This window comes from Notolepis coatsorum, assembly GCF_963971535.1.
Source record: "Notolepis coatsorum genome assembly, chromosome: 6".
Taxonomy (NCBI): Eukaryota; Metazoa; Chordata; class Actinopteri; order Aulopiformes; family Paralepididae; genus Notolepis; species Notolepis coatsorum.
This window is the reverse complement of record NC_140170.1, coordinates 64,955,837-65,021,157: the sequence shown is the minus strand read 5'-3', so window position 1 is coordinate 65,021,157 and position 65,321 is coordinate 64,955,837. Positions and strand designations below refer to the sequence as shown.

Genomic DNA, 65,321 nt, shown 5'->3' with positions numbered 1-65,321 from the left:
CAACTGTGATGCCAATTATCACCAATATACTGTTTCTCACAATAGCATTATTTTGCTACAGTGCCAACTTTTTACTCTCAATTCCTTGTATTTCATAAAATCTTTTGTCTGATTCATCTCCTTCTGTCCGTTATGCTTATGTCTCAGCTGGAGTTGCTTCTCTTCTTGACAGGAAGCGCTGTGGGCCAGCTCACCTTCTTCCCTGTCATCACATCCCATCATCAAAGCGGTCGTTCACCTTATTTGGTTAGTCTTTCGTGGGCCTTTTTCCTACTGTGGCCATTTTACGATGTGATTTTCATCAACCTACTTTGGATTTATTTCTAGATTAGCCTATGTGTTCAAGCAGGGGTATCCAACTGTGCCTGCTGACTTCATAGCATAGACTTACACCCCCCCCCCCCCCCCCCCCCAATCATAAACTGTCTCGGCCAGTCTTTCATGCCAGTAGCCATCAGGTTCCACAACCGTGGACACGGACTGCTGCCAATTGCTGGAGAACTAACGGCTGGTGAACTTGAGAACTGTTAGGACTATCTGACTCTTAATAATAAACACTGTTAGGACTATCTGACTCTTAATAATAAACACTGTTAGGACTATCTGACACTTAACACATTCACTGCCAACGACGAGTATACTCGTTATTGGGCGCCAATCATTGAACGCCAACAACGAGTATACTCGTTATTTGATCGTTATTTCTTTTATTCGATATTTCTATTCATTAGTCACACGGACTCGGGGTTAACATGGGGAATCCTCATGAGAATGTAAAAGTGCAATACCGGCCGCATCAAGCTAGATGGCGGTATCGAGCACCCTTTCTACCCTTTTATCTTTCTCTGTGGGACGGCCCCAGGTCTCCGGTTTCATGTTTCCTTGTCGGGTAAGGGCAGCCGTTCTGCCGGTTCCATTGAAGCGTGTCAAATATCTCCGATCCATATGTTGTGGTAGATTATGCCGTAGACGAAATGGACATTGGATATACCAGATGGCGATCAAACAATTGGAATATTATTTTTGGAATACTCCCGGCCACAGGTAGGGACGATTTGACGTACATTTCAGCTTGATCCTGCAATGCTTTCATACCAATCGGGCTGATAACCGTTTTTAATGTTCAATGCGAATGCCGTTACTGACAATAAAATAATCAGAAACTACCCCCCCCCCCCCCCTTTCATGCATTCATGATGGAACATAATAGCTATGATGTAGATTTGATTTCGGGATAATAGCGTATACAGGCAAGACTTGGCAACGTCTATAGTGGAATCGATGTATATAGGGCTTTAACGTATGGATGGAAAAATATATTCTTTCTCACATATTGAACGATAGATAGGTGATGTAAAATTGGCCATAGTATTGTATCCATAGCTATAATATAGAATATAGTTATAGCTCTACAAACAAGGTGACTCAGTCCTATATTTTAACGGCCCCAGACAACCACCCTAACATGACTACTCAGACTTAGTTTGAGGTGAACTTTGACGTCACAGTAAGTGCAGAAAGGATATGGTTGAAAAGGTATATAACTACCTATCTTACCTGAGCCCCCGCGTGTAGCCTTTTTACAACGCATCCGCGTTTCCGGCGCTCTGATTGGCCAGGTCATGTGACATGTGCACCCAATAGCGTGTTTGCCCATTTCCGCGTCGCACAGCCTGCAAACTACCTGGCGTTCTATCGCCATGCTCTAAGACAAACTCTAACCTTAACCAACTTCGAAGAGTGCCTAAGCTTAACCAGTGTAGAAACTTGCCGTCCCACGATTGGCGCTCATGTCACATGACCTGGCCAATCAGAGCGCAAAACGGGAACCGGCGATGTGTTGTAAAAAGGCTTCAAGCGACCCCCCCCCCCCCCCCCCTTCATGCTGCTATGACACTTGAATTTCCCCAAGGGGATTAATAAAGGAACACTTGATATATTGCGTTACCATTGACTACTATAAAGTGCTCGTTGTCTTGTCAATGAAACACAATATGAAACGGTAGCCGAAGTAACAAAAGAGGTTTAATTATAATTACCATGGTTTTAAAGGTGAAGGGATAACGTCAAAGTAAGAGCAAACAATTGACAGGACTGTACAGACAGGATCAGCCACACACACACAGGGGAGAACAGAACACATTCACAAGGGGATGACGAGAACAAGAAACACCTGGGCTGATTACAACTGGATACACCTGGGAGGGAAACGACAAAGAACTACAAGACCAAGACAGGGGACTACAACCAGACATCACACATCACACATCACTGGGGAACACCTGATCAGGGTACAAACACACCCACACGTAACACTCGACTTGACTTGAAAATTGGGCACGCTGCTTTTTATGGTGTAATGCCACCATGCTGGGAAATAAAAACACTATGTATGTAAAAACCCATGCAGGTCTGCTGTTGGGGTGTTCTGGTTGTAATGTTGAGGTGTTCTGGTTGTAATGTTGAGGTGTTCTGGTTGTAATGTTGAGGTGTTCTGGTTGTAATGTTGAGGTGTTCTGGTTGTAATGTTGTGGTGTTCTGGTTGTAATGTTGTTGGGTGTTCTGGTTGTAATGTTGTGGGGTGTTCTGGTTGTAATGTTGTGGTGTTCTGGTTGTAATGTTGTTGGGTGTTCTGGTTGTAATGTTGTTGGGTGTTCTGGTTGTAATGTTGTGGTGTTCTGGTTGTAATGTTGTTGGGTGTTCTGGTTGTAATGTTGAGGTGTTCTGGTTGTAATGTTGTTGGGTGTTCTGGTTGTAATGTTGTGGTGTTCTGGTTGTAATGTTGAGGTGTTCTGGTTGTAATGTTGTTGGGTGTTCTGGTTGTAATGTTGTTGAGGTGTTCTGGTTGTAATGTTGTGGTGTTCTGGTTGTAATGTTGAGGTGTTCTGGTTGTAATGTTGTTGGGTGTTCTGGTTGTAATGTTGTTGAGGTGTTCTGGTTGTAATGTTGTGGTGTTCTGGTTGTAATGTTGAGGTGTTCTGGTTGTAATGTTGAGGTGTTCTGGTTGTAATGTTGTGGTGTTCTGGTTGTAATGTTGAGGTGTTCTGGGTGTAATGTTGAGGTGTTCTGGTTGTAATGTTGTGTTCTGGTTGTAATGTTGTGTTCTGGTTGTAATGTTGAGGTGTTCTGGTTGTAATGTTGAGGTGTTCTGGTTGTAATGTTGAGGTGTTCTGGTTGTATTGTTGTTGGGTGTTCTGGTTGTAATGTTGTTGGGTGTTCTGGTTGTAATGTTGAGGTGTTCTGGTTGTAATGTTGAGGTGTTCTGGTTGTAATGTTGAGGTGTTCTGATTGTAATGTTGTTGGGTGTTCTGGTTGTAATGTTGGGGTGTTCTGGTTGTAATGTTGATGTGTTCTGGTTGTAATGTTGAGGTGTTCTGGTTGTAATGTTGAGGTGTTCTGGTTGTAATGTTGTTGGGTGTTCTGGTTGTAATGTTGTTGGGTGTTCTGGTTGTAATGTTGAGGTGTTCTGGTTGTAATGTTGAGGTGTTCTGGTTGTAATGTTGAGGTGTTCTGGTTGTAATGTTGTGGTGTTCTGGTTGTAATGTTGAGGTGTTCTGGTTGTAATGTTGAGGTGTTCTGTATTCTATATGAATTGAAAATGGGGGACCCTGATGGAAACAAGACAAACGTCTTTCTCAGGTCTGCATCCCCTTAACAATTGTATGTATTGAGCCGTACTGTATTGTACCCATTCTGCAATCTGTTAAATAAAGTTTTCATTCATTCATTCATTCTGGTTGTAATGTTGAGGTGTTCTGGTTGTAATGTTGTGTTCTGGTTGTAATGTTGTTGGGTGTTCTGGTTGTAATGTTGAGGTGTTCTGGTTGTAATGTTGAGGTGTTCTGGTTGTAATGTTGTGTTCTGGTTGTAATGTTGTTGGGTGTTCTGGTTGTAATGTTGAGGTGTTCTGGTTGTAATGTTGTGTTCTGGTTGTAATGTTGAGGTGTTCTGGTTGTAATGTTGTTGAGGTGTTCTGGTTGTAATGTTGAGGTGTTCTGGTTGTAATGTTGAGGTGTTCTGGTTGTAATGTTGTGTTCTGGTTGTAATGTTGTGTTCTGGTTGTAATGTTGAGGTGTTCTGGTTGTAATGTTGGTGTTCTGGTTGTAATGTTGTGGTGTTCTGGTTGTAATGTTGAGGTGTTCTGGGTGTAATGTTGAGGTGTTCTGGTTGTAATGTTGTGTTCTGGTTGTAATGTTGTGTTCTGGTTGTAATGTTGAGGTGTTCTGGTTGTAATGTTGAGGTGTTCTGGTTGTAATGTTGAGGTGTTCTGGTTGTATTGTTGTTGGGTGTTCTGGTTGTAATGTTGTTGGGTGTTCTGGTTGTAATGTTGAGGTGTTCTGGTTGTAATGTTGAGGTGTTCTGGTTGTAATGTTGAGGTGTTCTGATTGTAATGTTGTTGGGTGTTCTGGTTGTAATGTTGGGGTGTTCTGGTTGTAATGTTGAGGTGTTCTGGTTGTAATGTTGAGGTGTTCTGGTTGTAATGTTGAGGTGTTCTGGTTGTAATGTTGAGGTGTTCTGGTTGTAATGTTGTTGGGTGTTCTGGTTGTAATGTTGAGGTGTTCTGGTTGTAATGTTGAGGTGTTCTGGTTGTAATGTTGAGGTGTTCTGGTTGTAATGTTGTGGTGTTCTGGTTGTAATGTTGAGGTGTTCTGGTTGTAATGTTGAGGTGTTCTGGTTGTAATGTTGTGTTCTGGTTGTAATGTTGTTGGGTGTTCTGGTTGTAATGTTGAGGTGTTCTGGTTGTAATGTTGAGGTGTTCTGGTTGTAATGTTGTGTTCTGGTTGTAATGTTGTTGGGTGTTCTGGTTGTAATGTTGAGGTGTTCTGGTTGTAATGTTGGGGTGTTCTGGTTGTAATGTTGTTGGGTGTTCTGGTTGTAATGTTGAGGTGTTCTGGTTGTAATGTTGGGGTGTTCTGGTTGTAATGTTGAGGTGTTCTGGTTGTAATGTTGGGTATTCTGGTTGTAATGTTGAGGTGTTCTGGTTGTAATGTTGTGGTGTTCTGGTTGTAATGTTGTGTTCTGGTTGTAATGTTGTGTTCTGGTTGTAATGTTGTGGTGTTCTGGTTGTAATGTTGAGGTGTTCTGGTTGTAATGTTGAGGTGTTCTGGTTGTAATGTTGTGTTCTAGTTGTAATGTTGAGGTGTTCTGGTTGTAATGAGGTGTTCTGGTTGTAATGTTGAGGTGTTCTGGTTGTAATGTTGTGTTCTGGTTGTAATGTTGAGGTGTTCTGGTTGTAATGTTGTGTTCTGGTTGTAATGTTGAGGTGTTCTTGTTGTAATGTTGTTGGGTGTTCTGGTTGTAATGTTGAGGTGTTCTGGTTGTAATGTTGAGATGTTCTGGTTGTAATGTTGAGGTGTTCTTGTTGTAATGTTGTTGGGTGTTCTGGTTGTAATGTTGAGGTGTTCTGGTTGTAATGTTGAGATGTTCTGGTTGTAATGTTGTTGGGTGTTCTGGTTGTTGTAACCTCCTTCTAACATGATCTATTCCCCACTCAAATGAAGACCTTTTAAAAATGGTACAGGACATGGCAGCTTTGATGGTAATATGGCCGATACAAGCTGTAACAAACAATATTTAGATAACATGTGTAATGTCTACACTTTGCACTAAAAGATTTACAACATCTGGGATTCTGACACATTGTCTGTGTGTGTGTGTGTGAATGACATAACCTTTTATTTAAAAAACACTTTTTAGAAACATTAAAACTGCTCAGGACACAACTACTCAAGACTTCAGCACACCTGTAGATTGATAAGATATTTTATTCATCCTCAAAGGAAAATATGTTTGTAGCAAAGCAGTTAGTATACATAGTATACATGACGAGACAAATGTCAAAGTTGTCCAATGACCAGACATGCCTACTATAAAAGAGCATCAATCAATCAATTAATCAATCAACCATAATCTTGCGAATCCGAGTATGAACAGTCATCAACATCAGCAGTAGGCCTACCCATAAAAAGGCTTCATGACTAACCATGACCATACAAAACAAACAGTTATTCAATCAATCAATCAACAATAATATGGTGAATGAGAATAAACATCGTCATAGCCATGATCTACAACATCCTTCAATTAATTATCAAAAGAATAGCAGCAGCACTCATTTCCTAGAAGTTCCACGACAACTCTTTAAGATCTGTCCTAGTTCACTAATGAGTCACATCAATTACCAAGCAGAGCCGAAGCGCGGGGCTCAAAAACACGAGAACCCACCATCAAAAGAGGATTAATGTGAAACACTGTGATTTACCTTACCTTGCTACCTCTCTATCTTTTTTATGCTCGCTTGTGCCTGTATTTTTTACTGTTGTGAAGCATTTTGAACTGCAACTTCTGTATGAAAAGTGCTATACAAATAAAGTTATTATTATTATTGAGGTTTTTATTTCTCTTTAGTATCCAAGCTACAGAGTTATTATAGGAAGGGTCCGAGCTGTGTGGCAGAGGCTGCTTTCCTAACCAGCGTGCAACTGTAACTGGGTGAAACATTGCAATTAAACATTTATTTCAGCATTCTTCTTTGGGGCGGGGACAGCAAACAATGTTCCAAATAAATACATTTTTGTCCAAGCAAGTTGACTAAAAAACACATTCCTATTTTGACCAACAGCCTGGACATTCCTATTTTGACTCACCACACGAGAATCGTCCAATTCTTAGTAAATAGAACGCACATTATGTGAGAGGGGAATAAACGCCATTCGTTGCCACTGAAACAAGAGCTTCTGTTTTTTAATTACTTTAGCAAGTTATGACAAATGCTTCCTAATAAGTAGTTGATCGATACATGTTACATCTATGCCCTTTTATGTTACAATAGCAAAAAAATACAATACAATATGTCAATCATAATATTAAGTATATACGGTACAAACAATCTGCTGGCAAATTTCAGATACCAAAGAAACAAGTCCATTTTGCTTTGATGTTTACAAACAGGACAAAATGTAAACAAATCATGTACAGCTTCAGAATACCTCCGAGTCTCCGGTTTAGCCGCCACATGTCAGTAAAGTGTAATGGGGCCACAGTGCCTCTGGGGGGCGCCAAATGTTAATTATGGAATGACCCATTTAATTAAGACTTAGAACTTTCAAGGGATATTGAATAATGTTCAAGAGCTCATTGGTCTGGAAAAATATGGCGATATAACTTTTAAAAAATATTTTTACATGAGCATAATTATTATTATTTTTCTTTTTGTATTCATGTCAGTACCTGTATTCTATACATTTAACTGTAGCGAATTAACTGATTCAGGAGCTGGAGTTCTTTTTCAACTGTATAATTTCATTGTGGTTATGGTCATTTAGAAACATTGTACTTTAAAGCCTTTTTTGTTTATTTGACTATCCGTATCCGAGGGGAGTTTCTGTTCTGACTCACATGGTCATCTGAAAACATATCTGTTTTGGTTTCTAACGTGTGGCCCTTTGGAACCAAAAGACACTTCTACCGGTGAATCACCTACATATTTTCAAAGCCCCAGACAACCACCCTAACGTGACAGTAAGTTACTCAGAATCATAGAATGATGCCTTAGTTTGAGGTGAACCTTTCCATCACAGTAAGTCCAGAAAGGATATGGTTGAAAAGATGATGAAGAGAGGATTGTACATTCTGAAAGTGGTCATCTGAAAGATTGCAAGTTGGCTAAAATTGCAGAGTCGCAGACAGCTTTGCAAGCGATCTCTAGCTTCCTATCTTTGTAATGATACTAATGTGTGTATATTTAATGTTGATATGTCTCAAAATTGTTTAAAGTTAGTAAAAAAAAATAAAAAATCTAATCACAAAAAGGCCACTTTCCTTGAGATGGTAATTTGGCTGATTGGTAACTCGGCACCCAGGGCCGGCCAAAGCTTTTATTGGGCCCTAAGCAGGATTTGATCCCACCGCCTTCAGTGCCACCTTGGGCCATCATATGCAAAGCTAAATTCTCGAGGAGGGGGGGTTGTGGTGCTGTCTGGCACTTTACCTCTTAAACCTGTACATGTTATAAGGACACAGCAGTCCGGCTGTGCTGCAGATTACCCATTGACCCAGGAGTCTTTATTGACTCACAGGGTGTGAACACTTTAGAAGGGGAACCAAAACGCAAGTCAGGAAATTGCATGGCTGAAAATCATTTCTGTGGATTACATAACCCATACAAAAAATATTGCATACTGGAGAAAACGGATTAAATAAAATAATATAGTAGTTTGTTGTAGAAATGAGGAAGCCAACTTGAACTTGAGTTTTGTGTTCTAGGACGAGGCTTGATTATTTAATGAGTATTTGACATGTATCCGTTATGTTGCGTCCAATAAATAATGCAGTGTTGCGGAAATTAATACTCTAAGTCTAATTTGTTAAACAAACTTACTATTTTTCAGTAGAACGAGTGGCAGTGGAAAAAGAGCTCTTCATTCAAAAAAACTTCAGCGACCATTTATGGTCAAATAAATACACATACTGTACATACCTGTGAGTGCGAACCAATCATTCTACCTCTAAAATGAACTTCCAATAGTCTAACCACCAGATGACCTGGTTACATTATGTTTTGGTTTGATAAGGATTAACGGTTCCTTGATAGGGTTGATTAATCTGTCCCTCTTATCTTGTTAGATTCTTTCCAACCTGACAAGCGACATTATTGCATTATGTCCTGCAGCCCAACCTTGGCTGTGTGCAAATAAAGGCTCAATTTCTCAAGTCTCCAGGCGTCAAAATGGCAATGTTGCCTTTACGTGAAAAGGGCTCTTTATTTATCGCCAGGCCACGCCCACTATCTACCACTTTCCCTACGGAGGTCGACTGAGGCACTGAACGTTCCACAAACGGACCGTTCACGGCGTGTGTTAATTAAGACATAAATCCCTCTGAATTCCGGAAAGGGAGCCCGGCGACCACAGAGTCTATTCGTCCTCCTCCTCATCCTCTCTGATCTTCACCTTCACCCTGTGCCAGGCATTACTCAGGACGCCCCTCAGGTTCCAGATGGGCGCCACCGAGTCGGGCTGCATGTTGTAGCTGTTGTCCACCGCCTTGCAGGTGATCTCAAGCTCCCGAGCCTCGGGGGGAAGGGGCGCCGTCAGCTCCCACAGCTTCCAGGCCCACGCTTGGCCCGGCGGGGGCGCGGGCTGCGGCTCCTTCTCCTCCTCGCCGCCCCTCAGCTCAGCCACGTGCCACGTCTTCCCGCCGTCCAGGGACACGTCCACCCGCACCACCTCGCGGCCGCCGCCGCTCCAGGCGTAGCCCTTCACCGTCACCTCCTCCGCGCTGCGGTCCACCACGGCGCCCTCGGCCGGCTGGGTGATGGCCGACTGGACGGGCAGCTCCTGGATGGCGGGGGCCGACTTGAAGTCCACCGTGTCCCAGTCCGTGGTGGGCGAGAAGCCCTTGTAGTCGTTCTGCTGCCAGTGGCTGGAGCTCTCCGCCTCGCTCACGATCACCTTGCCCAGCCACTTCACGTTGCGCGCGCCCACCGTCCCCGGCACCACCGCCCGCACCGGGTAGCCGTGGTCCGCGGGGAGGGGCTCGCCGTTCATCTCGTAGGCCAGCAGCACGTCGCCGTCCTCGCTCACGGCCTTGTTCAGGGGGATGGATGCCCCGTAGGTGGTGCCCGTCACGTCCTTGTCCAGCCCTTCGAACTGCACGTGCCTCGCCTGCCGGGCCACCTCCGGGGCGTAGCCGGCCGCCAGCAGGACGTCGCGCAACCTGGCGCCGCCCCACGTGGCGTTGCTGATGGCCGCGATGCCCCAGTTGAGCCCCTTCACCTGCTTCACCTGGTTCATCTCGGAGCGGCGGTTGCCGGCGCACTGCAGGGTGGCGGTGACGGTGTGCTTGGGGAAGCGCGTCTTCAGCTCGTCCAGAGACAGGGTCAGGACGCCCCCCGGGAGACCCTCCACCTGCAGGCGGTACGCGGCCGGGTCCACCTGCGGCACGGGCAGGTGGTTCCTCTTGAAGAAGAGGGCGGAGGGGGTGATGAAGCTGTCGGAGAGGAGCTGGGGCGGCGGCTCGGCGTTGAAGGGCTTGAGGCTGTTGACGTGCAGCGCCGGGTGGCGCTCGGGGTCGGTGGAGTAGGGGTCGCTGGTCTTCACGCGCAGCTGTTTCTTCTGGTCCTCTTCACTCAGCTCGCCGACCTGGAACAACAACAACATCATCATCCTTACTAGGCTAGAAGGGTTTAACACAAGGCGTGTCCAGAGACGGGGTCGTGGTCAAGACCCACCACATGTACCCCTACTGGCCGAGGGTGGAATCCCACCAGATCATCCCACTTGCCTTTAAAATTATTTTTTAAATAGTTTCAGTTTAAACTTTATTTGAACAGGGGACAGCATACATTAACACATTCGGGGTCATTGGGATTAGACGGGGCCCACTCTAGGAGGCCAGCTTTTCATTACACTTTTACACATTTCACTGTGCGTGAGGTTGTTTGTAGAGCTAAATCAATATTTTATATTATTGCTATGTGTCCATTGTCATTGTCAATAGACAGTATAAACCTTCCCTTCAATATGCCATAAAGAAATAATTTCTCATCAATACGTTCCCGTTTTATAGCGTCGTGAATATGAACGTTATATCGGAATGGTCGGGTAATTCCTGCAAAGCTAGTTATAGGGCGCTAAGCTAATAACGTTAAATCGGGCGTTTCGGCCCTACACAAGCTAGAGTTAAAAATCAAAATGCATATGATCGGTATCATGTTCCACCATGGATGCATGAAAGGGGGAGGGGGGGGGGGGGGGGGAGTCGTTTCTGATTATTGATTACCAATAACGGCATTCTTGCAACAAGATACGCTGACCGGGTGGATGGCTATGAGAACAAGGCCCGATCAGGCTGAAATTGACGTCAAATCGATCTTACCTGTGGCCTGTCATGCATTTTTAACTGACCTATAGACTGATTATTTTCGTCCTCTGCACCTCAACTAGCCTGCAAATACAAATAAAATGGCTCCTAAAACAGCCTACACACCACATGACTTTACAGATGGTATGAGCAGCACGAAGCACAGCTTTTACATTGTGTTTGCAGTCCCTCACTAGTTCAATGTCACAGCAGAATCTCTCGTGTCTCTTGTTGGCTGTACTCCGCTCACTGCTCGTCCCCGTCACGGGCCAGATATTTAACATGCTAGAGATCTGCTGGGCGTCTGCGACACATCAGCGAGTCATTCAGGTCGCGTCTCGGAACAATTTACACGCATAGCGATCGAGCGTTGACGCGCACACGCCGAGCGAACACAGAGTTGCGTCTGATCTGGGGCTCCGTTTGTCAGCAATCTCCAAAAGGCTGTTGGTGGGCAAATCAGGGCTATAATTGTGTAGAGAGGTGGGCGAAACGTATGAAAACAGCTTATAAAATAATTACGTTATCAATATATTCTTAGAACTGGAAGTTCCAGTGTTAAAAAGGACGTATTTGTATGCATTTAACTGCAAATCACCCACCCTCTTGCAAGTTACACACAGCAAGAAACAATCCCCTCTACCACAATTAGAATTTACCCAAATCAGTGTTCAGAATAACAGAACATGAGGTGAGGAGGACCTTTAAGAAAGTGAATATCAGGAAGGCAGCAGGACCGGACGGCATCCCCGGCCGCGTCCTAAAAGTCTGTGCCGACCAACTGGCCCCGGTATTCACTGACATATTTAACCTGTCCTTGGAACAGGCTGTCATCCCCACCTGTCTGAAGAAGTCCACCATCATCCCTGTACCCAAAAGATCTATGCCCGCTTGCCTCAACGACTACCGCCCTGTAGCTCTCACCTCCATAGCCATGAAGTGCTTTGAGAAGCTAGTGAAGGGCTACATCTGCTCCTCCCTCCCCATCAACCTGGTCCCCCTGCAATTTGCATACCGCCCCAACAGGTCCACGGAGGACGCCATAGCCCATGTGCTGCACACAGCAGCATCACACCTGGACAAGAGGCAGAGGAACTATGTGAGAATGCTGTTCATCGACTACAGCTCAGCATTCAATACCATAGTCCCCTCCAAACTCATAGCCAAGCTCAGGGACCTGGGATTGAACTATGACCTCTGCTAGTGGGTCTTGGACTTCCTGACGGGTAGACCCCAGGTGGTAAGAGCAGGCAACTGCACCTCCTCATCCATCACGCTCAACATAGGGGCCCCCCAGGGCTGTGTTCTGAGTCCCCTCCTCTACTCCCTGTACACACATGACTGTGTGGCACAGCGGAACAACAACACAATCATCAAATTTGCTGATGACACAGTAGTGGTGGGCCTGATCTCTGCCAATGACGAGAGGGCCTACCTGGAAGAGGTAGAGAATCTGTCGCAGTGGTGTCAGGAGAACTGCCTCTCCCTGAATGTCAGCAAAACAAAAGAGATGATTGTGGACTTCAGGAGGTCGGGGGTCAGGGACTACAGCCCCCTCAGCATCGACGGGGCACCAGTTGAGAGAGTGAACAGTTTCAAGTACCTAGGAGTCCACATATCCGAGGACTTGACATGGACCACACACATTGACAGTGTTGTGAAGAAGGCACAGCAACGCCTCTACTTCCTCAGGCGCCTAAGGAAGTTCCAAGTAAGTCAGAAGATCCTTAAGAACTTCTACTCATGCACAATAGAGAGCATCCTGACTGGCAATATCACCTCCTGGTTTGGGAATAGCACCGCACAAGACCGCAGCAGACTACAGAGAGTGGCCCGTTCAGCCGAACGCACAATTGGAGGGGGGCTTCCCACTCTCCAGAACATTTACAACAAGCGGTGCATGGGTAAGGCTAAGATAATTATCAAAGACTCCAGCCACCCAAACAACTGCCTCTTTGAACTGCTGCGGTCAGGCAAGCGATACCGGAGTCTCATGGCAAGCACAGAAAGACTCAGAAGAAGCTTCTATCCCCAGGCCATCAGGTTGCTCAACGAACAATAACACTATGCAACAACCATCAAAAGCACTCACAGCACAGACATCCACACGCACACACTCACTTTAAACAAACAACTCACTGCAGCACCCACTCTACACACTTTAGAACACCTAAACACACTTTATATGTATTGGCAAAGAATTTGCACTACAACCCATACCTCAGTACACCTTACTGTAAATTGTACCTAAATTGTACCTCATCCCATTTCTGCTTTGCACTATATAGTATATTGTAATTAGTATATTGTATAGTATATTGTATGGTAACTTAGTTACTTCTACTCTGCATTGAACATTGTACATATGTACATACTGAACACTTGTGTCTACGTACGTGACTTCTATTTTATACTTGCTATACTTATTTTATTTTATACTTATCCTTTTGTCTAGCACAGTCTCTGGAGTGTAACAGAAAGAAGCATTTTGTATAAAAGTATTCTGTACTTCTGTATGACAACTAATAAAGAAACTTGAACTTGAAACTTGAACTTTAAGCAAGTGCCCAGCTTGCAATGTCATCTAGATTTTCCAGTGCAACCACCACAATGGGATTTGTAGGGCTGTCTTAAATACTTCGAAGCTTCGTTCGATGGGCATGGGATTCGAATATGAAAATAAAATTCGATTATTAACACTTTGATTGCCTAAGGTTAAATTCATGATATACCATCCGTTGCCAGCTCTATTTAACATGGAGAAGTTCCCCTTCTTTGCAGGGCTATAACTTTTTAAATTCTATTGCTAGATTGCCATTATTAGGGCCCATTCAAGGTCCTATATGTATTGTTCATGGTGTAGCAACGTTAAACTTTTTCATTCACATATTCATACTAAAATATGGTCTAAAGTATAAGTATGTTTTCATCTCTTTCTGCAGCTTTCTCCAGAACGTGATTTATAGCCCCAAATGCATTATATTGATGATGAAATACAGTTTGGTAGGAATCTGTGCAAGATCAAAAATTTCAATTGGACGTACTTCTAGAATTTACTACACGTCATCTGATGTTGACCGGATGGGCGAGGGGGCGTTTATAATTCCGTGGGCAACGTTATACCATTCATCTAATGTGGGTCATATGTTCATCATAGCAGTTAGTAAAGAACACGTTAGAATTAGGGCTGTCAGTTTATCGCGTTAATTAGATTAATTAATTACACAGCAAATTATCGCGCTATGAAAATTAACTCAAAATTAATTACATTTTTTTTTTTTTTTTTTTTTTTATAATTTTTTTTTTTTTTATCTCATTCATTCCATAAGAACGTAGAATACACATTACAGACTTTTTTTTATATGGTCCATTTGCATGTTCTTGGTATCTGATTCTAGGGACATCTATGGATCTCAGGGAATGTATTCCCAGTGTCAGAAATACTGTGTCTGTTACTAGGCTTGAGTAAATTGTAATGAACCAAATGAGAATATCAATAAAAAAAAATTGTAATCTTTGACTGTGAATAACACTATGCTCAAATTGACCAGACCTGAAAAATCTAAGCAAATTAATAGATGGAAGATGATTAAACAGAAGGTTTTGTAGATACAGTACTGAATTCTGCCATCCGGACACATGCAATTTGAAATATGATTATAGAATATAGAATATCATGCATAAAATGGTTATGCGATTAAAATGCGATTAATTAGATTAATTAATTACAAATCCTGTAATTAATTAGATTAATTTTTTTAATCGCCTGACAGCACTAGTTAGAATATAACGCTAAAACTCACCCCAGTCTCCTCGGGCCGTTGGGCGATCAGCGTGGAGTAGACAGTTTTCAATTATGGGATGTCGAAATACCGGATCTATTTCCAGGTTGTATAATAGTATATACGTCCAAATCATGTTGTTTTTTCTAGTTATTTCCACCGATCGATGTTCACTGTGTCTGAGTCTCTCTAACATTAGCGAGTGCCCGGACCACATATGGAGTGAGTCCTGCCGGGTTAAAGGTTGACATCCGGTTTTTCGATCTGCCGATCGGCCACCAGATGGCGCTCTTGAACCGCTAGAGGATTGAGAGGAGATCAGAACTGTGTGTCAAGGCTGCAGAGGGGAAATATGATTCCGATCACAGATTTTTGAAATATTGATATCAAAGACGAGTTCCGGCGTCCTCGGCAACTTGAGCATGGCGGGGAATGACGAGTTCCGGCGTTTTCGGCAGTTAAAGTGTTAAAAGAAATATATATATATATATATATATGATTTTTTTTAATTTCTTTTTTGCTAAATCAACTCTGCCTCTCTTTGTTAATTACAACAAGCAATGCTGTTTGTTATTTAAGATGAGGTCGGACTCGGCACTGACAGATTTGTGTTCATTGTGCTGCTTTTATAAAGCCTCAAATGACGGCTTACAATATTTCATGAAAGCAAAGTGTTTTGTTTGTCTAAGATTTAAAAAGGTTTAAACTTTACAGCACTGACAAAGTTGAACAAAGTGCTGTACACGTCCCACAACATAATAATCTCGGCCCCGAAGCTTCGAATTCCAAAAAAGAATTCGAAGGTCAGCCCTAGGGATTTGTATGTGAACTTCTTAACCTGATGCAAAACAAACGGTAAAACACAAGGTCAATAGTGCAATATTACAATTGAACTACTACGACAGATAAAACAAAACTTGAACTTGAACGCGAGTACTCCAAACAAACTTGTGGCCAGGGTTCAGTACTCCAGACAAACAACCCTGGCTCGTGGCCAGGGTTCAGTACTCCAGACAAACAACCCTGGCTCGTGCCCAGGGTTCATTTGAGTTGACCATGTCCTGTGTTTCAGTTACTGATTACTAGCTATGGAGAATGCCCTCACCTTGTACTCTGAGAGGATGTCCAGCACGTGGTTCTGGCTGTGGACAGCATACAGCGCCCAGAAGGGCTCCAGGGCACCGCCGGCAGCCAGCAAGATCTTGTCTCCTCCGGGGTGCATAGCCACAAAGTCAGTGATGTCATAGACACCGCCTTTGTAGGTGACCCAGATGCCCGCCTCCATGGTGCGGTGCTTGGTGACCTCATCCTGGCTGTAGATCCGCACAGAGGGCTGCTGGCCTACAGTCTGCACTGTGGCTGCTCGCTCGGCCTGCAAGGGAGAACAGACACAGGGCGTGATTCATCAAAAAGGACAGCTTGAGCTTTGATTTAATCAAATATTTATTATTTAAAAAAAACTAGAGGTGGGCATAGATTAATTCTTTTAATCTAGATTAATCTATCTGCAATCCTGGAGTTAATCTAGATTAAAGGCAGCACTTAATTTGCATTGGCAAGAGTTTCTCATTCTATATCACGGCACGAAAAAGAAATAAAAAAAATTATAAGAGGCCCGTCCTTTATTTGAATACCCTCCACTATTAGAGGATTTACGGTACATCAGCTAATGTAATTGGCTCCCAAACCCAATTTTGAGAATAGATTAACGGCGGTAATTATTTTATCGCCCGATAAGAGTCCGCCGTTAACTTAGCCCGGTAAACGGCCAGGCCTTATAAAAAACGTACATACATTTACATTTTGTCATTTAACTGATGCTTTTTATCCAAAGCAACTTACAGATTGTGAACAACAAGTCAGCAGGAGGAGGGGTACCTCTCTGGCAGCTAAGGGTCAGTGGCGTTGTTCATCAAACAAGTGTTCAAGTGTTGAACTTTAGTGCATATTAGCATGATAGGTAGTAGTATAAGTATAGTAGCATAGTAGTAAAGGTAAATAGTAAAAAGACAGTAAGAAGGTTGGTTATATTTATATATACACACCCTTGTACAATAATTGTATATTATTTTCCATTGAATTTGTCCGATTTGCACCGATTTGAGACGAAGCTAAATACATTTTCGGACTAATGATTCTATCATGAAAATGTGATAGTGAGGTCCAAGAGATTACAGTAAAGATACAGTAATAAAGAGGAATAATCACACAAAGGCTATTTAAAAAACAGGGACATGTAGTTGCATCTTTTGGGATCTGTAAATGTATCAACATGATTCCAACCATCATACTCCAAAACATTTGTTGAACATAATCCAAGATCATAAGGGTCTTATTCGTGAAAATACATTTCAAAACATTTCTAGCTATTTTTGCATCCCTAAATGGGTAGTGATAAAGTAGTAATAAAACAAACTATTAAGAGTACAAATTATTCTGAACATTACATTTACCTAAAAAACATCCATCAGGGAAAAAGCAAGCGGTACATACAGTATATCCAGCCTGATCCATCATGAATGGTAATCTATCTGACAAGACACACTTGTTGGGTTTGATATTATGTCTAAATGTCACTTTGCTTGTACATTTCTCTATTGTATATTGTCAAACAATGATCGTTTCAGGAATCTAATCAAATAATAATATGATTAGCTGCATAATTATGGATCAGACATGAATATTTAACCGTATTTAAAATCAGCAGTATGTTTGTTCTCTGTCTGGCATTTTGCCATCTGCCACATAATAGAAGGTTATCTCTGAGCGCTATGACACAATATGTTTTGTGAAAACAAAGGCTGTGTATATGTACAATCACGGTACAGTGGTTAGGCCTGTGCATGGTAGTGGGCTATGAATGTCATATCTGACTGCAGCCTTATCTACAGCAGGCAGCTTCTCTCACACACAGACACTGGCCTTCTGACCTCTCTCTCCTGGACTACAAGCATAATATCAGGATCTCACCATCTCCTCCCTTGAATAGCATGCTGTATCTGCCTTTAGTCCATTCAATCCCACCACTGTTATTCTCTATCGCTCTCCAGATCCCCTCCAACACTTTCCAGGCGGGCTGGACATGCTTTCAAGCTCCTCCCCAGAGGATGGCACCCCACTGGTGCTAATGGGTGACTTCAAACTACCTGACCCTTCCCAGCCTGCCACAGTGGTCTCTCTCTTACAATCCTTCGACCCCCACTGTCATGCCTCCCACCCACAAAGCCAGCAGCTCCCTGGACCTCATATTCTCCTGTGACTCCAGCATAATCAACACCACAGCAACTCCCCTCCATGTATCAGACAACTTTTATTTTTATCCTTTTCACTAACTCCTATGGTAAACCACAAACCACCCACTCCAACTCCTCGGACAACTGTGATTTTATATGTCTGCACTTTATGTGCTCATTTCATGTTACACTGCACTATTGCACTATTTTACTCTGTTTATTCTATCTATCTATCTCTCTTTCTATTATTGTCTATTTTTAAAACTGAATCAAACCATAAACAAGGTGGCCTGTTGGGATGTTAGATCCTAATGTGAAAAAAAATATATAGTATGTCTGCACTTTATGTGCTCATTTTATGCCTGTCTTTTTTCTGTTGTGAAGCACTTTGAGCTGCAGTTTCTGTATGAAAGGTGCTATACAAATAAAGTTTATTATTATTATTATTATTATTATTATTATTATTATTATTATTATTATTATTATTATTATTATTATTATTATCCTGTGTGCAACCTTTGAGTGAGACTTTCTCTGTTCTCCCCTTAGATACGGCAACCTCCTTCGACCAGCTCTGACTCCTCGCCAGGAAGCCTGCCAGCCGTTCCCCACCCAGACCATGGCTGCCCGGTGCAGTTAGAGAAGAAAGATGGAGCCTAAGAGCTGCAAGTGCAAAAGGACACGCCTCGAGTCGCTGGTGACATCACTACTGATCATGAAAGAATATTTTTATAAAGAATGTTCCATGTTCTGTTCTAATATTATATTCCATTACTTTTCCTGATGTTTTAGGTTTTTGCCGTGGTATCATTTTAGAATCGGTATCGTGATACTTGGGCTGGTATCGGTATCAAAGTCAAAATGTTGGTATTGTGACAACACTAGTATGTTGATGTTCACATACTGTACAGTGTAGTGAAGGCAAACAACCATGCTTGTGGCCAGGGTTCAGTACTCCAGGCGTTGCAGGGCCAAGGCTAAGAGAATAGTCAAAGACTCTAGTCACCCAAACAACTGCCTCTTTGCACTGCTGCGGTCAGGCAAGCGCTACCGGAGTCTCATGGCCAGTACAGACAGACTCAAAAGGAGCTTCTATCCCCAGGCCATCAGGATGCTCAATCTGGACTCTATGCAGCACTAACTCATCTATTCTACATTCACTGCACACAACATCCACATGTACACACTCACTTTAACATTCACTTTAAACACTACACCATATTTCATCTTATTTATTACTAAAGATTTGAACTACCTCCCTACCTAACTTTCCCATTTCGTTTTTTTTGCATTTTGTACAATTTTGTATATTATATATTTTGTATAGTGTCTGGTCTTTATTCTTTTTACTGTATGAAGCACAATTACAGGAGGGTCATACAGAACCAAGCATTTCACTATAGTGTACATGTACCTTATATGTGACAAATAAAACCAAACTTGAGGCATCATGTCTTGCTCTCACCTGGCTGTAGTAGAGGCCATAGGCCAGTACAGCTCCTGTTCCAGCCAGCAGGCCCGCGAGCGCGTGTCTCCATGTGGGATGGTGGAGACCCTGGTGATGGTCCCTGGATCTCTGGTCACTGCTGCTGCTGCCCCAGAGACGCACTGCACAGGTGGACAGAGGAGGGGCCAGCCGTAGATGACTAGGAAAACACAAAGACGACGGGTCACTGAGGTGAGGTGTGATGCAGAGCAAGCCAACGGGTTAATCCTGTGAAGCGGTTGTTCCATCCGAGAATAGCTGGTATACAGACGGTTTCAACATAAAACTTCTAAATGGACAGTGTATAGGGTAACGGTGATGATGATGAAAGGCTCAACAAAGTTATTGCGTATTGGAGCGGTATTAAACTACTTTAATAAATAAAAATAAATAAATTATAATAATTTTCTTCATTGAAAATGTTTGTGGGTAAATGCTAAATACTGTTAATCAGACGAGCATTAAAGGAGGCAGTATGGAGTCCATAAAGATGATGGGTTACCCTCTGTTACCCTGTTACCCTCTGTCCATCAACTCTTGTTTAGTCGCCTCCAGAATTATTGCCCCCCTTAAATCAACACCCTTGAACAAGTAATGAAGTCCTCAAATACCTCTATGTTTGTTGTTTGGCAAACATCACTGTAGATTCAATATAACGGCATGAAATTACAACCCATCTAGATCGTGGCACTCATGGTGGATTCCTTTTGATACACTCGCCAAGCCTTTACTGAAGCCCCCTGGATATGAATTAGGGAACAACTGAACCGGTCGCTCTGCCCACCACGGCTTGAGGCGCGTGCACTTTGCTACTGTAGTGTGTACGTATAGAGTGCTTTTGTTTGTAATAAATCACTTGTGGAGTGTGTATAGAGTGCTTTTGTTTGTAGAACAAATCTAATGGTCCGTTCTCACCTACAGTAGCAGCGCGACTGCATTCAATTAATTTCCGATGTAGAGGAGCGTATGCAGCCACGAGGTACTACATGCGCTGCTAGACTTGGCTGCTTTGGGTGAAAACGGACCATAACCCGCGTAGAGGAAACCAAAGCCTTGAGGTTGTTGTTCATAGCGCACTATATGCAGCCCAATGCAGTTCTCAATGGCTTGTTATTTCTGTGCATAACGTCAATATTTCCTCTCGTCGTCACTTCGGCAACAAGGTAACACCAAATCTTGAGCGGACACGAGGCAGAAATGTCAAAGGATGATCCAACACGCCCACTTCTAAATCTACACAGAGGGATGCACCTCCAGATGAAGGTTACTCAACTGTAACTACTGCCTAGTGCCTACCACACCGGAGTGAAATGGCTCCCTGTCCGTTTCAGGATTCATTTTAAGATCCTGATGTTTGTGTTTAAGATTCTAAACGGTCCGGCCCCTCAGTACCTAATTGAACTTCTCCATGTTCACACACCAGCTGGAGCACTGAAAATGGGGGACCCTGATGTAAACAAGACGAAAGTCTTTCTCTGGTCTGCATCCCCTTAACAATTGTGTGTATTGAGCTGTACTGTATTCTACCCATTCTGATCTGTTAATACAATTTTGTTGGGTAGGAGGGGTGGGTGGGGAACACTGTACAACTGTACAAGCAAAACTGTACATTGGAATATTGACAAAACCATACTTCGTCATTTACTGTACATTGGAGGGGGTTGGGTTAGGACATTTACAGGGGCCAGTTTCGAATTGCAGTCTCCCGTAGGTGAGTGGTTTTGAAAGTGGGTAGTGATTCACATTCCTGCAATGTGGCATAATTGCAAAACGTGTTTAGTCCCTTGTTTGAGCCAAATCTGGGTTTAACATGATTTGTGGAACTCCCTCTGGTGTTGTGATCGTGGTATTCACTGACCTTTGGGAAGTATTTTGACATGTACATGGGTACCTTGGTTGTGTAGTGTATCTTGTAGACCAGGCCCATTGCAAGTTGCTGTACTCTGTCGTCTACTCTAAGCCATCCTAGGTTGTCAAAGTGGGCAGGGGTGAGGTGGGTTCTAGGAGTAAGGTCAAGCAGTAGTCTGACCCGTTTGTTTTGAGATGTTTGTAATTTTATTTTTAGCGCCTTTGAGGTGCTTTGGTACCATGAGGTGCAAGCTAGGGCTGACCTTCGAATTTTTTTTGGCAATCGAAGCTTCGGGGCCGAGCTTCGATTTTAATTCGAAGCTTCGAATTAAAAAAAATATATATTTTTTTATATATATATATATATATATATATATTTTTTTTTTTTTATCTTATGTTGTGGGACTTGTACAGCACTTTGGTAAACTTTGTTGTTTTTAAATGTGCTCTATAAATAAAGTGGATTGGATTAATGAATTAAGTAGCCCCTTCACAACACAGTGTGATTTAATTCAAGGTGGAACACACTGTAGCACCCACTCCACACACTTTATATTTATTGATGAAGGATTGCACTACAACCCGTACACCTTACTGTAAATTGTACCTAAATTGTACCTCATCCCATTTCTGCTTTGCACTATATAGTACTGTACATTAGTACACTGCATAGTATTGTATATTATATGGTAACTCAGAACATTGTACATATGTCTATACCGAACACTGTGACCTCATTTTCTTCTTCTAAATTACATGCTATACTATGTTATTTGATACTATCTTGTCTAGCACAGTCTCTGGAGCGTAACAGTAAGAAGCATTTTGTATGAAAGTATTCTGTACTTCTGTATGACAACTATTAAAGAAACTTGAAACTTGTTGTCGTTTGAACAACTTCAGATTTCATGGGAACTACCAATCCCCCAAATCAAGAATGTTTAAGATGAATGAAGTAAGATTTTGATTATTTGAAATATGGCCTGTGTAGACTAAACTATGCACAGAATTATGTCAGTCTACAAGGTCCGGATTCTACATGGTCCGGCAATGTAGACCTTGTAGACTCCACTACAGACCAATTATCAGTGAATGTTCATGCATTTTTAAGAAGGGCTACTTCCACAAAAAAACAAAGAACTCACCAAAACATCTCAGTAGCACCTTATCTAAATGTTCTATTTCATATATGGAGATTCATATTTATTTATGTATTGCATGCATTTCTACATTTTATTTCCTATTTTGTTTATTCATCCCAGTATCTTTCTTTCTTATGTGTGGAATTCTACAAGGCATTTACATTCACATTTACATTTAGTCATTTAGCTGACGCTTTTATCCAAAGCGACTTACAAGTTCTGTACGACAGGTCATCAGGAAGGATACAACTCTATCAGCTGAGTAACAATATTCATCAAAGTGTTGCGTGTTACAGTGTAGGTTAGTTTATTAGGACAAGTGCATGACAGTAAGGTTAGTTAGGGTTAGATATTTTTTATTTTATTTTTTAAATTTTATTTCAGATAATGGTTGAAGAAGTGAGTCTTTAGTCGACGGCGAAAGATTGGATGGGATTCGGCTGTCCTAACTGGGGTGGGTAGTTCATTCCACCATTGTGGGGCAAGGACTGAGAATAGGCGTGTAGGTGGTGTATATGTGTTTGAGGATGATATCCTTCAAACAGGCAATAGTGATGATATAATTTGGGCAGTGCTGATCTGGGTTACTTTCCTCCAGTGTATTTGTCCCCCGGCCCCACCCAATGGCCCCATGCACACACACACACAGAAAAAAAAAAAAAAAAAAAAAAAAAAATTGAAGAAATCTTTTTTTTTTTTTTTTTACTTCGATTATTTTTTTTTTTTTCGAAGCTTGTGCCATCGAACGAAGCTTCGAAGCTTCGAAGTATTTAAGACAGCCCTAGTGCAAGCATAGTCATAGTCAGTGGTGCAGTCGTAATATGGGAACTGGTAACACGCCACGCACGCGCGCCGGACCGCCGGTACGTGCATGCGCACAGAACAGATTTTTTATTTTATTTTTTTTTTAAATAGCGAAGCTGAAAAAGGTAGCAGGAACATTAGAACAGAGAACATTAGAACATATACAATTAGTCAACTGAATGCTTTGTATCTTGTTTGCTAATTCAGGTTAAAGACAGCCGATTTAACCAGCATATTAACACTTTGGCTGCCATGAAACGTCTTTAGACGTCATTGCCGGCCATGCTCAAGTTACCGGAGGACGCTGTACAGCGTCCTTATATCAATATTTCAAAAATCTGCGATCGGATTCATATGTCCCCTCCGCTGGCCTGAGATCCACCAGCAGGACCCACTGAGCTCTCTGGCGGTTCAGGAGCGCCATCTGGTGGCCGATCGGCGCAATCGCTTAACAGGATGTGCCATAGAGGTTGTGCTAGACGTCCGTATTACTTCCGGGCACTCGCTATAGGTCCCGGGACTCTGGCTCGTCACGCTACACAGGGATCGATTGCCAATAACTCGATAAACAACATGATTTGGACGTATATACCATTATACAAGCTGGAGATGGACCGGGTAAATTTACATCCCATAATGATAAGATTTCTACTCTACGATGATCGCCCAACGGCGCGCGGAGACTGGGGTGAGTTTTAGCGTGTAACGTTACCGTCTTCGATACTAACTGCTATTATCAACATTTGACCCACATTAGATGATTGGTATAACGCTGCCCACGGAATTATAAACGCCCCCTAGCCCATCCGGTCAACATCAGATGACGTGTAGTAACTTCTAGAAGTACGTCTAGTTGGAATTTTTTATATCGCGCTGATTGCCATAAAACTGTATTGCATCATCAATATAATGCATTTGGGGCTATAGATCACGTTCTGGAGAAAGCTGCAGAAAGAGATGAAAACATACTTATACATTAGACCATACTTTACTATGAATATGTGAATGAAAAAGTTTAACGTTGCTACACAATGAACAATACATATAGGACTTTGAATGGGCCCTAATAATGGCAATGTAGCAATAGAATTTAAAAAGTTATAGCCATGCAAAGAAGGGGTACTTCTCCATAGACAAATAGAGCCGGCAACCTATGGTATATCATGAATTTAACCCAAGGCAACCAAAGTGTTAAGAGAGCAAGACTGTCTATCTGGTGTATGTTATGATGAATTGAAAATGGGGGACCCTGATGTAAACAAGACGAAAGTCTTGGTCTGCATCCCCTTAACAATTGTATGCATGTATTGAGCTGTACTGTACTGTACCCGGGCATTGGAGGTCGTGCAGGTATAGCGAAACTAAGTTTGCTTTGGATAAGCTGATTCTGAAGCTGCAACTTTCTTCTCTTGGGGAGCGGCGGTGGCATCGTTGGTTCAGGTTGCGTTGCAGGTAGGAACATGATACTGTTGTCAAATGATCTGTTTATATCGGTTTGTATTTGCGAGCGGGGGCGTGGTTGAAGACGCGCTTTTGTTATGGGTGACCGGGTGTACTCAAATGATCTGTTTATATCTGTTTGTATTTGCGGGCGGGGGCGTGGTTGAAGACGCGCTTTTGTTATGGGTGGCCACTGGCCGGGTACTTAGCGCACAACGAATGGATAGAGCGCATCTTTGTGCGCGCGTACTTCTGCCTCAGTGATCATCTAGTAACACGGCGTGTAACCGCGTGTGACCACGACTGCACCACTGGTCGTAGTACCCTTGAATGAGTGCTCCTGCCAGTCTTCAGGGTATTCTTGTTTACCAGAGAGGAGATTCGGTACAAGAATCAAGTTCGTTGGTTGACTTTTTTTTATTACATTGGATGCCATTTTATTACATAGGTGACCAAGCCTTTGGGGTGGCTACAGATCTGCTCCAACCCTAGAGATCTTTAAGTCTTTGTTAAAGACTCACCTCTTCTAACTGGCTTTCATTCATGTTGAGCCGTACATCCGTGTTTCTATTCTGACTGTGCATTTTATATTGTATTTTTATTGTTAAATATGTAGTGCTCTTTGCAGTACTATTTCTGTTTGTGTAAATTGTGCATCGTGTGGTGTCTTTTAAAATGTTTGTATTAGTATTGTATTTAAATTGCTTTTGTACTTTGTATTGTGCTGCACTTTGGTTGACCTCAGTTGTTTTTAAATTGTGGTATATATCGGTCTAAGCGCTCGTCACCAACGCGTGAGACACTGGTATCGAATCCGGCTGTCAGTGTTGCCTCCGGCTTGGGCCGGCCGTCATACTGACTCAATTGGCAGAGTCAGCGGGAGGGGAGTCGATGGGTGGTAATCTGGTCGTTGTAAACAGCGACTCCTACAGGTCGGTCAGGGCGCCTGCACAGCAAGGACAGGAGATGTCGAGGGTAGTGTGAGCCTCCCACATGTTACACCTCACCAATGAGAGTCCGCGCTGGCAGGTGAAAAAGAAGTGGCTGGCTGACTCTGCATGTATCGGAGGGGACATGCGATAGATTCTTCAACCCTCCCTACGACCGACCAGTGGGGGGCACATGCGAGTAACGATCAAGACAGGGGAGGGGGGAATTGGCACGACTAAATTGGGATGGGAGAAAAACAGAAAAAGAAGGAGAAAAAGTGGATCAAAAAAGAAATTGTGCTATATAAATAAATATGATCTTAGGGCGGCTAGGTGGTGCAGTGGGCAAGGCGCTCACCACCAATGCAAAACCAAATTTATTGTTTGGTTCCTGTTGGTTGTCAGTTAAGGCCATGGGTAGGTAGGGAATTTATTTAATTTAATTTTTTCCCACATGGAAAAGGATAGGGAATTTCTTTATTTAATTAAATGTTCACGACAACATGGATGCATGTATTCTGCCAGCATGTTTAATATCCATAATACTAAAAGGTTAAAATACAAAGACACTGTACTACAAAAGTACAATGTACAAAAGGTAGTAGTATTAAAAATGCCACCCCTAAATACTACTCACTAAATATCCTGACGTCAGAGAGCTGTGCAAATATTGTGAAATGCTTGCTTTTTATATATTCTCATTATTGACATGGACTGCACTTTTTGACTTTGTTAAAAATATATATATATATTTAAAAAAAAAATTAACTTGGGTAATAAATTTGGGTCGCACCTAAATCGGCAGGGTCGGTCGGCAACCGGAACCAAACCATTTATTTTGCATGGTCCTATATTTATCTCAACTGGTTTAGCTGCCAGAAAGATAACCCGTGTTTAACAAACACTTTGATACTGCATTGCGTCTTTGATAGTAGCTTCTTGACATCGTGTCTCGTATCCTTCCGCAATGCTTCCTGTAACCTCCTCAATAAAACAGCACTATAGTAATAAAACAGAGATAGCCGGCGTAATTCAGAAGCTCCTTGATAACGAAAACAACTTGAACCGAGACGGACCTTCGCTAGAGAGGTCAAGTGGCAATATGCTTTTATGATGCTTTAACCCGCAGCACCGCACGGCAACACTGCATCCATTGCCATCATGAGAATCGAACCCTTAACCTTGCCTGTGCCATGCTCTACCCATTGAGTTACTTACTAGAGGGAGCTCCACAAATCATGTTAAAGCCAGATTCGGCTCAAACAAGGGACTAAACACGTTTCGCAATTATGCCACATCAATGTGGAACGCCCTACCCAAAGCTGTAAAGGAATGTGAATCACTACCCACTTTCAAAAACACTCAAAAAACACCTACGGGAGACTGCAATTCGAAACTGGCCCCTGTAAATGTCCTAACCCAACCCCCTCCAATGTACAGTAAATGACCAAACACAACCCCCCCCCCCCCCCAATGTACAGTAAAAATTACCAAGTATGGTCTTGTCAATATTCCAATGTACAGTTTTGCTTGTACAGTTGTACAGTGTCCCCCACCCACCCGTCCTACCCTTTCTCTGGTCTGCATCCCCTTAACAATTGTATGTATTGAGCTGTACCGTACTGTACCCATTCTGCAATCTGTTAATAAAGTTTTCAATCAATCAATCAAACTACACAGAAAGAAGTCACAAAGCCTCTCAAATTGGAGAGTACTGACCTAGAATCTGTTTGAGTGAGAAGATCATGGGGACATGTGTTCCTGGTCACTGACCCTAGATCAGCACCTCCAGGGAAGCTTTGTGAATCTGGGCCCAAATGGTCTTTGTTGCAAACACCAGCTTTTTTTTTTTTAAATGTAAACCTTTGACCTGATGGTACTTAGATTAACCATTAAAACCAATTCGATGCCAACCATGAGCGGAAGCCAACGTCACGTATATAAAACAGATTTGTTGCACGATAAGAGATAAGATGTTTCAAGGAAGTTTGTAAAACTTAATTTTCATTTATTTAAAACGGGAAGCATACAAACTGTAATGGTCATTAAAACAGCTTTGAGCCCTACTCAGCAAGAACGCTGCTTTTCAGAGGGTTCCTGCCCTGCAGCAAAAAGAAAAAACATAGGGGTTAAAAAGAGGACATTTAAAATGATAGATATTCAAAGTGATAGATATTTAAAGTTTTGCTTGTACAGAAGTATCACCCCACCCAAATAATTATAAACCCCTCCCCGTCCCCCTCCACTGACTAGGGTTGGGCACCGAGAACCGGTTCCCTAACTTCCGGTTCCGGAACTGTTAAGAAGATGTTTGAATTTCGATTCTTAAAAAAAAAAAATATATATATATATATATATATATATATATATATATATATATTTTTTTTTTTTTTTTTTTTTTTTATAAATTAATTTGTTAATTAATACCCTAGTTAGAGTACAGCAACCAAATTAAACTGTATCAAGTCAACTGACAATGTGAATAGTATGAAAAAAATAAAGGATTTTTCAAATAAATTTTTTCTCCTGCGAAATAAGCTGTGACCTGTTTTGACCTGCACCTCAAAGAATCGGAATCGAGAATCGTTTAGAACAGGAATCGAAATGGAGAATCGGAATCTGAATCGTTCAAATCCAAACGATGCCCAACCCTATTTACCACTGCCACTGCCACTACTACTACTACCACTACCACTACTAGGGGCTACTAGGGGCGACAGTGGCTCAGGAGGTAGAGCAGTTGTCTGGCAATCCGGAGGTTCCAAAAATATTTGTTACTTTGTTAATTAATACCCTAGTTACAGTACAGCAACCAAATTAAGAGTGTGTGTGTGTGTGTGTGTGTGTGCGTGCGTGCGTGCGTGAGTGAGTGAGAATAAAGTACAATTGCTTGCTGTGTGTGTGAGAGAGAGAGCACAGATTTCAACTTTATTTTCAATTCTAGTGAAGATAACATGTTTTTTTCTATTGGATGAAATGGTGCAGCGATAAAAACATTGTATTCAAATATTTAATTCAATAAAGCCTCAACAAAGAGTTGGAACAGCATATACAGAATATAGATGTGATGTCAGTCTGAATCAGAGCATTCTCTGCCTCATTGAATTCTGAATCATCAGATTCCAATGAACCCTCACATTCTGAAAATGGGAGTAGTCACCACTCACCAACTTCCCCATCTTCTCTAGTCACCCCCACACTTTCTATTTGTATTTGATTTGACCCATGAGTTCTCAGCAGAGCCCAGACAACTTCCCTTTTCCTATAAACTCTGCTAAAACTGAGTCACTATTGAGAACACGAGAGAGAGATTCAAAAGTAAAGATTATTAAAAAAAAAAAAAAATCTCCTGCGAAATAAGCTGTGACCTGTTTTGACCTGCACCTCAAAGAATCGGAATCGAGAATCGTTTAGAACAGGAATCGAAATGGAGAATCGGAATCAAATCCAAACGATGCCCAACCCTACCACTGACCTCCTCCATCACAGCTGTCTTCCATGTTTGTATCCACCGAGTGACTCCCGCCACACAATTGTGACGTAAAAGGGACATAAAAGTTGCATGAATTCTGACAAGACTGTTCACACTGAGGTTGCATTGCAAAAAAATCTAACTGTATCTATCTATCTATCTATCTATCTATCTATCTATCTATCTATCTATCTATCTATCTATCTATCAGGGGTGTAAAAAGTACCCAGAAATTATACTTAAGTGAAAGTATGGGTACCGTCTCAAAATCTGACTCAAGTAAAAGTCAAAGTATCTGGCTAAAAACACACTTGAGTAAAAGTAAAAAAGTCCTACTTTTAAATGTACTTAAGTACTAAAAAGTAAAAGTAAATTTTTTTTTGAAAGGGATAGACCAGGGGTCTCAAATTCATTCCATCGTGGGCCAAGTTTTCATTTTAACTATTCTTCTTCTTCTTCTTCTTTTCTATTTTTTGGCGGTTGGCAAACACTTTCGACGAGCATTACCGCCATCTACTGAAAAGGAGTGTGGATCTGGATGTCCTAAATCCTATAAAATAAACCTGTCGTTCTCAAAAAATAAAACAAACTCTCCATACACACTTCCCCAGAATTCCTTTGCAAAATATCAACTATTTTAAGCGCTATCTTTTCCCTCTTCAAATCCCTAATAAGACCTTTCCTCTGCCTTTGATACAATGCACACTGCTCTACCACATGTTCTACCGTTTCTAGACTAACCCTACACTCACATTGCCCATCAATATGCTTTTTTAACATAACTAACGTACTATTCAACCCTGTATGCCCCAACCTCATCCTTGTAAACACGTCCTCTTCTTGCTTGCTCCTACTAGTAGCCCTACTCCAACCCACCCTCTTCTGCACCCCATAAAACCATCTCCCTAACCTCTCATTATCCCACATGCCTCTCCATTTTTCCTTAGCCTTCATTTTGACTATACTCTGGATTTCAGCCTTACTAATCTGTACATTCATTGTAACTCCATCAAGTCCACAAGCTCCTTTGGCCAACTTGTCCGCAAACTCATTCCCTCGAACCCCTATATGGGCCGGCACCCACAAAAAGACCACCGTACTACCCGAACGCCTAAGTCTGTCCACCATCTGCACTATTTCCAGCACAATATCCATCCTTGACTGGGACACTACATTTTGTATACTCACCAACGACGACAATGAGTCTGACGCAATTAAAATTTCACCCTTAGGCCTATTCCCCTCTATCCACGACAACCCTATCATTATAGCTACTAATTCTGCCGTATACACTGCTAGACCGTCACTCAATCTCTCTTTTTTTGAAATGCCAAGACCTGGGATTGTAAATGCCGCCCCCACTCTGCCTGACTCCATTTTAGATGCATCTGTATAAACCACCAGTCTTCCACCATACTTTAACCCAATATAACCCTCCACCACACGGCTACTAATCTCCTCTCTCTCCTTCAACTCCACCAATTCTATATCAACAACAGGGGTCTCCATCAACCACAGAGGAACTACTGGGAAACAGACTGTCGGACACACACTCATCTCCAGAACGCCCATCTCCCTAGCTTTTGCCTCTATAACCCACCCAAAACTTTCTATCTGCACCTTCTCTCTTTCCTGACACTGCACTAATACACCTTTGCTAATATGATCCTCCTTATGACCCCTAAGATTGGCCCAATACACTAACCCCAACTGATCCCTTCTAATACTCAAGGGCATTTCTCCCATCTCCACCTGGAGTGCTGCAATTGGTGTAGTCGTCATAGCCCCACAACACAATCTCAACGCCTTACTCTGAATTACATCCAACTTACGTAAATGAGTTTTTGCTGCCGACCTATAAATAATACACCCATAATCAAATAACGATCTGATGAGACAAATATAGACTGTCCTCATAGCATCCCTACTGGCTCCCCAATCCAGCCCTCTCAAACACCTCATCACATTCAGTACTTTCTTGCATTTATCCACCATCTTACATATGTGCAAAGACCACGTTAACCTCTTATCAAACCACACACCAAGATACTTAAACTGCTCTACCCTTTCCAACATTTTATCCCCTATCGATATACTCAACTCTTGGGGAACACTCCTCCTTGAGAAAAATATTGTTTTTGTTTTGTCAATTGACAATCTAAAACCCCACTCAAGCGACCACCTTTTCACCTCATTTACTGCTTCTTGCATTTTACATACTATATAATTGAGATTCCTCCCCCTTTTCCATATAGCCCCATCATCCGTCATTTTAACTATACATTGCACCAGGTGAGTTAGTTGAAGAGGTGAGCCAATTAGTGAAATCATCAGCTGGTGTTTAGGCAAGGCTGGAATGAAACCAAGCATACACTCTGCCCACAATGGAATGTGTTCTGCGATAGACAATGCTGAAGACAGACAGAAGACAGAATACTAGAGTACCCTGAATAATATCACAATATTAACCACAGCATAATGCGGATCTGACTGTCTATTCTTCTGATAGCAGGTGTTTAATCAAAGATCCCTGCTTTCTAGTGTTGCACAAGGACCAATCAGCATGGGTATGGGCGGGTTCATTTTCCATTGATGGGGATTTGATTGGCTGTTTACCTGCGGTCGCAGGATTAATAACGTTAACGTTAGTTCGGCCAGATAAACAATTAAAATATACTAATTAAATGGTTGGACCTGTGAGATTTGTACTTTGTACTTTGTAGGTCTGCATTTTAAATGTAAGGAGTAAAAAGTATGTATTTTTTCTCTGAAATGTAATGGAGTAAAAGTACAAAGTATACAAACCTAATAATACTCGAGTAAAGTACAAATCCCCCAAAACAGTACTTAAGTATTGTAACGAAGTACAATTACTCAAGTACTTTACACCCCTGCTATCTATCTATCTAGGACCACATATCAAAGTGCCCCCAAATCAGAATTGAAAAGATCAGATACCATGCGATTTGTGCTGTTCATTTCACTGTCATGAGAAATCTGATCAGATTGGAGTCACTTTCACCTGCAGTGTGAACGCCACAATGCCTCATCATCCAAACCAGTGACTGCAGACCTGCTGCCCCTCCTCTCCACTTAGTGTTTTATGAGGGATAATGACTCAAAGAAACAAAGCCGCGTGGACGTTATGACCCGGTAGCTCATCGTGTACTGTACCTCTGAGTCCGGACAGGTGCTACTCTAGCCAGGCTTTGGCAGTGTCTGAGAAGCTGCATTGCATTGGTGTTCTGAGGAGAAATCAAGCAGAATATCAAATCAATCAATAAATCAATCTCTAGTAGTGCATAGCATAGTAGGAAAGCCTAGAACAATTAGCCTCAGCCTACTCTCCCTTTGAGGAATATCAAACTATATGGTAATAGGGGGCTCTGATGAGATATAAAGTGGCCTATGTTTTCAATCACACACAGGTATGTAGTTTGTCATTTATCCCTTTCACTAGTACCACACAACCAAAGGGTTACCCCTTTCACTGAGACAATACAGAAGGTTAACCATTTCCCTGGCACACGACAAAGCCGTTAACCATTTCACTTCAAGGTTAACCCTTTCACTACCACACTACAGACAGTTAACTGTCTGTAGTGTGGTAGTGAAAGGTTAACCTTCTGTAGTGTGGTAGTGAAAGGGCTAATGAGCTTTCTCTGAGCAGCCCATTTCGGCCAAAGTGGGGATTTTCGACTGCCAGTTTTGATGACGAGAATACCCAACGTGTGTCCTCAGGTCAGTCAGTGGGTTTGCTTGCGTTAACCTCTGGTAACCTTGTGCGCTCGTGACCGAGCCCATAGGCTCCCTGAGAACTAACACTCTAAGTCAACACTGTTATCACATATTTATTGGCCGATAGTGAGAGTTTAGGGGCGACTACGTATCGCCGGTGAGACAGTGGTATCTGTGCATCGCTACATAAAGTCAGAGCAGCCTGTAGCGTGTTACGTCACAGTTTAGGTTGCAAAGAGCAGGAATCCAATGTATGCTGTGTTGAATTAATAATAATAATTATATAATTAATGGATGTAAACATTTCCTTGCAAATAATCCTTATTTTTCAATATGGAAAGAAATGGGAAAAGATTTAACTAAAAGAACGTTTTCTAACAGAACTTTATTGAGAACATGTCTGTCTCACACAAATAAAACTGTTTTATGCTTAAAATAAGGACTATGTTATATATCCTAGACCTATATCAACGTGTCTTTAAAAAGAAAAAGAAAATAGGCATGTTCTATCAGAAAAAACTAAACAAACAACACAACACTGTTTTAACAGGTTATTTTGCGATTGTTACGAGGGATTCTATTGGTGCTTTCTGATTTTTATTAAAAGGGTTTGGCTGATATTACTAGGGGTGGAACGGTACGCATTCGAACCGCGTACCAAACAATACACACATGCCCCGAACCGTGGAGGTCGTACCGAACGAAATTTTTCAGTAAGTTCGGTCTTTGTGTGCCAAACATTATTAAAGGTAAACCTTTTTTTTTACCAAATAAATGAGAAGCATGTTTAAATCAGCAATGCCTCCCCTCTTGCTGTACGAAAATCTCTCCTAGCTCTAACCGTCACTGTCAAAATAATGTGCCTGATGTCAAATGGCCTCATTCTTTCAGTTTTTGCATGACTACGTCCTTGAGAATAACTGAAAAGTTGGTTTATTTTTAGGCTATATATCTATATTTTTTTTAAATAAAAAACAACGTATACCAAACCGAAAACCGTAATACGAACCGAACCGTCGATTTTGTGAACCGTTCCACATGTCTGTCTCACACAAATAATTTTTTTTTTTTTATCCACTTTTTCTCCCATTTTTTTCTATATTTTCTCCCATCCCAATTTCGTATCATCCAATTCAACCCTCCCCTGTCACGAACGCTGTTTCTTGCCTCCCACAAGCCGGCTGCAATGTGGACTAAGTCATACATAGCACAAGTCCCCTCCGGTACTTGAGGTAACAGCAGTCGCATCTTTTCACCTGCGCAGCTCGATCTCTCAGTGGCGAGGAGTAACGCGTGGGAGGCTCACGCTGCCCCCGACACTTCCTGATTCTACTGCGCAGGCGCACCAACCGACCTGTAGGAGTCGCTGTCCACAACGCCCGATCCCCACCCTTCAGTTTCCCTCCCCGTAATACGGCCAATGTGTATTACTGCGGACGACCAGCTAAACTGAAAACAATGTGGAGAGCTGGATTCGAACACGCGAGAACCCAGCGTCTCCACATTGGTGGCGAGTGTCTTGCCCACAAATAAAACTGTTTTTATGCTTAAAATAAGGACTATGTTACATATCCTAGACCTATATCAACGTGTCTTTAAAAAGAAAAAGAAAAAGAAAATAGGCATGTTCTATCAGAAAAAAACTAAAACAACACAACACTGTTTTAACAGGTTATTTTGCGATTGTTACGAGGGATTCTATTGGTGCCTTCTGATTTTTATTAAAAGGGTTTGGCTGATATTATGGAATGACTTGATGACATTGTTGATAACAATAACAGCCCAGCTGGTCATGATGATCTTTACAGCCAAGCCGTCTGGAACAGGGTTTTTCTACGTATCTCAGTCCCCCACAAAAGTCGACCAATCACAGCTTGCGCTGCTACTAGGGGTGGAACGGTACGCATTCGAACCGCGTACCAAACAATACACACATGCCCCGAACCGTGGAGGTCGTACCGAACGAAATTTTTCAGTCAGTTCGGTCTTTGTGTGCCAAACATTATTAAAGGTAAACCTTTTTTTTTTACCAAATAAATGAGAAGCATGTTTAAATCAGCAATGCCTCCCCTCTTGCTGTACGAAAATCTCACCTAGCTCTAACCGTCACTGTCAAAATAATGTGCCTGATGTCAAATGGCCTCATTCTTTCAGTTTTTGCATGACTACGTCCTTGAGAATAACTGAAAAGTTGGTTTATTTTTAGGCTATATATATTTTTTTTTAAATAAAAAACAACGTATACCAAACCGAAAACCGTAATACGAACCAAACCGTATTTTGTGAACCGTTCCACCCCTAGCTGCTACGCAACGCCAATCACACACTACATCAACACAGAGCTATCGCTAGCCATGTGGTTTAAGCCATGAGTGCTTTGCTGCTATAAGAAATAAACATGCAAAAGAAAGCCATGCTATAGAATTTACAATGAATTGAACGTTTTATGCCTTGTCTCCACTAGCCAGGGTTTAGCTGTGCTGTGGCCTTGTCTCCACTAGCCAGGGTTTAGCTGTGCTGTGGCCTTGTCTCCACTAGCCAGGGTTTAGCTGTGCTGTGGCCTTGTCTCCACTAGCCAGGGTTTAGCTGTGCTGTGGCCTTGTCTCCACTAGCCAGGGTTTAGCTGTGCTGTGGCCTTGTCTCCACTAGCCAGGGTTTAGCTGTGCTGTGGCCTTGTCTCCACTAGCCAGGGTTTAGCTGTGCTGTGGCCTTGTCTCCACTAGCCAGGGTTTAGCTGTGCTGTGGCCTTGTCTCCACTAGCCAGGGTTTAGCTGTGCTGTGGCCTTGTCTCCACTAGCCAGGGTTTAGCTGTGCTGTGGCCTTGTCTCCACTAGCCAGGGTTTAGGTGTGCTGTGGTCTTGTCTCCACTAGCCAGGGTTTAGCTGTGCTGTGGCCTTGTCTCCACTAGCCAGGGTTTAGCTGTGCTGTGGCCTTGTCTCCACTAGCCAGGGTTTAGCTGTGCTGTGGCCTTGTCTCCACTAGCCAGGGTTTAGCTGTGCTGTGGCCTTGTCTCCACTAGCCAGGGTTTAGCTGTGCTGTGCCTGTTGCCTTGTCTCCACTAGCCAGGGTTTAGCTGTGCTGTGCCTGTTGCCTTGTCTCCACTAGCCAGGGTTTAGCCGTGCTGTGGCCTTGTCTCCACTAGCCAGGGTTTAGCCGTGCTGTGGCCTTGTCTCCACTAGCCAGGGTTTAGCCGTGCTTTGGCCTTGTCTCCACTAACCAGGGTTTAGCCGTGCTGTGGCCTTGTCTCCACTAGCCAGGGTTTAGCCGTGCTGTGGCCTTGTCTCCACTAGCCAGGGTTTAGCTGTGCTGTGCCTGTTGCCTTGTCTCCACTAGCCAGGGTTTAGCTGTGCTGTGGCCTTGTCTCCACTAGCCAGGGTTTTAGGTGTGCTGTGGTCTGGTCTCCACTAGCCAGGGTTTAGCTGTGCTGTGGCCTGTCTGGCACAAAGTTAGCCCCAGCCAGGCTGAACATAGCTAATGGAGACAAGGCATGTGTGGTCAAAACCAAAGTGCAACTTTGTCCACGTGTTTCTCTGTGGCACGGATCCAACTCTCTTGGCATGACTCACTCAACTAGTGTGTACCCCCCTTCACTGCCAACAGATGTTGCTTCCTGCTTCAATAACCAATAGGATTCAGCCTCGCCCTCTACTACTCCTCCTCCTCTGACCAATCAGGGGTCTGGCTATGTGATAACTCTGTCTAAAACATGGCCTCAGGAATATTGATACCAGACACCCAATACATGGCAGTCTTAAGATAGTCACTAAAAGGAGTCTTAAGACAACTGTTATAAAGCAGTCAGTCGCAAACCAATTTTCACGTTGCTTAGTAACCAAGACCGGGACAGGTCTGTGATAAGTCACCCATTCAAGTGATTTATTATCAACCTAATCTAAATCATAGAAGTGACACAGACAGTGGCTCAGGAGGTAAATCGGTCTGGGAAGCGTGTCAAAGTGTCCTTGAGTGAAGGTATATAAAAGCACTATATAAACTCTGTCCATTACCATTCATCATGAAACCGCTGTCTACCTCTGACAAAAGACATTAAGCCCAGCGTCGAAGGAACCCAAAGAAACTATTTACAAATGCATCTCAGACAAATCGTGGCAGTGCTTCTTAGATTAGATTCAAATGTATTGTCATTATACAGCACAAGTACAGTACAACAAAAAGAGGTTTGGCATCCAACCAAATGTAACAGTAAAGTGCAAATGTACAGGTGGTTGAACTGGACATAAATTATATAAATCAGTACTACTAGTATTAGTACTACTAACCTATATTTACGTCTTTTTACTATTACCCTGCCCAATCCCATACCCCACTCCCCCATGCAATGCTGCTATGACACCTGGATTTCCCAAGGAATATCTTATCTTATCCTATATACAATGCATAGCATGCATAGCATACAGTATAGCATTGCATACAGGATACAGTAACAGACCGTTGAGGATGTGCACGGGTTACATTAAGGTGAACCAGGATGACCTGTTTGGATGTCAGAGTTATTTGGGTCACTTGCCAATACACGGAGTGGCTGGACAATTTGTGTTTTTGTTGGTGTAACCACCAGTAGGCTACCACCACCACGTTGAAGGGGAACTACTCCCATTTTCTAAATGTTATTATTCCTATGGTCTAAGACGGCGCAAAGATATTAGTAAATATTAACAACTCTCTCCCAAATACAAAAACTAGAGAGTGTGATGTCATCAAGTGTAAAGTGTGGAACTGGTCAATAGACAATGCATTTGGAAAGATGTTATATGTGACACTAGAGCACAGGAGAATGTTCCGACTATGTGGGTGCATTTTCAGTTTCAGAACAGAGAATACTACTATAGAATAAAGCTCATTTAACAAATAACAACAACTCAAACAAACATTATTTCTGTGGGTCCACAAAATCGTTGTCTATGGAGCAGTTCCTGACTTTATATACTTGATGACATCTCAAGTTTGAGTCTTACTTAACTCTCGTTTCTGGCTTTATGAGAGAGTCAGTCAATCAATCAATCAATAGGTCACGTTCACGAAAATATAGATTGAACTTTCCTGGTACATGGAAATAACATTATCCGAATTCGTAATTTAGGTGGTGCGTTTATCGTAACGTTATTATGAAATAAATATCATTAGTTAGCCATGTTACGTGAACTTAATTATTTGATCATGCATAATGTGGCGTCTAATTATTATCAGCAGCTATACCCCCCCCCTCGTGAACATGTGTTGGATCACCTGCAACTCGCAACTGTCATTAAATGAGTTAGTTACAGTTTGACACAATTAGCTTATGCATAATAATAATAATAATCATACTTAGCTAATGTTAGCGCGTCTGCTAAGTCTGGCTAACGGTAGCAAACAAGCTAATAGCTAATCCAGCTACACTAAACACACGGTACAGGTTGTGTACAGTTATGTCTCACTGCAACTAGTTACAGTACGAAATGTCAATTTCAGTTTCAGCAATCAGATAAAAGCAAGCTCCGTTACTCACCTCTGCTTTGACAGAGCCTTGGTTATTATTGAGTGTAGTTGTAGTTCTTCTTCTGTAGTTAGTTGTTTACATAGAGATGCTCCACAGAGAAGAACGAGCTGACGATACTGCAGCACAACGCAACTGTCTGTCAGCAGCACAGAGCACCAAGGTTGTGACTAGTTGTTTACTGTAGTAGCGCCGTTTTGGGGCCAATACTCTGCCCTTCATTGCCCCCTGGTTTAAAAGGTGCACATGACCACGCCTTATTAGGAAATATAGTGATGATGACACCGTCCACTAGAAATGAATTAGCCTTTGTAACTGATGGGTACAATTCCCTGACTGTATTAATCAAGTATTAGTATCATTAAACTACTACCGTCTTATGTACATTACTGGCCAATACCGTACACAGGTATATGATGAGAACTTCTCCACAATAACACGGTTTCCACACAAATACTCGTTTAGAATATTTATTACATCAAATAGTATTACATTACATTACTTAGTTGCGCTTATAAGGCAAAGCGAATGTGCATAGGCAAATCAATAGTGAATATTAGTAATTATCTCTGGTACTCAGGGAAGATACTGGAAAGGGGTACTACCGGTTGTAAGCCAGCAGGGGGAGGCAATGCTCCATACAAAGTCAATGGGTTCAACAGGGGCTTCAACAAGGCACCTGGATACGGTATATTACTCCCTGCTCCGCGGGGAAAAGCAGCCGCTGTAATTCCAGTGTGCAGCAGCGTAGGTGGAAGCCGTGGAGTCTCTGCTCCAACAGAGACGGGCTCGAATGATGTCCTCACGGGCATGTGTAGATCCCACAGTAGCAGCGGGGTAGGCGGTTCTCTGCTCCAGCAGCCACAGTCAAAAGCAATAATCCTGCCGGAAGGTGGCTCTGCAATCACCGGTGTAGGTATCCTCCGTGGTGCACGGTAGTTCACAGTTGAACTTGACGTTACTATCCTTATTAGCACGCGGCAATAAGTGCTCTATGTAGACGCACAATTACTCACTTCACGTGGTCTTTGACTCGTAATGAAGGCTTTTACTAGCAAGTAGCGAACGATACGTTAAACAAACGTAGTAGGATAAACACGACTCTATTTGAGGCAATACGAGCCCTGCTGTACCGCACGTTGCGTAGTGGGTAAGGCTTTACTTGGTAACTGAACTGAACGAGACAAGGGACTAAGAGGAATTCTACATTTCTTGCGCCCTATTTATATGCACGGTGAACAAATAGTACCATTCGTATTTCGGTAGCCGTATTCCTACGCGGAACCGGGGCTAGTTGGGACATGTTCGTCGGCACTATTGAACTTGACTCAAGGGGCCTGTCTGCTGGCGCCAGGTTCTTGTCCAATGAGAGAATGAACTATTATGGGCTGTAGGCTACTAGGTTAAAGGGACATTCCGTGTATATGTACAAAGAATATACAAGGGATATCAAACGATATACAAATATTATGCAATATATATCAATCAATAAATACATAGATTCGGTTTAATCTGACCCTTTGTAACAGCCGCCCCCTAATTAGTCCCACCTAATTAGCTAAGCAGGGACAGATTAACCGCACTGTCCACTACTCAATGTCCATTGTGAGGGGTCGGTCAGTTCACAAAGTCATGGGTCATGGTCGTCATTAAGCGAGTCGGGGAGCCTTGGCGACTCTATCAGCCTCGCCACGGGTCGGTTGTAGGTCCGCCCTTGGCCGAGCACTTCTGCCACTCTGACCTTTCCGTCGGCACCAGTGGTCACTTTGCTTACGCGGCCGGCCGGCCACGCAGCTCGGGGTAGTGACTGGTCTATGGTCATGACGACTGGACGGGATGAAGGGGGGCTTAGGAGGGAGCGGGCCTGAGACTGCTTTGATCTGTGCTTGGCTGTGCTTTCTCCTCCTCCGTCTGTTTCTCTTGTTTGCTCTGTACCCCGTCTGAGGAGGGGCCGGTCCCGGCCGCCCCGTCAAGGAGTCGCTTGGGGTGCTGGGTTCGAGGTCAGCCACGTCTGGAGCGCAGCTGAGGGGGGTGGAGTTCCGAACTCCCTCTGGTGCCCACGGTTCTCTCACGGGCCTCTCGCTTAATGTCAATAGCCTCTGCTGTACGGGGGAGAGGCCGGTGTCGCTCGCCTCTGTGTGTAGGCAGCGTGTAAACGTGGGTTGACTGTCAAGTCCGTAGAGGGGGCCCTGGAGCGTCCATCCCAGTCGGGTCTGAACCGCGACTGGGCATCCTTTGGGTCCGACGTGGGCCGCCTCAATTGGGAGAATGAGGTCCGCGTGGTCGGAGCCGATGAGCAGGGTCGGTGTGGCGCCGTCGATAAGCGGTATAGGTAGTTGACGTAGGTGCACATACTTAGCCATCAGCTGTGGGATGGGGTAGGTGTACTGAGACAGGCCTATGTCGTGGCTGGTGAAGACGTTAGTTATACTATACTGCTTCTCGGGCTGGTCCACCGCTGCTATCTTGAAGGAGACCCTTTCACCCGTTATGGTCTTCTGGTCCCTTCTGATGGTGCGTATGGTCATTGTATCTTTGACACCTCGCAGGCCCAACTGGGCTGCTGCGGAAGCGAGGAGGAGAGTCTTTTCAGACCCATCGTCCAGGACGGCGTAAGTGTCCAGGACCTTGTCCTCGTAGCTCAGGAGCACTCTGACCACTTTGAGGAGCACACGGGGGGTCCCGCTATGCTGGTCAATGTGGAGCACTCCTGTGGGTGGTGACGTAGAATCTATATGGTGCGAGTCGCACCGTGGCTCCCAGTGTCTGCCGTAGCAGTCGGGACACCAGGGAGCGGTCTGGTGGAACTTTGGTGCTGGTGCCACCGCCTCGGCATGGTACATTACCGCGACGGGCCCACTCTGTTGTCCTGGCTGACGCCTGTTGATGTCATGCAGGACCTCCAAGTGGGTGCCACCGCACCTGCTGCACTTCTTTTTCAAGCGGCACTCAGCTGCTATGTGGCTGCGCGCGCAGCGGAAGCAGCGGCGGTGGTCCTTGACCCACTGACTCACATCATCCGTGGTCAGCTTCTTGAAATCTTCGCACTGATACAGCCGATGTTCTCCCTCACAGTACTGGCACTCAATCTTCCACTGGTCCTCTTTCGTCGAGGGGGTGTTGTGGTTCTTGTGTGGTACTGATTCGGCTTGGTGCATAACGGTCACCAACCGGCGGTTATCCGTTTGTCCCAGAGGTCCGAGTCTTGGGCTTGGTCCACTCCATACGAACGTGTCGAGTCGTAGGCTACTGACCTCCCTGGCGAGGAATTCAGATAGGTCTAGGAGGGATGCCTCTGGACCGTTGGGGTCGCGGTAGTCTCTCTGCCGCCTGAAGCGCTCTTGTCGGGCGGGAGGGAGCTTCTCTAATATCCTCTCTACGTTAGAGTTAGCGTACAGTTCGTAGATACCCTTTTCCTTTTGGGACCCCAGCATCCCTACCAGGGACTGTACCTTGATAGACAGGTCATCTAGCGCTCTGTTGTCTCTGGCTGGGGGGAGACGGTCAATGTCTCTTATCTCCTGTATCACGTAGTCCCATACGCGTCCATACCGTTGGTCGAGTGCTGCTAGAGCCGCTGTGTATGGGGTAGTAGAGTTGGCATAGGCCAGCGCTATATTGTGCGCTCGGGGCACCTTGAGGTGCTTCAATAGGGTAGCATACTTGTGGCGTTCATCAGCTACATCAACCATCATTGTCTCTAAGCACATCCGTAGCTCCGTGTACTGTGCTCGGTTCTCATGGGTGAAGTCTGGAAACGTCGGTGCGCCCAGGTACGATGTCATGGATGACTGGCACATCGGTAAGCGTTGGGGAAGAGGCCTCCTAGGCGAGTCTCCCCGTGCGTGTCGTCTTGGGCTGGTACTTGGTGGGTACCAAAGGTCTGGTACCCAGGTGCTGTCCCTCGGGGCTGGCGGTGCGTCAAACTCACCCGTGAGTTGAGTCGGGGGTTTGTAGCGCAGGGCCTCGGGGCTGACTTCTGGGCTGTACTGGACCTCCTGGTCCAGAGTACGTTGCTGCTGGTCGGGGCTGTACTGGGCCTCCTGGGCCAGAGTACGTTGCTGCTGGTCGGGCTGTACTGGGCCTCCTCTTCCTCCTCCTCTCCCTCTGCTAGGACCTGGAGTCTTCTGTTCAGTCTCTCGGCGTGGTCCGATTCTTCCCGGTTGCTGGGTCTCGTATGGACCGGCCGGGAAGGGGGTTCGGAGACGTGGACAGGATCCTCCTGTTGGCGGGGTCCCGGGTCGCTTCGTCGGGTAGGGGAATGTGTCCTAGACCCGTGTCTTGACGATCTCTGAGAGCTCCGTGTGGAGTGAGGGGGTGTCGCCATGGCAACCAGTTTGTCCATCAGCTCCGCCTGCAGCCGGTCACGCTCTGCCTCGCGCTGGGCATGGGCTGCGTCGCGCGCTGCTTCGCGCTGGGCATTGGCGACGTCGCGCTGCGCATTGGCGCTGGCCTGGGCGGCGTCGCGCTGTGCGTTGGCGGCGTCGCGCTGGGCATTTGCGACGTCGCGCTGTGCATTGGCGGCGGCGTGCTGTGCATCGGCGCGGCTTCTCTCAATGTTCTCTTCTGTCTGGAGGCGTCTGGTCTCCAGTCTTATGCGGTCGTCTTCACTCCTTTGTTGCGCCTGGAAGTGCTCTCGCTCGCCTGCAAACTGTTCGCGCTCGCGCGTCTGTTGCGCTTGAAGTCGATCGCGTTCGGTGGAGGCTGCCAGGGTGGCGATGAGTGCTTGCGCCAGCATCTTGTCCGCCGCGCTGGGGGAAGACGCCGTTCGGGGCGATCGGCTCCCGGCAGTACTTGTTGGAGACCCGTTCTCCTGTTGCGTACCGAGGAGACCCATCTCCTGGGTGCGCGTCTCTTCTTGTGGTGGGTCGGGTTCCATCCCGGGAGGGCTTTCTTTATCCTGGAGCGCTCCGGGGACTACCTCGTCGGCGTTGTCGGGGGATAAAGTCGTGTCAGTTCCCTCCTGGTCCCCACCGTGAGCTTGGTCAGTTACATTAGAACCCACTAGGGCCTCTGTTGGCGGGGTAGCCTGGTTGGTAGGGTCGGACATAATTTTACTATCCGCTTTAGTTATTTTATCCGTATCTAATTTCCCTTTAAAGCTAGGTATTGGACTGACAGAGTATGCCTCTAGATAGGGAGGTGGCTGCCGTCTGCGCTGTGGGCGATCTAGCTTAGGAGAACCGTTTGTGGAGTGTTCGTCATCGGCCATGTCAATATTAATATTATATTAATATTACGCTAATTATTATCCGGGGCTCGAAGGACCAATTTTAACTGAGGGGTACAATTCCCTGACTGTATTAATCAAGTATTAGTATCATTAAACTACTACCGTCTTATGTACATTACTGGCCAATACCGTACACAGGTATATGATGAGAACTTCTCCACAATAACACGGTTTCCACACAAATACTCGTTTAGAATATTTATTACATCAAATAGTATTACATTACATTACTTAGTTGCGCTTATAAGGCAAAGCGAATGTGCATAGATAAATCAATAGTGAATATTAGTAATTATCTCTGGTACTCAGGGAAGATACTGGAAAGGGGTACTACCGGTTGTAAGCCAGCAGGGGGAGGCAATGCTCCATACAAAGTCAATGGGTTCAACAGGGGCTTCAACAAGGCACCTGGATACGGTATATTACTCCCTGCTCCGCGGGGAAAAGCAGCCGCTGTAATTCCAGTGTGCAGCAGCGTAGGTGGAAGCCGTGGAGTCTCTGCTCCAACAGAGACGGGCTCGAATGATGTCCTCACGGGCATGTGTAGATCCCACAGTAGCAGCGGGGTAGGCGGTTCTCTGCTCCAGCAGCCACAGTCAAAAGCAATAATCCTGCCGGAAGGTGGCTCTGCAATCACCGGTGTAGGTATCCTCCGTGGTGCACGGTAGTTCACAGTTGAACTTGACGTTACTATCCTTATTAGCACGCGGCAATAAGTGCTCTATGTAGACGCACAATTACTCACTTCACGTGGTCTTTGACTCGTAATGAAGGCTTTTACTAGCAAGTAGCGAACGATACGTTAAACAAACGTAGTAGGATAAACACGACTCTATTTGAGGCAATACGAGCCCTGCTGTACCGCACGTTGCGTAGTGGGTAAGGCTTTACTTGGTAACTGAACTGAACGAGACAAGGGACTAAGCGGAATTCTACATTTCTTGCGCCCTATTTATATGCACGGTGAACAAATAGTACCATTCGTATTTCGGTAGCCGTATTCCTATGCGGAACCGGGGCTAGTTGGGACATGTTCGTCGGCACTATTGAACTTGACTCAAGGGGCCTGTCTGCTGGCGCCAGGTTCTTGTCCAATGAGAGAATGAACTATTATGGGCTGTAGGCTACTAGGTTAAAGGGACATTCCGTGTATATGTACAAAGAATATACAAGGGATATCAAACGATATACAAATATTATGCAATATATATCAATCAATAAATACATAGATTCGGTTTAATCTGACCCTTTGTAACAGCCTTCGATTTACCCACCCCCTCCTAATGTACAGTCTCCTCCCCACTGTATGTATATTCTCTCCCCACCATATGTATATTTCTCTGCCACCCACCCACCCCTCCTAATGTACAGTCTCCTCCCCACTGTATGTATATTCTCTCCCCACCATATGTATATTTCTCTCCCACCCACCCCCTCCTAATGTACAGTCTCCTCCCCATCATATGTATATACTCTGTCAGGATTTATGGGTAACTAACAGTACTGTATATTTGCATATTGTATATGTCACAAATGTAACAGTACTTTACCTGTATGTCATGTATGTCCCTATGCCATAAATGTCATGATGTCATGTATGTTGTGTATGTCATAAATGTCACTATGAATTGAAAATGGGGCACCCTGATGTAAACAAGACAAACGTCTTTCTCTGGTCTGCATTCCCTTAACAATTGTGTGTATTGAGCCGTACGGTATTGTACCCATTCTGCAATCTGTTAAATAAAGTTTTCATTCATTCATTCATTCATTCATTCATTCATTCATTCATTCATTCATTCATTCATTCATTCATTCATTCATTCATTCATTCATTCAGCTTTTAAATCAGGGGGGCAATTAACTCTGCAAGAGGGCAGACTGAGTATGACCCAGAAAGACCACCAAGATTGAAAAATGGGGCTATTGCCTATATAACAAGCTAGAGAGTCATCGAGTATGGTGGTGGTGGAGGAGGTTCTGACACCCGATGTTTCAAGTCAAGTCAAATTCCTTTATTGTTGTTACTATTATATGCAGATTATATACCTGCATAATCATTCTATATACACCTGCATATAACCCATATAACTCTGTATGATATCATGTACAATAATGCTGTATATACCATATATTTTTATTTATTTATTCTTACATTATATATATATATATATATATATATATATATATATATATATATATATATATATATATATATATATATATATATATATATATATATATATATATATATATATATATATATATATATGTAGCAGGGTGGATTATCCCTGCTTCGTGGGAACGGTTGCTGGCAGTCAGGAGGTAGCTGGACACAGCAGAACTCTGTCTGGCTGCACCCTCGTCTTTGGGCCTGGGGCGTCGACTGGAGGCTGGTAGTGTGAGTGGATGGGGCCCGGGATTTACCAACCTGGTCTGGTACTCTGGTCTTCCTTCCCTGTCGCAGGGCGGTCAGCAGACTGCTACATTTCCCCCCACTTTGAACTTGCTAAGTCCTCTGCAAGTTAACAACAAAAACAACAAAAACAAACGCATGCATGAAAACGGTCCTGAGACCAACAGTTTCACACATCGATTGACAATTACACATTATGCCAACAGTTTTACACACTCCCTCCGGAGTTGGACACACTCTTGAGCACGTAGTCCTGGCGATACCGAGCAGGTAGCCGACCTCTGGTGCTCCTCTGGGGCCGGGTTCGTTCAACCCCCCCTGCGTCTGATTCTGTGCCATATTCCCTTAGACATACAGGTGCACCACTCGTCTCGTTCCCACACACCTTCGCACATGGTCTTGGAAACACAGAGCGAGTGGCTCACCTCTGTCATTCAGCTGGGCCCGGGTTTGATCAACCCCCCACCAGTCTAACTCCGTGTCAGATTCCTCCGTCTCTGTTGGCGGGTCCTCGGCCACGGCTTTGCCCTCCGAGGCCTCTGAGGGGCCGCTCACAGCGCCCTCCTCGTCCCCGTCTCCGTCGTCTTCGCCGCCCTCGCCGTCCTCGCCTGAGGGGACCAACTCTACCTCTCCTCCCTCGTTCGGCGCTGCTTCAGCTGCTGCTGTAGCGGCGCTGCTGCTACACGCCCTAGGGTGCGGTTCACGAGGGTAAACGAAGGCACCCCCCACGTCTGCTTCGGATGAGCTCCGCGCTCTCATCGGGCTCCTTCGGGAAGCTCTCGTCCGCTCTTCCGGGTCGGAGGCCGGGAAGGGGCAGATCTTGCTCCGATCTCTCTGCACGGTCCTTTCGGGGCCCCCTCTTTCGGGACGAACCGTGAACACTGACGTCCTCTTGACGTTTCCATCGCCGCTCTCTGGGCCCGGCTGGTCGCCGGCCGGCGAGCGTCTGCGGCGGTAGTTGAAGTTGCGGCGGTAGCGGCGCCGACGAGGCCCCTGGTCCGGGCCGTCCTCGCCCCCTTGACCTCCTTCCGACCTGTTCTGTCTCTTGGGTACAGACTCCGGTTCTGACCGCATCGGGATGCGCAGCCGGGCGCCAGCGCTTTCGCCACCACACCTCCCCCTCCAGACCATGGTCTGGCGGTCGCCAGGTCGGGCGACCCGCCTGCTGCTGTGTGGGTGGCATCCTGTACTGGTGGGAGAGGGGCCTCACCGCCCGGTACTTCCGCCAGGCGTGATTCTTCCATCGCGCGGGGGCACTCGCGGCCGATATGGCCGGGCTGTTGACAGTTGTAGCAGATCAGTCTCCCATCCTCACTCCGGCGGGGTAGTCTGCGCGGGGTAGAGGGCACGTCTCTCCTCCGTCAGCTTCCGGCGAAGCCTCTCTGGGGTGTGTCTCGCTCCTGTTGAAACGCCTGGAAGAGCTGTTCCATGCGCGCGCCAAACCGCTCTTGGCCGGCGAAGAGCTGTCGGATGGACTCCTGTAGCACGGCTATGTCCAGAGGTGGCTCGTGTCTTTTCACGACGACGCCGCGTATCATGCCCCTGTCGGCACCCCTTGTGGGGGGCAGGACCATCTCCTCTTCAGACCAGTCTATCGCCGCCTGCAGTACCTGAGGAAACGGCCGCGTATCGTCCTCCCTCATGTACTTCCGCATTTCTCTCCTCAGGGCCTCGTCTCTGAGGCCCACCACAAACCGCTCCTGCAGCAGGGCGGTGGCATCGCCGACCAGCGTAGGCGCCCGACGTCGTAGGCGACGGACCCTCTCCTGCAGGTCATAGGCGAACTGGCGTATGGTCTCGCCGGCGGCCTGTCTTCGATCGAAGAACTCCCCCAGCCGAATGCTGACCAGGACCTTGTCCCCATAGGTTTCTTTGAGTATCTTGAACAAGGCTTCCGTGTCGGGGGCGGTTTCCTCCGTCAGGAAGCGTACCGTCTGCTTCGCCTCGCCTTTGAGGTGTAGCTGTACGACCTCCGCTTGTTCCTCCGCGGGCACTCGACTGGCCCGGAGGTGGGTCCTCATCGCCTGGATCCAGTCCTCCACAGGCAGTTCCCCCATCTCTTGTTCACCTCCAAATTCGCTGCACTTCCGCTCTCGTTGGACGTAGACCACCGGGAGGGGCGCTGGAGGGAGCTGTTGGATCCAGGCCGGTGCCAAGGCAAGCGGAGCTCGGCGTCCGGCCTGCTCCCGCTGTTCGTGCTGGGTCTTTTCCAGCACCAGCGCCTGTCGGTCCAGGAGGCCCGCGTGTGTGTGGGTTCTGTTCGCCAACAGCTCCACCTGTGCGGTCAGTCCCTCCATGCGTTCGGCCTCCTCTTTCTTTACCTCGGCGGCGGCGTCCTCGCCGTCTCGTTGCACCTTTAGGGCCGCCTCAGTGTAGCGCTTCTCTAGGAGTGCCTTGTTGATCAACTCCTTGATCGCTTCGGCTTGCTGCGTCAGTAGTGTTGCCTGAGTCTCACACTGCTCCTGCAGCTGCTCTAACTCCGCCTCCCTCTCCTGCGCGACGTGGGTCTCCCCTTTCTGTATCAAGGTGGCGGCGGCCTGGCCCTCTCGTAGCTCCTGTAGGGCCACCTGAGTGTGGAGGGCCTGGTCAGTCAACTCCTTCATCGCTGCGGCTTGCTGCTTTAGCAGTGCCGCCTGAGTCTGACACTGCTCCTGCAGTTGCTCAAACTTCGCCGCCATCTCTTGCGCGGTGGGGGTCTCCTTCTTTGACATCGTGGGTCTCTCTACGGGTCTCGGTCAAGGGAGTAAGTTAGGATGTTGATCCTGTTTGTGACGCCAAATGTAGCAGGGTGGATTATCCCTGCTTCGTGGGAACGGTTGCTGGCAGTCAGGAGGTAGCTGGACACAGCAGAACTCTGTCTGGCTGCACCCTCGTCTTTGGGCCTGGGGCGTCGACTGGAGGCTGGTAGTGTGAGTGGATGGGGCCCGGGATTTACCAACCTGGTCTGGTACTCTGGTCTTCCTTCCCTGTCGCAGGGCGGTCAGCAGTACTCCCCAACACGCTCCCACTCCTCCCAGTCGCTCCTTAGACCCTCCCACACCTCGTGACTGAATTGTAATCAAATACTCTGAGTTCCCCCCGCAAGCAGTACCCTCCCTCAATGACCCTAGAAACCTTACAATGAAAAGGGGAGAGTTGAGTAGGAAGGGGTTAACCATATATATACGTTACCCACACCAAAAGAGTTAATGCAGGGCACAGGAATGGACACGCACACAGAACCCCATTCAAGTCTTTATGTTAATTGTACTGTTCAGTTACAATTATTTAATACTAGTGGCCAATTGGGCTGAAGTCCTACTATAGCCCCTGCTGTTCAACTCAATACCTCATAAACACGTATATTATGCACCCACCTCTGGGTTACTATCAGGGATAATATACTTCACTGTGTTTGACTCATCACCCACGTCTGGGTCTTCACCCTGTATAATACCTCAACAGGCTTTAATTATACGGCCAGAATAATACCTCAAAAGGCTTTAATTATAATGCACCAGGTCTGTAACTTCCCCCCAGGGAAGGGTTAATTGAATGGGAAAATATTAATACACACACATTGTATCACGCTCAAAGAAAAGGAAATAAAACCAAAAGTGTGGGCCCACAATTACCAAAACAAAAGCCCTATGCTAATGCCGGCATGTAATGTAATGTTTGGGGTCTGCAGTTAGCAACGTTAACTTCACCCGCAGGCCGCTCCACACTGTGTAAGGTGCAATAGATCCTGGGCGCCGAAGCCCTAATGTTTACTCTACCAAAATGGCGGCCGCGCCGCTCCACCACCGTCCTGGTGGCAAGATGGTGTCGAACACTCGCGTCGCAGGTGCTAGCAGGCGGAGCTATAGCAGAGAGGCAGTGCTGGCTGAGCTGGTGCTGGGCGACCTCTGCTGGACGGGACGGCTCCCGTGTTGGCTGCTCTCCAGCCGGCGCAGAGTGGTGGTAGAACCGCCGGTGAAGACGGCTGCTGACGGCCAGAGCAGAGTGTTCGCAGGTCCACACCCGTAGCTGCACGCAGTCTATACCGGCACTGTAACTAAGTATAACACGAGCAATACTACTGTGATCCTTAGCCGCACGCTACCTATACCGCTCACTGTAACTAGGTATAACTCGACTGTTAGTGCCTGGCTCTGCACTTATTGTTCATATCATACCACTGGTACTGCTAGGATATCGTATCCACTAGCCAGTACTTCCTATCACCCGTCACTGTTCCACGGGGCACTCCGGCATAAAGTCAGCAACGGGGCTATCCAGAGCCCCCCCCGTTAGACGTGACTTCTCGTCGTCAAGTTCACTGCCGAAGAGAACGACTTCCGTTGGGCTCCTCCCTTTATCATCTCTCAGCTCTCTCCGCCACTCTCTGCCTGCTACTGCCCCCTGCTGGTCCCGCCCGCCAGTCACAAGGGGAGACGCACTGTAGAATATGAATCAATACTGTCATTTATAATCCGTATTCCAATGCTCTTTGGACGGGGACGTTTGTGTCATTGTTCGTGTGAATCAATGACACTAGTTAGAATGTCTTTGTGTACAAAAAGGGATATAAACACAGTCAGCAGTTCTGAATAATATACCATATTTTCCAGACTGCTACATATATATATATATCCATATCACGTCTGCTGGCCAGCATATTGTGTTTATATCTGTATCACTGTACATATTAATATTACAACTCTGTAAATACATCTGATTAGCACTACACTCAGTAGTACTCATTTATATATTTTATATCCAGTTTAATCACTTGTACATTGTATATTACTATTGCACTTTACTGTTACATTTGCCAAACTTATTTGTGTTGTACTGTACTTGTGCTGTATAATGACAATACATTTTAATCTAATCTAATAAAACCTTTATTAATCCCCTTGGGGAAATCAAAGTGGCATAGCAGCATGGGGGGGGGGGGGGGTACAGGCAGGATATAGTAGTAATAATAGAACATAGAACAAAGTGCAAAGTAATAATGATAATAGTGATAACAGTAGTAGTAGTGGGGCGGCTAGGTGGTGTAGTGGGCAAGGCACTCGCCACCAGTGTGGAGACGCTAGGATTCGCGTGTTCGAATCCAGCTCTCCACATTGTTTTCAGTTTAGCTGGTCGTCCGTACTAATACACATTGGCCGTATTACGGGGAGGGAAAACTGAAGGGTGGGGATCGAACGTTGTGAACAAGCGACTCCTACAAGTCGGTTGGTGCGCCTGCGCAGTAGAATCAGGAAGTGTCGGGGGCAGCGTGAGCCTCCCACGCGTTACTCCTCGACACTGAGAGATCGAGCTGCGTAGGTGAAAAGATGCGACTGCTGTTACCTCAAGTACCGGAGGGGACTTGTGCTATGTATGACTTAGTCCACATTGCAGCCGGCTTGTGGGAGGCAAGAAACAGCGTTCGTGACAGGGGAGGGTTGAATTGGATGATACGAAATTGGGATGGGAGAAAATATAGAAAAATGGGAGAAAAAGTGGATCAAAAAAAAAAACAGTAGTAGTAGTGAACAGTAGTGAGAGGCAGGATTCAATCAGACAGTAGTAATAGTGATGATGGTATACATGGTCCAAACCATAGTAACACACTGTACCAGAGTCTGTGCAGTGTGTTTATTAATAATAATACATTTAATTTGTAGTGCACTTTACATTTGGAACCAAATCTCTACAGTGCTACAGGGTAAAAACATAGGCTTTAAAAACATAGGCAATTATAAAACAAGGCATAAAAACATACAAAAAAGGGATAAAACACACAAAGACATGTATAAAAGGTTAAAACTAAGACCAAGCTTTGGTAAAGAGGTATGTTTTTAGTCCTCTTTTAAAAGAAGCAGTGGTCTGTGGTGCTCTCAGGTAGTTAGGGAGGGCAGTCCACAGGCGAGGAGCAGCCGAGCAGAAGGCCCGGTCACCCATGGTGCGGAGCTTGGTCCTGGGGGGAAGGAGGCGGTTTATGTTGGCAGATCGAAGGTTATATATTCGTACTGGCGAATCACGTCTCGCTCTTTCGCCATATTGAGATATACCTCATCTCCAGTACCTACTGTACTTTATTAACGAAACAAATGCACCCATGCACCTGACCAGGCCCCGCCCCAGTGTCCTCCTATAAGACACCAGGCAGCCTGAATACTTTTGACAACAAATGTTTGTTTCCACGTCTCTGATTGGCCAGGTCATTTCTGGTCATGTGACATGTACGCCCAATCGTGGGACCGCAAGTGTCTACACTGGTTAAGCTTAGGCGCTCTTTCGAAGTTGGTTAAGGTTAGAGTTTGTCTTAGAGCATGGCGATAGAACGCCTGCCCTTCTTTCGACGGTTAAGCTTAGGCACTCTTTCGAAGTTGGTTAAGGTTAGAGTTTGTCTTAGAGCATGGCGATAGAACGCCAGGTAGTTTGCAGGCTGTTAGACCCGGAAATAGGCGCAGAACTTGCTGTCCCACGATTGGCGCACATGTCACATGACCTGGCCAATCAGAGCGCAAAACTCGCACGCGGAAACAAACATTTGTTGTCGAAAGTATTCACGCCACCAGGCATGGTCACACTCGCCCTTCCTCTTTTTTCGTTTTCCATCATGGACGTGCATTGCATCCCATGAACTAGCTGTTATGAAATGCAGAGAGAAATTGAACAATGTTGGGTTTTCGCCGGAGATTTCCAGCCCCTGGAATCTTCTCGGCTTGTTCCAACGGCGCGTCGGGCCTGTCCTGGGGTTTCCTCGTCTTCTGACAGCGGATCGAGGGACGTCGCGTGAGGTTTAGCTGTCGGGTTAACTCTCGCTCAGGTAGGCCCTGTGCCATCAGGCATTAATGTTGGCGTTAGTAATACTGCTTGTTGTCCTGTGAGACAACCGAGTTGTGTATTGGCGCAAGGGGCAGGATATCTGGGTAAACGTGACTCTGAGTTGGACGTTTTCCCGGTTATCCTGGAGCGCGCTGCTAATGCTAATGCTGGGTCACTGTTCCGTTGTTCTCCGCTGTGGGATGTCACCGCTTTTCCCTCCTCTTAACCGGTTCATTGATGAAGGTCAGTCGGTAGCTAATGTGGGGGGTTTGGCTGAGACTTATTTACCCTTTTTACGGGTAAATGGGCTGACAACAGGGCGCAAGGCAGGTGTGCCTTGGCTTGAGAGCCAGGTAGCATCGATCCTTTGCCCTGGCAGGGTTGAACGGTGTCCCACCCGGAAGCCGACGCTTGAGAGCAAGTCGGCCCGGCAGGTGGCAGTATGGACTGATGATGTTTATACCGCCACAGGATGGAATTTAGCTGCGGCCAGTGTCATGGCTCAGCTGACTGTTTTTCTGTCCACATTGGTGTCGGGTAGTGGGGCTGCAGGGCCAGCCGACGCTGAAAACATTGTGCGTGTTTTTGGGGTTATAGAAATCCTGAATCAGTCGCAAGCTATAACCGCAGGGAGGAGCAGGATTCTATCAACTCTTATTAATAGGCATCTCTGGTTGGAACAGTCTTCTCCTTGAGGCTCCTCTTTCCGCGGAAGGACTTTTTTGTCGTTCTGCGGAAACGCGGGCAGTATTTGACCTGGGCCCCACACCGCCTCACACCATGCAGCCAGAGGTGAGAGCACGGCCTCGTCAGCGACTATGGCGAGGCCCTCGACCAGCGGCCATGTTTCCCCCGCCTGAGGTACCCTGGGCTCTACGTCAACAGGTGTCCACAAGGCCGACAGCCTTGGCGGCCGAGGGATCGGCTACATTGGATGAGCATGCCCTAAAAAACCATCGCCGTCCTGCTGTGTGCAGCCCGCTCTCCGATCACTCCCTCCCCCAACACCAGCGGAAAAGGGGCTCTGATTTGTTTCCTTTGGCTGCGGGCCGCGGGTCTTCAATGAAGCGCAAGCGGCCCCACTTTTCGCTTCTCATGGGGACAGGGGCTGACACCCAGTTGATGGCTGAGACTGGGTCTGTCCGTGAGAATGTTGTGCTGTCATGTGGCTCCCTCGTCACGCGTTCTGCATCTGCGATTGGTGAGCCTGGTGTTACGTCTGTCAACTTCAAAGGTTGTCAGCAGGGGGACTCGAGGCCTCTTCAGGCTCAGCGCGGGTTTCCCCGACCTCGCCTTCGCCAGGCCGGGTATCACGTTAGTGCCTCCCACTCCGGAGAGCCCGGCAGTGGTCTGGCAGGCGCACATGATTTGGGTGGTAGTAATATCACTGCAGGGCTATGGTGTGTAGGAACCCATGGGGGCCTCACACCTTGCATGTCCAGCTGCAGAATAGCTCCTCAGCGGTCCATGCTGGAGGGGTGTTCAGTGGGGGAGCTCTTGTCACCTGGTATGATGTCAGCTTCTATCAAACCGGCCCTTTCTGTCGGGGTCCCCCCTTGGGTGCGATTGCCTTGTGGGTTGTATCAGGGACCGATGTCCCGACTCCACAAAACGCCCTGCCCGCACGGTTAGCGGGTCCAGGGTTGGCAACGCACAGCGGGTGGGACCGGGCCGCCTATCTACAGTTCCTAGCGGGCCAGCGCCAAATGGTGGCGGGTGCGCTTTGGGATTATCATCACATATGGCTACAGCAGTGCCATATGTCGAAGTGGTTGGAGAGAATGTTGAGGCGGGGGTTTGTCTTGCAATTCGCACAACCCCACCCTCCGTTTTCAGGTTTGGTGCAGACCCTGTTGTCAGGGTCGGCAGCAGTGACAGCTCTGGCTGAAGCAAGCCGTAGTCGTGGTCCCACGGGAGGACGCGATGTGTGGCGTCTACTCCCGGTATTTTCTGGTGCCCAAAAAAACGGGAGGTGTCAGACCTATACTGTGAGAAGTGGGTTTTGAACACAGCCCAATCGCTGAACACATGCAGGAGAGGAGAATGGAGCGTTTCAAGGGGTTTTAATGGTATTTCCCAAGCAGACAAGTATTACATCAGGAATGTGCAATAGACAGGGGTTAGAATGTTCTTGGGTGGTAAGGACAGGTGCACTCCCAGTGCAGCTGTGGGCAGAAGACACAGGTCTGTGTCGGGAGAGAGAGCAAGAGCACTCCTTGTGCAGCACGAGATGTCCAGGCAGGAAGGTGCACTGGAACGGGGGTCCTAGGTAGTGATACTAACACCACGACGACTTCTGGTCAGCGTCATCCGGTAGAAGTAGGGTCTTCATCAACGGGGGATGGGATACAGCTGTGAGGAGTGAGGTGCCTGACAGCATGTGAATCAGGGGGATGAAGTGCAGCTGGGCTGAGTGACGGGAAGTGAAGGGATGCTGGCCATATAAGGGCGTGAGGCTTCCGTGGTGGAAGGGAGGATGAGGAGGAGTGCGTGGTGGATGGAAAGGAGGATGAAGAGGAGTGCATGGTGGATGGAAGGGAGGATGGAGAGGAGTGTGTGGTGAATGTGAGGGGAAAAGGAGGGGGAGTGAAGTACGCTTGTGCTGTGACTATGACATATACTGGATCTGTCCGCGTTCAAACATCTGATTGTGGCGAGACGGTTCAGAATGTTGACCGTCAAACACCTGTTAAACGCTGTCAGGGTGGGAGACTGATTCACCTCCATAGACCTGAAGGATGCGTATTTTCACATCCCGATTTTCCCTCCTCACAGGAAATACCTACGCTTCCTGTTTCAGGGCGTGGCGTACGAGTACCAGAGGTTGCCGTTCGGCTACTCTCTGGCCCCCCGCACATTCACCAAGTGCGTAGAGACCGCGCTGGAGCCTCTACATCGTCAGGGGATACGAATATTTTTCTATCTCGATGACATTCTGCTCCTCAGCCAGTCAGAGGAGGTCGCCAGGTCTCATACCAGGCTGGTGGTGGAATTCCTCACCAAGCTGGGTTTTGCTGTGAACTGGAAGAAGAGTACGCCTCTTCCCAGTCAACAGGTGGAGTACTTGGGCTTGGTTCTAAGCTCAAGGCCCATGAGGGCAACCCTTTCGGAGCGGCCGCGAGTGACTATCCTCGATGCGCTCTGGGGTCTCCGTCCTGGCGGGACGGTTACGGCGCTGTATGTGATGCGCCTGCTCGGTATGATGGCATCTGCTCACTCGGTGGTCCCACTTGGCCTCCTCTTCATGAGGAGGATACAGAGGTGGTTTTCCAGTCTGAAAATAGACCCGGTGAGAGGCAAGTGGAAACGTTTAAAGGTTCCCTTGTCGATATGGGGGGATCTCGCCTACTGGAGGCCTGGTACCCTCACCAGCGGGGTCCCCATGGGCGGCAGGCGGTCACACGTCACGGTCTTCACCGACGCCTCCCTCACGGGATGGGGGGGGACGTGTCGGACCAACGCAGTGGGGGGCAGCTGGACGGTCCATGCTGCCCGGTCTGCTATGCACATCAATGTGTTGGAATTGAAGGCGGTCCTCCTGGTCCTCAAGCGGCTCGGCCACTTGGTGGTGGGCGAGCACGTGTTGGTCAGGACGGACAGCATGACGGCAGCGGCGTATATCAACAGACAGGGTGGAGTACGCTCCATCCATCTGCACCGGGCGGCGTCCGAGCTCTGGCTGTGGGCGTCTCGCAATCTGCGCAGCCTGAGGGCGCTCCACGTCCCTGGCAGGGAGAATGTGGGCGCAGATGTGATGTCGCGGGCGGTCTTCATCACGACGAGTGGGGACTACGTCCAGACATAGTCAGGCAGGTCTGGGACCGCTTCGGGGAAGCCTCTGTGGATATGTTTGCGAGCAGACAGTCTCACCAGTGCCCCTTGTGGTTCTCGGTCAGTTGGGGGGACAATCCTCCCTTGGGGGTGGATGCCTTCTCGATGTATCCATGGCCGCCCGGGATTCTGTACGCTTTTCCCCCCATACATCTGATAGGTCAGTTGTTGGAGCGGGTACGTCGGGAGCGCAGGACCTTGATCCTGATCACGCCGGACCGGGGCGCAGCCGTGGCCTGTTCCTTGGTCTCTCTCAGGCGCACGGGTCTCTGTGGCAGTTCCCTGTGCTGGCCAGCCGCTGATGGTTTGGCTGTTGAGAGGGTGAGTCTGGAGGGGATGGACCCTTCTGTGGTCGACACCATCCGGAACGTGCATGCTCCCTCCACTATCGCGGTCTACGCAGGTAGGTGGCGTATTTTCCAAGAGTTGTGTAGAGTGGGGGGCTTGGACCCTGTGTCCTGCCCCCTGGACGCTGTCCTTTCCTTCCTTCAGTCTATTTTGGATAAACTGTCGGCTTTGACGGTGAGGGTATATGCCGTGGCTATATCCTCTTGTCATGTGGGGTTTGAGGGCGTTACGTTGTTCAGCCACCCTCTTGTGAAGCGTTTCCTGCTTGGCGCTCGGCGCCTTAAGCCGGTGAAACGTTCTCTGTCTCCGAGTTGGGACCTCCAACTGGTCCTGTCTTTCAAGACTGCATTCCTGCTGGCCATCACCTCCGCTAAGCGCGTGGGTGAGCTTTGTGCTCTCTCGGTGCGGCCTGAGTGCTTGTCTATTCGTGTCAATAGCGGTGCGACTCTGAGGCCTAATCCAGTCTTCGTGCCAAAGAATATCCGGAGCTCTTTTCGCTCCAGGGATATTGTGGATCAGGCGTTTCATCCGCCTCCTCACGCTGGTGAGTTAGAGGCGAGCCTTCACATGTCATGTCCGCTCCGGGCTTTGGGGGTTTACCTCAGCCGGACTCAGGACCTCAGGGCTACCGATCAGCTCTTTGTTTGTTACGGTGGCTCTCGCGCTGGTAAGGCACTGTCGAAACAGCGCCTGTCACATTGGTTGTGCGAGGGCATTGCCCTTTGCTACACGTTGGCTGGGCTGGCCTCGGTGGAGGACATCTGTGCTGCGGCCTCCTGGTCCTCCCCGGGTCCCTTCGTTAGGTTTTACCTCATGGACATGACTGTGGGTTCTGTCTCCCAGGCCGTTCTGGGGTCTGGGACCTCCCCTGCGTCCCGCCCTTCGGTGGGTTAGCAGGGGTGTGTGGGTGTGTGCCACGAGGTGATGTGTCACACGTGGTCCTGCCTGTGCTGTGCGTTTTGGGGGTCTCTAGTTCCCTCTTTTTCGCACTTGGGTGGAGTTGACTGCCGCCCCCTCTTCACTAGGAAGGGGGGGTGACGGGACTCCCCTCCCCCCTGGTGGTAGGGCTTGCGGGTCCTCAGGGGGTACATTTGTCGGGCCACGCGTCTGCTCTGTCCCATATCTCAATATGGCGAAAGAGCGAGACGCGATTCGCCAGTACGAATATAGGTGGGGTTTTTCTTGATGGAAAACTTTTTTTATAGTTCTTTTAAACAGAACCTTAGGAGAGGAGTAGCTATATTGATTAAGAATGCAGTGAAGTTTGAATTGATTAAAGAAGTGAGAGATAAAGAGGGGAGATATGTAATGGCCAAGGGGAAAATGGAAGGCCAAATGGTAACATTAATGAATATATATGCACCCCCAGACAGTGAGAAATACCTATTTGAAACAATCTTTGATATTATAGCAATGGAAGGGGAAGGCGTTTTAATCTGTACAGGAGACTTCAACGTAGTATTGAATTACGACATGGACACGACAAGCACAAAGAGATGGAGAACACACATTAGCAAATATATGAATATACAAATGACAGAATTAGGAATCACGGATATATGGAGAGAAACACACACACTAGACTAGGAATACACACATTATTCACATCCACACACAACATATTCAAGGATAGATTACTTCCTCATGACAACAGGGGACAGATACAGAGTAGAAGATTGTAGAATAGGGGTAACAGACATATCAGATCACAGCGCAACATATCTGACAGTAAATCTGAAAAGTAGACGGAGAAACACAGTCTGGAGACAGAACGTAGGTTTATTGAATAACAAAGGCTTAGTAGACAAAGTAAAAGAAGACATAATAAGATACAGAGAGGAAAATGATAACGGAGAGGTAGATCCAAACATTCTATGGGATGCAATGAAGGTAGTAATACGAGGAAAATTGATAGCAAAGGCAGCACTACTCAAGAGGGCCAGAATAGAGACATACCAGAACTTAGTAAAGAAACTGAAAGAATTAGAGAAAAAACACCAAAACTCAAAGAACCAAGAGACACTTAGGGAAGTAAAAGACGTTAGAGAAAAGATAAACAAAGAATTACTGACAGAAATTGAGAAAAAGGCTAGATACGTGAAACAGACATACTATGAAGGAGGAACGAGAGCGACCAGACTCTTAGCTAGACGAATCAGAATACAACAGAAACTAAATACAATACACACAATAAAAGACACAAACACAAACAGGTTACTAAGAGAACCAGCTGAAATAGAGAAGACATTTGTAGAATACTATAAGACACTATACACACAACCGAAAGCGGCAGGAGAAGAAGAGATAGAGACATTCTTAGAAAAATTTGATTTACCATCGATAGGAAAGGAGCAGAACAAAATATTAAATGCAGAGATAACAGAACAGGAAGTGGGAAATGCGATCAGTAAAGCAAAGAACAATAAGTCACCAGGTAGCGACGGATTCCCTTCGGAATTTTACAAAACATTTAGACAGGAACTGAGGCCCATATTAGAGGCAGCATTTAGACACACAATGAAAAAAGGAACAATGCCACCCTCATGGAAAGAAGCCATAATTACTACGATCCCAAAGGAAGGGAAGGATAAGGAACTATGTAGTAGCTTCAGACCAGTGTCCATACTTAATGTAGATTACAAGATGTATACATCGATAATATCCAAAAGATTTGAGACATTTATGCCAGATATTATAGACGAAGACCAGACCGGATTCATTAAAGGAAGAAAAACACAGGACAACATAAGAAAGACAGTGCAGATAGTAGAGGAGATACAAAAAGAAGGAGGAAGTGCAGTACTAGTTAGCCTGGATGCAGAAAAAGCATTCGACAGTGTAAGCTGGATATTCCTATATAAAGTATTAGAGAAATTTGGACTAGACAAAAACGCGATGAAAACAATTAGGGCATTATATCAAGAACCAACGGCAAGGATTAAAGTAAATGGCAACTTGACTGACCGGATCAAACTAGAGAGGGCTACAAGACAGGGCTGTTGTCTTTCGCCGATGCTCTTCGATGTTACGATTCTGGTTCTTGACTACGGTCGGGAACCTCCCACCTTCTCTGTCATCTGTCACTTGATTACTGTCACTTGTTTTCCCTGTCATTTAGTGCTGTCAATTAGGGGTTGGCTTCTGATTGGCTTTCACGGGGGTGTGTGTGGAATGTTGGTATTTGGTGGCTATATAACATTCCTTTCCTCTGCTTGTCATTTGTCAGGTCTTCACTATAGGCGTTCGGAGATAACGCGGGCGGTTCCAGTTCTGGACCACCACTAAGCTCCATTACCTAATTCTCTCGTTCCCTTGCCTTGGCATAGTATCCTAGTATTACTCTTTGTGTTCTTTACTATTAAAGTCGAACCTGTTCAAGAGTATACCTTCTCCGTCTCTGTGATTGCCTACAACAATTGGAACTCACCTACCTCCATCCTGACAGAAGACCTGACCATCAGAGTTCCATGGAGGCAATCATGGAGATGCTCCGGGCACAGAAGAGGGCACAGGAGTGCATGGAGGAACACCAACATCTGGTCAGCGCAGAGTTGGTTCGGCTGGGCGGGATCGTCAGCGCGTCGCAGGAGACGGCGCAGTCGGCGCTCATCACAGCCCAGCAGGCACAAGTCGAGGTGGCGGGGGTAAGGACGACGGTGGGTGAGACGGCGGCAGGAGAGGCGGCGTTCAACACCACGTTCAACACCGAGGAGAGTCGGGGAGCTCTTGGGCACCAGGATCGGAACCAGGAGCCACGGCTACCCGCACCAGGCCGCTACGCGGGAGCACCGGAGGGATGCAGGGAGTTCATCACCCAGTGCTCACTCGTGTTCCAGCTGCAGCCACGCTCATTCCCCTCTTCCAGAGCACAAGTCACATATATTATCACCCTCCTCACCGGTCAAGCACTCTCCTGGGCTACGGCCGAATTAGAGAGCGGTTCGCCTCTCTGCGACTGTGTGGACGACTTCACCAGGGAGTTGAGAAGGGTATTCGACACTTCCCGAGTACTCTCGGTCTTCGAAGCCGGTGGGCGGCTTCTCGCTTGCCGGCAGGGCTCCCGCACGGTCTCAGAATACGCCATCGAATTTCGGATCGTGGCTCGGGAGGCTGCTTGGCCGGAAATTCCTTGTGTGGTCCTATTTCTCAGGGGACTCTCCGCACGGATGCGAGATGAGTTCTCCGTGCGTGAGATCCCTGAGCAGCTGGAAACGCTCATCAACACCGCCATACGGATGGACAACCGACATCGGGAGAGAGAGAGGGAGCGTGAAGATACTACCCAGGTACGTGTCCTTTCTCCTCCCGTTGTTGACATCTTCCCGCATTACACGAGTGGGCCACTGGGTGATGAATCCATGCAGCTTGGGGCGCTGTCGCTCTCAGACGACGAGCGGCGGCGCTTCATCGAGGAGCGACGCTGCTTCCGGTGCGGCCGCACCGGTCATCGTTTCGGCAGCTGTCGGGAACAGGCTGGCTCAACTCGCCGCCAGTCGGGAAGGGGAGGTGCTCCGCCGGGCCTCGAGAGGGCGCCAGCAGGTGGGCTCACCCCAGCACTACCATCTGACTCACGTACATTTCTGGAGGTGGCGGTTAACTGTGGGGGTAACGTTAGGGGAACGAAGGCTCTCATTGACTCAGGGGCGGCGGGCAATTTCATTCACTTGGGGTTGGTGAGAGAATGGGGAATCCCGGTAGAAGAGTTGGGGGTTCCCATTCCTGTCTACGCCCTGGACGGTCAGCCCCTGGGCAGTGGGAGCGTCACACAACGTACTGTTCCTATGCACATCCGGGTGGCGGGTGGGGGGTGGGAGTGGGTTCAATTATTTGTTATTGTCTCCCCCTATTCTGTTATGGTGTTGGGTCATCCCTGGTTGTCTTCATGTGTACGGAATATTAATTGGAGCACGGGCAAGCTCTCAACGGAGGTCAACGTGAAGTCGGTCGTCGGCGAGAGTTTGTCCACTCCCTTGTCTCCCTTCCCCTCTTCTCTTTTTTCTCCTTCTTCTCTCTCCAGGGTGGTGGGGAGCGTCGCAGATTCTGTTCCACCCTCTAATCCCGATTTGATAGGGGTTCCTGAGATCTATTGGGACCTGGCGGACGTTTTTAGCAAGACGCGTGCTAAAGCACTACCGCCTCATAGATCATACGACTGTCCCATTAATCTTCTACCCGGTACCTCCCCACCTCGCGGGCGAATGTTCTCTCTCTCACGCCCCGAGACCTTGGCCATGAACACCTACATTGAGGAGGCATTGCTTGCGGGGCACATACGTCCTTCCACATCCCCGGCCGGCGCTGGTTTCTTCTTTGTTGACAAAAAAGATGGGGATCAGCGCCCGTGCATTGATTATAGGGGATTGAATGACGTTTCCATCAAGAACCGATATCCTTTACCTCTCATGGACACGGCCTTTGAGTGCTTACAGGGGGCACAGGTCTTTTCTAAACTTGACTTACGTAATGCATACAATCTGGTCAGGATTAGAGAAGGAGACGAGTGGAAGACTGCATTTAATACACCCAATGGTCACTAACTATGAGTATTTGGTCATGCCCTTTGGTTTGGCTAATGCTCCGGCAGTCTTCCAAGCCCTGGTTAACGACGTGCTGCAAGACTTGATTGGGGTGTCGGTGTTTGTTTACCTAGATGATATCCTAATTTTTTCTCGCGATATGGTGCAACACCAACTGCATGTTCGGGAGGTGCTAGACTGTCTCCTCAAGCATCAACTATTCGTTAAGGCTGAGAAGTGTGTGTTTCACACTGATACGTTTCCTTCCTGGGCTTTGTGTTGACGAAGGGTGATCTACGCATGGATTCGGTCAAGGTGAGTGCAGTCTTGGACTGGCCACGGCCTTCGTCGCTCAAGGGGTTACAACGGTTTTTGGGCTTTGCAAATTTTTACAGACGCTTTATTCGCAACTTTAGCGCCTTAGCCAATCCGTTAACAGCTCTCACTAAGGCCTCTCTCCCTGGCTTTGAATGGTCGCTTAGGGCAGAGTCGGCCTTCTGCGATCTCAAGCGTCGGTTTACATCCGCTCCTGTATTGATCCGCCACGATGCAGAGGTTCCGTTCATTGTGGAGGTGGATGCCTCTGACATCGCTGTGGGGGGGGTGCTCTCTCAGAGGTGCTTAAAGGATGGGAAAGTGCACCCGTGTGCTTTTCTTTTCTCGCCGTCTGTCATCAGCCAAGCGCAACTACGACGTGGGTAATCGGGAGTTGTTGGCTATCAAATTGGCACTGGAGGAATGGAGACATTGGTTGGAGGGGGCGGCACAACCTTTCATTGTTTGGACCGATCATAAGAACTTGGCTTACATCCAAGGGGCTAAACGCCTTAACGCTCGCCAGGCCAGGTGGGCGTTATTCTTCACACGATTTCGATTTACCATCTCCTATAGACCCGGGTCCAAGAATATCAAACCCGACGCGTTATCGCGCCAGTTTGATCTTCCTGGCCGGGAGGAGCAGCCCCATCCCATTATTCCACCGGCCTTGATTTTGGCACCCGTGTCTTGGGGCATAGATAAGGTGGTAAGGTCGGCGCTGACGCGGGAGCCCGATCCTGGCGGGGGCCCTCCGGGGCGGTCGTATGTGCCCAAGGCGGCACGCTCACGTTTGCTGCAGTGGGCACATGCCTCATCCCTCACCAGCCACCCTGGGGCCACCAGGACCCTGGAATTTATCCGTAGGAGGTTCTGGTGGCCGACAGTGGAGGGGGATACGCGTTCCTTTGTGGCGGCCTGCCTGATGTGCGCGCGCAGTAAGACCTCTCGCTGTGCACCGGCAGGTCTCCTCCGGCCACTTCCTATTCCTAAACGGCCCTGGTCGCACATATCCCTGGACTTTATTTCTGGCCTCCCCCTTTCGGACGGGTTCACCGCCATTTTGGTGGTGGTGGATCGGTTCTCGAAGGCGGCTCATTTTGTTCCTCTCCCCAAGCTTCCATCGGCCCGAGAGACTGCTGATCTGGTGATACAGCATGTCTTTCGGGTCCACAGGCTTCCGGTGGATATCGTGTCGGACCGGGGTCCTCAGTTCGCTTCCAGGTTCTGGAAGGCGTTTGCCGCCGGTCTCGGCGCCTCCGTCAGCCTTTCGTCTGGGTTTCATCCGCAGTTGAACGGGCAGACGGAGCGCGTCAACCAGGACCTGGAGGGGGTCTTGAGATGTTACGTTGCCGGTTGCCCGGCAACGTGGAGTAGGAGGTTGGCATGGGCTGAGTACGCGCATAATACCCTCCTCTCCTCCTCTACCGGTATGTCTCCCTTTCTTTTTTTTTTAAACTTACATTTTTTATTAACAGTTATTTAGACAGACAGCACTTACAAAAAATAAATAATAAAAAATGAAGAAACTAGCATCACAATAAAAAGAAAAAGAAAAAACAGTGCACATAAATATTTACATGGGTATCACATGGTTAGTTGTCTGGTTCCCCTACTGTTGTTTTCTAGGTATTTGATATAAAGGTTGATTGTGTATCTCCCTTAAACAGGCATAAACAGGTAATTCCTACTCAAAGACGATAAATGCTGACTAAGGTTTGTATGTGTGATCTGGGTCCAGAGACCCTCCTTGAGCTTCTTTCTTCCCTTCTCCTTCGTCCTTTTTTTTTTTTTTTTTTTTTGTTTATTAACTTTCACTTTGCCTTTTGGTTCACCCATACACAAACCACCTCATCCCTGAATATTTAATATCACACCGTTAAACAGACATAAATAATAAGGTATAAAAGCATTCAGCACTTGTAATATCCCAAAAACAAAATAGAAAATATTAACTAAAGTACAGGTGTGTGACATGGGTTCATAGACCCTGCTTGAACATCTTTCCTCCTTTACCCTTCGCTCTCTTGTGTTGCATTTGGTTCTTCCTCTGTGATGTCGTTCTCGTTCCTTTTATAATCCTCCCACTTTCCCCATCTTTCCCCAAATTTCTCTTCCTGTAACCTCAGCATGTGTGTTATCCTTTCCATATCCTGTATTTCTTCCACTATTCCTACCCATTTTGCTATTGTCGGTGGGTCTTCCTTGTACCACAGTCTCGTTATTGCTTTTCTGGCCGCTATCAACATTATCTTTATTAAATATTTGTCCCCCCCTTGTATTCCCTCGTGTGTCAGGTCTCCTAAGTAAAGCACCAGTCCTGTTTGTGGTAGCCCGTATCCTAATATTCTGATCATTGCTTCCCCTATCTCCTCCCAATACCCCTTCAGCTTCTGACATCCCCAGAATATGTGCGTGTGATTTTCCCCCTCCTTCCCACACATCCTCCAGCATGCTTTTTGTGTTGGTGCATATTTTCCCTTCAGCTCTGGGGTTATAAAGAATCTGATTATGTTTTTCCATCCAAATTCTTTCCATATTCTCGATCCTGTTGTTGAATGTTGTACCTCACATATGTTCCCCCATTCCTTCCCTGTTATTCCTATCTCTAGTTCTCTCTCCCATTTCTCCCTTATATAATC

At 46.3% G+C, this 65,321-nt stretch overlaps 1 protein-coding gene across 1 annotated transcript; it reads right to left on the bottom strand.

Annotated features, from left to right (window-relative positions):
* Window positions 1-5,758: 5,758 nt before the first annotated feature.
* Window positions 5,759-38,375, bottom strand: suox (sulfite oxidase). The gene is made up of 5 exons (XM_084316206.1): window positions 38,247-38,375; window positions 32,174-32,244; window positions 19,344-19,524; window positions 15,751-16,017; window positions 5,759-10,142 (listed from the first exon to the last, which is right to left on the bottom strand). Exons 2-5 carry the CDS (start codon window positions 32,230-32,232, stop codon window positions 8,916-8,918), a joined length of 1,734 nt encoding a protein of 577 aa, XP_084172332.1. The 5' UTR covers window positions 32,233-32,244; window positions 38,247-38,375; the 3' UTR covers window positions 5,759-8,915.
* Between the last annotated feature and the right edge of the window lie 26,946 nt (window positions 38,376-65,321).

What these genes read in the sequence shown, in the direction of transcription:
- suox (XM_084316206.1), bottom strand. Translation starts at nt 32,232, where the DNA reads ATGCAGCTTCTCAGACACTGCCAAAGCCTGGCTAGAGTAGCACCTGTC. An exon ending in ATGGCCTCTACTACAGCCAG is followed by an intron (nt 16,018 to 19,343) that starts GTGAGAGCAAGA and finishes TCTCCCTTGCAG; the next exon opens with GCCGAGCGAGCAGCCACAGT. An exon ending in ACATCCTCTCAGAGTACAAG is followed by an intron (nt 10,143 to 15,750) that starts GTGAGGGCATTC and finishes TTGTTGTTCCAG; the next exon opens with GTCGGCGAGCTGAGTGAAGA.